The 67,086-nt window shown below is 27.4% G+C and overlaps 6 protein-coding genes across 6 annotated transcripts; 4 read left to right on the top strand and 2 right to left on the bottom strand.

Annotated features, from left to right (window-relative positions):
- The first annotated feature begins 279 nt into the window (after window positions 1-279).
- On the top strand, window positions 280-23,591 carry LOC113366448 (myosin-IB-like). Its single transcript, XM_026608047.1, has 19 exons — window positions 280-520; window positions 12,140-12,272; window positions 13,541-13,656; window positions 13,816-13,886; window positions 14,226-14,447; window positions 14,664-14,833; window positions 16,351-16,557; window positions 16,621-16,886; window positions 18,119-18,288; window positions 18,353-18,507; window positions 18,575-18,857; window positions 19,072-19,303; window positions 19,370-19,600; window positions 20,941-21,100; window positions 21,171-21,404; window positions 21,465-21,686; window positions 23,076-23,182; window positions 23,255-23,354; window positions 23,435-23,591. Exons 1-19 carry the CDS (start codon window positions 426-428, stop codon window positions 23,447-23,449), a joined length of 3,189 nt encoding a protein of 1,062 aa, XP_026463832.1. The 5' UTR covers window positions 280-425; the 3' UTR covers window positions 23,450-23,591.
- Window positions 23,592-25,053: 1,462 nt separating this feature from the next.
- LOC113367593 (myosin-10-like) lies at window positions 25,054-26,521 on the bottom strand. Its single transcript, XM_026609187.1, has 3 exons — window positions 26,394-26,521; window positions 25,833-26,038; window positions 25,054-25,341 (listed from the first exon to the last, which is right to left on the bottom strand). The coding sequence occupies exons 2-3, from the start codon at window positions 25,950-25,952 to the stop codon at window positions 25,054-25,056; spliced, it is 408 nt and encodes a 135-aa protein (XP_026464972.1). The 5' UTR covers window positions 25,953-26,038; window positions 26,394-26,521.
- A 1,417-nt stretch (window positions 26,522-27,938) lies between these two features.
- LOC113367592 (E3 ubiquitin-protein ligase siah2-like) lies at window positions 27,939-29,106 on the bottom strand. The gene is made up of 4 exons (XM_026609186.1): window positions 28,989-29,106; window positions 28,746-28,915; window positions 28,497-28,675; window positions 27,939-28,413 (listed from the first exon to the last, which is right to left on the bottom strand). The coding sequence occupies exons 1-4, from the start codon at window positions 29,002-29,004 to the stop codon at window positions 27,939-27,941; spliced, it is 840 nt and encodes a 279-aa protein (XP_026464971.1). The 5' UTR covers window positions 29,005-29,106.
- Window positions 29,107-31,438: 2,332 nt separating this feature from the next.
- Window positions 31,439-34,272, top strand: LOC113366680 (E3 ubiquitin-protein ligase SIAH1-like). The gene is made up of 4 exons (XM_026608331.1): window positions 31,439-31,594; window positions 33,022-33,182; window positions 33,373-33,578; window positions 33,732-34,272. Exons 1-4 carry the CDS (start codon window positions 31,573-31,575, stop codon window positions 34,228-34,230), a joined length of 888 nt encoding a protein of 295 aa, XP_026464116.1. The 5' UTR covers window positions 31,439-31,572; the 3' UTR covers window positions 34,231-34,272.
- A 13,128-nt stretch (window positions 34,273-47,400) lies between these two features.
- On the top strand, window positions 47,401-51,145 carry LOC113367995 (probable G-protein coupled receptor Mth-like 11). The gene is made up of 7 exons (XM_026609556.1): window positions 47,401-47,593; window positions 47,657-47,838; window positions 47,982-48,170; window positions 49,773-49,845; window positions 49,921-50,129; window positions 50,477-50,597; window positions 50,815-51,145. Exons 1-7 carry the CDS (start codon window positions 47,481-47,483, stop codon window positions 51,086-51,088), a joined length of 1,161 nt encoding a protein of 386 aa, XP_026465341.1. The 5' UTR covers window positions 47,401-47,480; the 3' UTR covers window positions 51,089-51,145.
- A 4,905-nt stretch (window positions 51,146-56,050) lies between these two features.
- On the top strand, window positions 56,051-60,087 carry LOC113367591 (probable G-protein coupled receptor Mth-like 11). Its single transcript, XM_026609185.1, has 8 exons — window positions 56,051-56,220; window positions 56,855-57,087; window positions 57,151-57,332; window positions 57,478-57,666; window positions 58,937-59,009; window positions 59,079-59,263; window positions 59,575-59,695; window positions 59,820-60,087. Exons 1-8 carry the CDS (start codon window positions 56,086-56,088, stop codon window positions 60,085-60,087), a joined length of 1,386 nt encoding a protein of 461 aa, XP_026464970.1. The 5' UTR covers window positions 56,051-56,085.
- Window positions 60,088-67,086: the final 6,999 nt, after the last annotated feature.

Raw genomic sequence — 67,086 nt, 5'->3', positions numbered from 1 at the left:
TTTCAGTACTTTCAGTACAATCAGAAATTTAATACACGATACCACCACTAGTTTTGTTAATGATATTAAAATAAAGTTTTGTTAATGATATTATTTTTTCAAATGAGAAATTTCAACTATAAGTTGTTTTTCTCTGCTACATTCGGTAGTTCTGTTCGGTTCTACCACGGGGGCTGCGGTTCTACATAATCTGTGTGTCAGTAGGTCTCGTAGCGCGTACTGTGCCAGTGCCCAGTGCGTGTCTCTCATTGTCGATCTCATTACTCCACGATACTCCGTACAGGAGACACTTTACATAGAAATTAAGTGCGTGGTGAAATCATTCAATAGACCATTAAATTTAAGTTAAGTTCAGTTTTTTATCAAGTTATTTAAGTGACAGTTAAGTGTCGTTTTCGATCCATGTTCTGTGCAAAAACGACAGGATGACGTTGAACGACGAAACAGCAACGGATACCATCGTTAACGGCGATGGCCTTGACCGAGACACGGGAGGGCTGGAAAAGGACCCTAACACAAGGTGATAAGGGAAACAAGGTGTTGGTGGTCTGTAGTAGGGTTAGGACTTTATAAAATATCATTTTATAAAAAACTGAAGCGTTTGCTATTTGGTATTTATCGCTAATGTTTGCTTTTATTCTAATGTCAAAGGATGGATTTTAGATCAATGCCAACATCAAGGATACTATCTGTGATAGAACCACTTGATCAGAAAAATTAATTATTAGATATCGTTTCATGATTTGGTCTTAAGAAATTTTTTGTTGGACATTCAGGAAACAAAGTAATTAGACGGAGATTTTACGAATATACACACACACATATATATATATATATATATATATATATATATATAAATTTTTGCGAGCGATTGCAACTCTTATTTTTATTATACATGAATATTATTATTATTATATATAATTATTGAACAAATATTACACACACATATATATATATATATATATATATATATATATATATATATATATATTTGAAAAAAAAATTACATTTTTGAAAAATATCTTAATAGCCCATTCATCGAAATAAAAAAATTGGTTAAGAAATAATTTGTTTATTGATATTTGATACCAGACGTGTGTCATCATTCAGTAATCACCAGGTCAACAGCATAAAACTTCTACATCTTAATAAAATTAAAAAAAAAATTGACGGATTTTAACAAAAAAAACTATAATTATTAGATAAAGGATAATTATATTATTTAAATGCATAATGGAGCAAAAAATCATACTAGTCTATAAGAACCAATGTGGTTCTGTCACTTTTACGGGGTTACACATTGGTTCTGTTACTTTTGCGGAGTATTATGATTTATTATACCTTTAAATAATATAATTCTCCATTTTCTAATAATTATGGTTTTATGTTAAATTCCGCCAATTTTTTTTAATTTTTAAGATTTATAAGTTTCATGCTTTTGACCTGGTGATTTTGACTTAATGATGACACATCAAGTGTCGAAACGTATAAAAAATAAAATTGTTGTTCATTATAATAAACAACAAATTTATGCTTTTATTTCGAGAAATGGGCTGTTTTTAACATTTTTTATAAATTATATATATATATATATATATATATATATGTGTGTGTGTATAGGTGTGTGTGCAAAATTTTTTCGACGATAAAATATGCAACATAAAAGATCTTTAGCAATCTGTGCAATGCAATAAATAAAATAATTCTGATTCATTCAATCAAACTTGAAGAAACAAATTATTCAAATTTAACAATTTTTTATCAATATTTGTACTAATTTTATAGAATGTGACAAAAAATCTTATATTTTTCATCTGTCCACATAATAGAAATAGGAAGAAAACTGAATTATGTTTCTAAAAATAATTTTGATCGAATTCCATACGTTTTTAGTCTTAATTTGTCTTCTTTTTAGTGCACAAATCTACAAAAAAATATATAAAAAATATTATAAAATATATTATACTTATCATAAACTAATCAACAAAAACTTGTAAAGTAAGGTACAACTAGTGTAGAATTGTTTTCAAAAAATAACATTTTATATTTAAAGCTAACAACATAAATAGATAAATAAATAATAGATGGTATAAGAATGAAATTAAATAAAATATGAAAAGCTTATCACACAAATCATAAAAAAACCATTTTCATGGAAAAAGATACTTCAACCACATTCATTTTAGTATAAAAAAAATAAGGATGTTTAATTCGAAGAAACTAAATTAAGACAATAATGTCGACCATCTAAGAAAGAAGAGTTAAAGGTGATATTAACATTCAAAAACTAGGTTTACCTTACTTTATATTATTTCTGTTGTTTATTTTATGACAATTTTAATATATTTTTATATTATAATTCATATCATTTTTTATAGTTGTATCTAATGAATAAAAAAAATTATCTTGGTTCTTTTAATTGTACATGGAATAATGAATTATAGAACGCAAAAAAGTTTTTGCAATCTGACTTAAAATTTTATTGTAAAAATCAATGTAAATAAATATATTCTGAATGACTGAAATATTATAACAATATTGTTATAATAGTGTGATTCTAATTTATTTATCAAATTTAAGACATCAATTAATTCAAATTTTTGAATTTTCTATCAATTTATCTAGTAAATATAGTTATTTATTTATATTTTATCTTCAGTACAAAATAAAAAATACCTAGTAGCAATTTACATCGTAATAGGTACGCACTTCTGGAAAATATTTAACAAAATTTGTATCGACAACAATATTCCATTATAATAAATTAACCCGTGTGCTCTATATTTTTATCTTACATCACCAATTTGTTTATAATGAATTTTACAACAAAAAAGTAACTAAAGTAACTAAGATTTAAATTTTTGAATCAAAATAGAATAAATGAAACTAATTAATTATCAAATTGTTCTTAAAATGTTCTATCACCTCAAAAAGTTGTCAATTGCAATATTACAAATATTAGTCCAGAAAGCAAATTCAAATTTAATTTTAATTATAAAACCGTGTAATATTAATATTCCACGTATAACTTTAGTGCAAATATTCCATGCATAAATAATCGTTTGTTTGGCTCTAGCAATTTTAAAATCATTAAAGTTTTAATAAATTCTAGTTTAAATAAATTCTATAGATTTGGAAGAAAAATTGTCATATTTTAAAGCTAGTAGCTCATAGAATTTTGCATCTAGCTCATAGAATATTGTTTGTACTGATTCCTAATTATTTTCATTAATAATAAAAAAATGTTACTACCAATTGCTAATGATTCTTACCCTCCGGGTTCCTAAACAAATCTTAATTCTGTGATTTATTTATAACTATCAAGTCATCATTTAAATTTGATCATTGCCATTTAAAACATTTATTATTAAAATGTTAATGATATATAATTTGCGTCATATTTTCTCAATAGTTATCTCGTATCATATCAAGTTTCCTTGATTTTTAAGGTACTCGAGATTAAAGCAGTTATAGATCAAAGTTGATAAATATATTATGTACAAAAAATATTATTCCAAAGTTCCATTTGTTCCTTTTTTATTAAAAGCTCGAGAAAAACATGTTTTTGTCTTTATAGAGTGGGCGGTATAAAATACATTTTGCTTAAATAAATATCAAGGGTTGAAGAAAAATGAAAAATTTATATTTTTACAGTAGGTCGTGAACAGTTATGTTTATCTTATTTGATGTACATATAATGGTTTATTAATCTGATCATCGTTTGAACTAGTCATTTCTATATTGTTTTTATGCAACTTGATGCAAAGAAATACCAATCATGAGTCAAGACTTTAAAAGTTCATTATTTTTTTAGAATTTTCTTTTCTTTAAAAACCAAAAAGGTTTCGATTCAGGTTTTGGTTGGTTAAAATTCAATGTGTAAATTTGAAATCGAACTTTTACTATATTACGCCAGTATCTAAAATTAAATAGTTGCTTATTTTATTAGACATCACTAACTAATTTTATCAGTGCACATAGTCTTATCTCTTAAGGACGAAATGTTATCAACAGATCTTTCAAATATATGAAATAAATCAATGTTATGAGATAATGATACTCATAAACTATTGTTAAAATTTTATTGACTTGATAGTTGATAGATTTATCATTGATATTGATAATTTGTAGGAAATTTCAAATGTAACTATATAACCAAACACTTGTTTTAATTCATTGAAATTTAGTAATTTTTACCTTGTTCCGTGGTTAGCCTCGACTTTGCAACCATATAATGTTCCTGGTTTAATTAACACTTTTTGATCAAGCAGTAAGATATCAGTTTTTACGTGAAAATAAAGATTTTAATCGAAAAAATCTTATATCGAGTAAAAATAGCTTTTCGGGGCGTTGGTGTGATATACTGATATAATTGTACTATTATTCGAAATAATTACTAAAAATCTCATTACAAAGAGAAAGGAAAATCAATGGGTAGTCTTCAACTTTAGGTTGTAAAGAAATACACCTCAAGAACTCATAAATCTGATTGCTCTTCAAAAAAAATAATAATAATGAAAATATCATTCAATCTTTCCAAAACCATGTTTGAACCCTGAACACAATCGGTAGCCCTTTAAAATAATAATAATGAAAAAAAAATATTATTATTATAGACTATAACATCTAGTAAAATCTTAAATCTCCACTTTGTTGAATATTGTAAGATAAATAATATTCACTTTGATATTTACTAAATATCACATGTACCACAAATTGCAGTGAAAATATTTGAACTGCATGATGTCATATTTTATTTATTTTGCTCGTTAAATTATAATACAATTATGAACAAACATATTTGTAGTGTTCTCTAATTTTAACTAAATAGAGCCAAATAAATTCTATTGTATTTTTCACTTAAACTAAAAGAATTAAAATAAACTGGTAAATATTAATTAATTACTGAATTAGTAAGAAATATCTCTTGCATTTTTCGATGATAGATCAGTGGAACGTAGTAACTTCTAATTAGAATCTAAAATGGATCATTGGAACGTTGGAATCTAAGATGGATCTAACATTTGTCAAATGATGATAGTAGATAATTCTGCATGTATTATTTAGAATATGAATATGGCAATTTTTCATACATTATTTTTATCTTATAACCGATTTTTTCGATGTTCTAAATTAAATTCTTTCCTTATTTATTATTTTGCACAGCAGTGCCAACTAGGGCATTAAATTACATTTTAACTTGTTATTAAAATTTAGTTAGATAAATAACATTATTTTGTATTTCAATTTCAATAATTTAGGTTAAAAATATTTGCATTTTCGTAAACAATCCAAAACATCACAGATTTGTCAATAAATAAATATAACAAAGATATCGATCAAGAGTAAAAAAATATAGTAGCGCCATAATGCATTATTATCAAATATTAGTGAATTATTAAATTACGAAAAAGTTAGTTATTAGTAAATAATTTATAAAAAGCAATGCAAGTAATTAATTACTATAATTTACGTGTAACGGTTTTTTTTTTAATACTATTCTATTTACAACCTCTAATAAAAAATCCAGTAATATTTTAATTTTGATTAAAATACAATAAAAATAATGGATAGTATTTCCATTGAAACTTTATCAATATGATAATTTAATACGGAAAAATTAAAAACTTATAAAAAAAAATTGACAATGAAATAAATTAACAATAATAATAATAAGAACGACAACAATGATAATAATGAAGAAGGTAATGATAATAATTATCAAAATTTTGAAAAGAACTAATTGGAAAATTAGAAAAAATACAAATAGATAAAAAACTTATATACATGCGGAATCATATTTATTTACTATCATCATTTGACAAATGTTAGATCCATCTTAAATTCCAACGTTCCAATGATCCATTTTAGATTCTAATTAGAAGTTACTACGTTCCACTGATCTATCATCGAAAAATGCAAGAAATATTTCTTACTAATTATATTATATAAGACTCAAATACAAGTTATATAAGCCTCAAATACAAGTTATACAAGCCTCAAATAAACTATCTCAATATTATAACATTTATTCTTCAAGTTATTGCATTACATAATACTAATGTTAGGCTTAATATTGTTTTAGAGTTGTATTTTACTGTAATTAATTCAATTAAGACAATTTATATCCTGTAATTACTAAATTTAATCCTGTATCAGTAATATATTTATAAAAACAAAATAATGAAAATATAAACAAAAATAAAAAATAAATCATGTTATGGGCAACAAATGTTACAGACGTATGACTGCAGATTTTTATATAAAAATAACATTAAAATATGAATTTAATGTTTAATTAATTTATGTTTAACTAAGAAAATTAGCTTTTCTGTTTAACTAGCTAAAGAAACTATATACGACAAAGTAGCTTATTTCGTGATCGAATTAAACTTCTGTTATCATTTCTTGGTAATAAAGAAAAACGCACCTACAAAGGCGCGTTTTAGTCATCAATATATAAACCTTCATTGATCTTTCTTAATATATATATATATATATATATATATATATATATATATATATATATATATGAATGTCTATTATAATCCTAAGTCATTCTCTAGTAGATGATAGTCGTAAATCAAATGCAAATATAAGTATGTCAAACATTCTAATCGCATTAGGACACACCGCGTTTTCGTCATTCTTGGTACAACAATATTTTTGAAGGTATAATTTGAGGGTTTTAGAGATTTAAGTTTTGTAGATTACATGTAATAAATTGACATGGAACAGATTTGTTTGCATTATAATGCATACAAATATACTAATATTATAATGCACACAAATATACGAATATAATATGTATGAACAAGAATTAGTAAAAGCATGTGAGTGTAAATCCAAGCGCAAAACTTCACCTTTCGTCCAAATTTTCTCAAAAACGGCTATAATAATTATAAAAAATTGAAGTCATTTAATGAATTGTACTGATTAGTTTTGCATATTCATCGAATGAGACGTTTCTTTGTAGTAGAAGAAAATATTTCTTGCCTATAAGTCCGCAAACACGGTCTTTCAAAATTAGACATTTGGAAAAATTTTTGGTGAGCTCATTTCATGGTGATTACTTTTTGTATATGTCGACCAGCCTGTTTTGTTAATAATCGCCTGGTTAAAAATAAATATTTTAAGAGTTCAAAATAATTTCGGTTTTATTTAGAAAATTTCACTCAATTAGTAATACTAACCATATCTTCAAAAAAAATTATTCGTAATTTAAGAAATTCAAATTATCGTATCATATAATTTGGTAAAATGCCATCTCGTTGGCACTTTTAATTATAACCCAAACATTTTTCGCAACTTATTTTTTTCGGCTGGTAATTTAAATGAGCAAACTTTAATTGACTACCATCTCGTTTGTACTTTTAAATTTTGACCAAACATTTTTCACAAGATTTTTTCCTCCGGTGATTTTAATTGGCTAGTGTTTTGGTAGCTTTTAGGTGTGATTAAAAACACTTCGAATTAATAAACCCGAGAGCGTCGTTTATTCGTGTTCTAGTTTAGGTGACATGAAATGAATATAGTTTAGTGGATTACTGACCCCATTGCTGCAGTGCACCTATCGTGACCTATTTTCTTCTAGACTACAGAATTTTCTTTTAGCCGATTGTATACAAAATATTATTTAAACTTAATAAAATATGGTAGTTTACAAAATGAACTAATTTAATTTAACGGGCTTTACTTTATTGCTTTTCTAATGACAATGAAAGAAGTTGCCTGCGTTACTATTTTGAATAAATAAAAAAACTAATTTAAATAATGAAATTTTTTTTGATCAAACAAATAAAGTTTAGAAATTTTACTTTAAAGAAATCTAAATAACTTATAATCATCGTTCTGATAACAACTTTCTTATAATCAATAAAATAATATTGCGAGTATTTGAAGAAAATATAATATTTATTACGCAATTACTGTTAGAATTTAATTTTAAAATCAAAAACATACTGTTTTTTCTCAAACTATTATGAATGTCTGTGGTATTTTATATTAGTATGTAATGATTATATTAAAAGTTTTTAAGAAATTTCAGTATTTTCTCTTTTTTTTTTCAATTTTTTCAATATTCAATTCTTCTAAAGTTTTCAAATGATTTCTTTTCAAGACACGATGCCATGCACAACTAGTTTATAAGATATTCTCATCCAGTTTTGTCAGATATGGCAAAACTGAATATTCTAAAAAATCATATGTTAAATTAAAAATTGGGCAGATGCAAGGCTAAAAAAATGACAATAAAATGAATGATTATATATTTAGTTCTAGGCTTTATTTAGAACATGATAGAAGATTCTTCATTTTCCATATTTTCCGTTTATCCGAAATAATCCGTTTTTATTTTTGAATAAAATTTATTATAATACGATACTTATTTCACAATTTTTAGATTATTTATCTGTATTTTTTCTATAGGTTTCCGTTCAGACATCTTTGACAAGGTCAGAACAGATAATGAAATTTATTTTAAGCAAATTATAATTGGACAACTATTATCGGCAAAACTGAACAACTGATTTGTGTGTATATATATATATATATATATATATATATGATTTAGTAGTTAATTTTGATGTTGAAATATATGAGTGAGTTCTTGAGGGCGATACATCAAACAAAGAAAAGCCAAAGATTTATAAAATAATCTTTAATTCCAAACGTTTCGACATTCAATTTAATGTCATCATCAGTGGATATTACGTTGGTTGGTTACATCTAGAGAAGTGTACACAACACTAGAGATTGGCACTAACATTTATACAACTACTTATGTAGATACATGCCTCGGTACTCGCAAAGTACAGAAGTCGTGGCAGAAATTACATAATTCTACTTACATTTTTGTTCAAATAAAACTATCATTTTTCTGCTTACATCATACAACAAATTATAAAAAATGCATAGTGTTGACAAGTTAGTTGTATAAATGTTAGTGCCAATCTCTAGTGTTGTGTACACTTCTCTAGATGTAACCAACCAACGTAATATCCACTGATGATGACATTAAATTGAATGTCGAAACGTTTGGAATTAAAGATTATTTTATAAATCTTTGGCTTTTCTTTGTTTGATGTATCGCCCTCAAGAACTCACTCATATATATATATATATATATATATATATATATATATATACGAGTATATATATATATATATATAAATATTAGGATGGTCCTTAATATAGACATTTTCGAATTTCCTCGCTTTCAAGGGCTCAAATGCTTCCAAATTAAAAAAAATCCTTTATTAGTTTTAGCTCATAATATTGTCTTTTAGATAGTACGCAATTCAAATAAAGTTTTGCATGAAAATAGCATGGAAAAATCTTCAAAAATTTTAAAAATGTTTTTTAGATATAGTTTAGCGAACAAGTGAATGATTTTTATTCAAAATTCGACGCTCTACAAAACAAATGATAAAAAACCTGTTTTGCAGAGCGTGGAATCTTCAATATATTTTTTTGTATTTAAAAATTAATAATTAAATAAAATTAATAACTTTAATAGAAAGAGAAATGAGTAAACTTTGGATAAAAATCCATCTTCCATACCTGCCTCGGGCGGTCTGATATTAAGCAGTAGTGATTTCGGTTTACACTTCAAAATACAGATCTAAATATATTTACTAAATATATTGCTGTAGTCAAAGATTAGCAGTATTAAAGAACTATAAATAATAAAATTATCCTCCTAATTTTTTTTTATTTTTTTATTTTTAACAGCAATCAAACCCTTACGAATAATGAGCTGTTAGGCTAAAACTTCTCCTTACTTCGTATTTTTAGATGGTAACCCAATAATTAACCCATCATATGTAATGATTTTATTATTAGAATTAATCTAGTAAGGATGACTCTCCTAAACAATGGGAAAAATAAATTTATTCCAAGTTTAAATGCCATTGACAAATATGTTTTGTCTTTTTGTCCGGTATCAAAATAATGTTAATAAACTTGTTATCGCCAACAATGTATCAGTATCGAATTATTTATCGTGATTCTATATTGGCATATCAAATTGCTCGTCTTACTTATCATATCAAAAGAGCCTTATCATTGGAAATTTATTGTAACCGATGCCAAAACCAAATGCCGGTGGTAAAAAAAAATCGTTCAGTTCATTTTCTTGTAGTGATCGTTTTGCAAATGATAAGTAATTTGGAAAAATAAGTGTGGATTTATTTATCAAATAATAAAGGTACGTTATAAACAGTTAACAAAACCTAAAATATTGATTTGTGCATATTTTGTTAGGTAAAGTTGATATCCTTATCGCAAGCAATTGTATCATAAATTGTCAATAATAAAATTTGCAATGATTTAATAGAAATATTCCCAAAAATAAAAAACGATAAATTAATTCATCCAGCACATTAGGGTAGAATTTGAGTTCTTCCGTTCTTCATAAAATTTTTAACAATGTCCAGTATTAAATTTTGGTAAATTTTGCAAGTATGGTTTGTAATAAATCAAACTTTTAAACAAATGCTTGTAATAAATGACGAAGTCTTCTCTATTACATTTATCTTCTCTATTACAAATGTTTATAATAAATGATAAAGTCTTCTCTGTTACACTTGTTCAAGTTTCAAATTTATTAAGTAATTCATAGAATATGTTTCTAGTTGTTTTTTAGATGTCAATATCAGTTTCGTTACATATAATATGTGATATTAAATCAGCTGACTTAATCTCGGATTATTGACTTATCATTTCAAGTACATTACCATTGTACATAAGTTGTTAAATTTTTTAAACTTGATAATAAATTTATATAACAGCATCAAGAATTACTTTAGATTTTTTGGCTTGCGAAACTCAACATATTATTATGATAAGAAATGTGATATGAGTTTTGTGTCAGTCAAAATATAAATATTTCATTTCTCAATGATACGCAAAAAGTTTTCAAGGAAAGAAATGTTTTAGGTATATTTTTTATGTACAAGAAGAAATGTTTGCTCGGCAATGATTGATTTTGTATGAATCAAAAAATAAAGAAAAAAGATTCTGATCAAAACTTCCAAAATACGTACAAATTATGTAAATAATATTTCGAGACAATTAATTACTATATATTTATAACCTCATGTTTTTATTAATAGTCATTATTAATAAGAAAAATATTAATTTGAGTATGTAATTCGTCACAAATTTGATTTAAAAAACGTTATTATTGCTTGTAAAATATTTTAAGACTTCCAAACTTGAAAAACCAATAGTGAAATCAAACAATTTACTTATAATTAGCACGATGATTGCCATGTCAGTCATATATGTCTGTCGATAAGAAGTTTTACTTGATCCTTGTCAGATATATATGTCTGATATACACATTTGGTAGAGGTGTCAGTTATAGACATAAAAATAGTTTTTTCCAGGAATTTTTGCAAAATAAAAAATTTTCCTTGATAAATTTTTAACTAAATTATCTAAAATAGTGTTAAAAGTAAAATCATGAAACGTACAACGTTTGATAAAAAATGTTAATTGCTACTAAATGAATTTTGTTTAATAATAAAAACTTGAATTTCCACAATAACCACGGTCTGATAACAAAATTTTTATAATTAGATAAATCAAAATAATATAAATAAATATAAAAAATCAATCAAATATTGCAAATATTTAAAATATTTAACTACGAGTAAATTAAAAAAAATATATATTTATTGGGCATTAAATTTACTGATTTTGAATTTAATTTTGAATGCTAAAAGATACTGTTTTTCCTCAAATTATTATATATACCTGTAGTAATGTTTATGTCAAATTTGTCAAATATTTGGAAAGCAAAGATAAGCATAGCAAAGTACTTCTGTTTATCATGAGTTTTTTTATAATCATAATAATAATGTTAAAATTAATAATTAAAAGCCACATTAGCTGCTGCAATACTAAGTATATATATGAAAAGTTGGGTCAAAAATAAAATGAAAATGGAAATGATTTTTACAAACCTTTAATGAATAAACTGACTACTGCTCATGAACTACAATGACTGTCCGATCGCCAATTAAAATTTGCACTGTTTTTTTTTTATTTTACCGATCTCATAGTTTGAAAAATTTTGAAAAAGAAAGATATGTCTATCTTACATATTTTATAGATGTTATGTATTTTTTTTCAGGAAGAAAATGGAGTTATCGCTGCATGAACGCGATAGGGTCGGGGTGCAAGATTCTGTTCTTTTAGAAGACTACACAAATGAATCTGTTTTTGTCGATAATCTTAAGAAGAGATTTGGAGAAGACCTCATATATGTAAGTTTACATTTTCATTTATTTCTACAATAAAAACATAGACGCAGATCCAAATAATTATAACAAATTTGAATAACCTGTAGTCAACAATAAATAAAATCAGTAAACAGAAAAAAATTGATAATCGATAAGTAGTATTTTTTAGAATCTCGACTTCCACAAATTCTATTTCAATATTGTTAGGATATTAGACAAATCAATGTATAAGAAATTTTAGTTTAGATATAAAATCCAAACTTAAATTAACTTAAAAAAATAAACAGATATTTCATAAAGATTTTAATAAAAAGTACAAATTTTATTTGCTTTGCTAATAAAATATTTCATCCAGCAATTTGCCTTAAGGCATTATACCATGCACCACTAATTTTGAGTAACTGTTCTTTAAATCTATGAAATTTAGTAGTCAGCAATATCGTTTCATAAATAGAGAAATATTTCAAAAATTTAAGCATATTTAATTATATTAGAATTTAATTTCGGTTACGTTATGCCATGCTAATTATTTTCATTGATTTTAATATAGGTAATATTTAATTCAAAATAAATATTTATCATTTGATTTGATGTTATCTTTACCCAGATTCATATTTGTTTTGGGTCAGGGCGATTATATGCATGGAGTAGCTAATTGGATTAGTAAGCGGATAGTAATTGTAGATAGATCAATTGCATAATATGCATTCCATTAATTTAACTTAATAATACGAATGAACACAAATTAATAGCAAATTATATGAATATAAATTATTTAATATAAGTTGCATTCATAAAAAAGTAAAATCAACAAATTAGTTGAGAAATATCTTAATTATTTGTTTCTGTAATTCAGAAAATTTAATTCTATCAGCTCAATATAAGTTTAAATTTTTTATTGAAATTGCAATTGTAAGAAAACATGATCATGTTTATCAAAATCAGACAAATGCATCCATATACATAATTTAAGAAATAAGTACCATGAAAAAATAAATCAGCAAATAAATTGAGAAAAAGCTTAATTTTTTTGTTTCCGTAATTCAGAAGCTTTAATTCTATCATCTCAATATCAAGCAGTAATATTATCAGTTTTTACATGAATATATATATCTAAAATATGATTTCACGTGAAAATAGCCTTCCGACGCAATGTTATATAAATAACAAATTTTAGAAAAAAAATCATAATATCATCAGAAGTCAACCACCGCGTTGCCTTCTATTAACACTAAAATAATATAATATAGTTTTAATACTAAAAAAAAAATATGTAAAATAATTATTTCCAGACATACATCGGCCAAGTATTGGTATCCATCAACCCTTACAAAGAACTAAATATATACAGGGAAAAGGATGTTTTTGAATATACAAAGAAAGCGTTTTTCCAAGCCTCACCTCACGTGTAAGTACAACAAGTTTATAAAAAAATATTAAAATTACTATTACATAGAAATGACAAAAAAAAAATTGACAAGAATTTTGTCTGAAATGTTTTGTAAAACTAGTATTTTAATTCGTATTTCGCATTTAATTCTAAATAAATTAATTTTATTTTTTGCAGATTTGCAGTTGCAGATAACGCATATAGATCACTGACTGAAGAACATCGTGGACAGTGTATTTTGATATCTGGTAAATATTTAAAAAATATAATAACAGCTATGATATGCCATGTAAAATATGTTTTAAAACTTGAGAAAAAAAACTTCATTGTTTTTGTTTAATATTTGTTCCAAAAATCTTGCGAGTATATTGACTATCATAAGCAAGGTCTCAAATTAGATATTGATTGTCATTAACTTTATTGTGATTTACTACTACTAGATGTGATAAAGATATGCAAAATAATTATAAAATCTCTTAATTTATTTTGTACATTTTGCTTCATCATTAGTAATAAGAAATTGGGAAGATCATTGAGAAATTATCAAGGAGTCTTGAGTTACCCTAATTTGATGTTTTTTTTCCAAGGTGAAAGTGGTTCTGGTAAAACAGAAGCGTCCAAAAAGGTTCTGCAATTTGTGGCAGCAGTAGCAGGCCATCAAAGTGGTGTCGAAGGTGTTAAAGATAAACTTTTACAAAGTAATCCAGTTTTAGAAGCATTTGGTAACGCCAAAACAAACCGAAATGACAACAGTAGCCGATTTGGAAAATACATGGATGTTCAATTCAACCATGCAGGAGATCCCGAAGGTAAAATTTAATTTAATACAGTTTTTGCCATCAACCAATAATAATTTTTAATTGTTTGATATTATTGAGAATAAATTTTTGTCTGTAAGCTTTCAATCCGGATTATGGATTTTCAACACAATGTGGTATGTTGGATAAAAATCACACCACTTCATTAGATAACCTGATGTCTGTTTGGTTTATTATACAATGTTTAACAAATTTTTATTTCCAAAGGTGGTAATATTTTGAATTATCTTCTGGAAAAATCTCGAGTGGTGCATCAAAGCAATGGTGAAAGAAACTTTCATATATTTTACCAACTTTTACGAGGAGGAGAACCTGAATTACTACAGCAGCTTCATTTGAAGAACAATTTGGATAATTATTATTATATCACAGACGGTGTAAGTATCATTTATAAAAACAATTGGAAAGTAAATATTTTCGATATAGGGAAGTACGGACAAAATGCATAGACCTTATACTACATGGACTGCTAGTCGAGCGCAAAATAAGTGTTAAAAGATAGAAGAGGAGGGTGACGTCACTTAGTAAACGAGCGTTGCCGACAATCGTGAAACACTCCGGAATCATTAAACGTCATATGCATTGATCTTATAATATATAAAACGATTTTAACACGTGGATTCGACTTTATGTACATTTGTTTCACAGGGGCAATATTATTAATATCAAAATTCCTACAAAATTATCAGTTCACACAAATGCCATTATATAAAACTCTATGACAAAATGACATGGTGTTTTGTTTTAAATGATATTATAATCAGTCTTAATTGTTATTACTCATTTTTGGTTCATTGACAACCAGTAACATAATCTTGTAATTAAGTATGAACAATAGTAACATGTTTATTAAGAATAAATGCAACTAATTACAAGAACGTCGATATAGTACAGACAAAATGTCGTCTTATTAGGTAAGAACATACTGAGATGCAAAAAAACAGTTTACAAATAAATCATTTCGTCATCTTTAGGATATCAGCACATGTTTCATGAGCCCAAAGGAAACAATTCATATATCATAACCAACTTTCGCAGGATTCAAAATTGGAAAAGAGGGCTTCGCAACAAATGCTTGTTTTTTACTTTTTTAGAAGTATTTAGAGTAAAAGTTAAAAGCCTACCACCTTTGACAGCTTTCAAATTTCTTTTTTCTTAGTCCCGAATAACTAACTGGTAGAGCTTGCAAAATAGCACTATGGCATTTTGTTCATTGTATAAGCAGGTTATTTTGTCCGAAATTGAACAAAAATGAATAACTAATCAAAATTCTATCAAATACCTGATGATTGTAATTAAATTAATTGAAATCACTAGCACTGGCCTAAGGTCATTGGTTTTAATAGAAATAACTACAAATGGCAATAAAAATGTCCCTAAAATGCATGTGAAGACCATCCTTACAATAAACTTTTGAAGGCACGATTCACGTTTAAACTGATTACTGCAACAAGACTGTGACAATGACAAGCAACATCTGACAGGATTGTGAGTATAGTCTAGTCATTATAGTAAGTTCACCTTGGAATTTGAGATACCCAGCTGTAAGTCTGTAAATACTTGTATATTGGCACCCTAAAAGTTATCTCAAAACTGTATATGGTATGGTGTCAATATCATATGTAGGTTTTGAGACAACTTTAGGGTGTCAATGTACAAGTATTTACAGACTTACAGCTGGGTATCTCAAATTCCGAGATTCTTACCTGATTTAAGCTTAAATGACTAGACTATTAGAGCTTTAGTTATGTTATACAGTCGCCGAAATGTTACTGAAACTAGCTAAGTTTTAAACTAGGCCAATGTGTCATTTTGTCCCTATATACCAAATTGTCCGTACATCCTCTGCATGTAGCTTTGGAAATAATTTACTAAAATATTACTATTTTTTTAGAACAAGGGTTGTGATCAACGAATCAATGACGCTGCTCAATTTAAGGCTGTACGAGCAGCCATGTCAGTCATCGAAATTTCTGAAGAAGAACAAATACAAATCCTTCGTGTCGTCGCAGCAGTTTTGCATTTAGGCAACGTTGGATTTACTGAAAGCGAAGGAAAAGCAGAAATCTTGAAACCTGAAGCTGTGCAATACGCCAGCGAGGTAAGCTATATTTAATACCAAAAAATCCATTATCCAAATAATGATTTTTAATATTTTTTCTAGTTATTGGGATGTTCATGTGAGGCTTTATCCAAAGCACTTACACACCGAACTATCGAACCAGGCCGAGGTCTGGCTAAGGTCAGTTCTCCTTTATCACGAGAAATGGCAATTCATGCGAGAGATGCTTTAGCAAAGGCTGTTTATGATAGGATGTTCACTTGGCTTGTGTCCAGGCTGAACGCTTCTTTGCAACCGGTCAAAACCAGGAGCTATTCGGTTATGGGAATATTGGACATTTACGGATTTGAGATATTCCAGAAAAATAGGTAAAGAGAATAGTAATTAATTGTTTTAATTTATTAACATACATAAGATGGGGTTGCTTGAGTCGTACCCCCTAAGAAAATAATGATATCTTAAAAGAAAATCTTTGTCTATTGAATTTGTGGTTAGACACGATGAGTAACAATTACTGCTTTTTTATTAAAGTAAATATTTTTACGTTCAAAAATGTCCTTTCACGATTTATGAAGCCTAGTCACTTTAGTCGCACCACCTATAATCTTAGTCGTACCTACTCACAAAATTGCATAATTAATTGTAAAATAATTATCTCAAAAGGTAACGAATGCACATATGGAGTCTTTTAGTGCTAAGAATTGAGCTTTAGCTATTAGTGAATATACAACCATTATTGACTACGCCCACTTAGCTCATTTTTTTTAATTTGAGCTAATATTTTGGAAAATTGGATGTATCAATTTTTTCTTTGTATTTAGCTAAAACTTTCATAAAACGCCCTTTAAAAAACGGTACGAGTAAGAAACTTTGGGGGCGTCCATTAATCACGTGATCGATCTTTTAAGGATTTTTGGACCCCCCCTCACCCTTGGTGATAAGTGGCGATATTTAAAATTATACCCCTCTAAAAATGTTTGGATTTAAAAAAAAATTAGTTAAAAAATAAATACGAGATATATTACTACATACCACCCTCCCGCACGTGATATTTCGTATTTTTTGTCCCCCTTCCCCTAAAAATCTCACGTGATTAATGGACGCCACAGGTACGACTTAAGCACTATGTTCTTCGAAGTTTAAAATTAAAACTGATGACACAACAAACAAACTCTACCATTCAAATATGCCTAAACGATTGTAAAATACATAAATATTATTAAGGAAAAAAATGACAGGATCACATTCTTGCAATAAGAAAAAAATATTAACAAAAACTTTACAAAAAGCTTTTTTTCTAATTATTCAAGTTTTCTAGTACAGCCTCAATTTGTTCAACTAAATAGTTCTATATAGTTTCTAATTTTTGGTTTTAGTTTATAATTTAACTGTGCCAGATGATAATATTTATAATCATATATCGAACAAATCATAACCGAAGAACGACTTAGGCAACTTTACCCTAGTCATACAAATCATCAATTATATTTTTGTAATAACCAATTGATCATCAGTAATATAACATACTGAGAATTTTCCTTACCTAACTATTGTTACTGTATTTACAATTTGTTAATATGTCATTCGATATTTATTTTAGTTTTGAACAATTCTGTATAAACTTTTGCAATGAAAAACTTCAACAACTCTTCATCGAGCTGACTTTGAAATCAGAACAAGACGAATATTTGCGAGAAGGCATCGAATGGGAATCCGTTGACTATTTCAATAATAAGGTCATCTGTGATTTGATTGAAGAAAAACATAGAGGTATACAAATTATTATATTATTGTTATTACTGCAACTTGCTAATATCTTATGATATTCTTCTAGGCATAATATCATACTTGGATGAAGAGTGCTTGAGACCCGGAGAGACCAATGACATGAGTTTCTTGGACAAAATGAATATAAATTTGATGTCTCATGATCACTATATAAGCCACGTCAAAGCAGACACGAAGACTCAAAAAACTATGAGCCGAGATGTAAGAACAATAAAAATATATGTAGTTTTTTTTCATTAAGATGATTAAACATCCTATCCCTCCATAGGAATTCCGTCTGATTCACTACGCCGGAGATGTTACCTACAGTGTAAATGGATTTTTGGAAAAGAATAGCGATTTGCTATTCCGTGATTTAAGAGAAGTGATGAGTTCTGCCTCTAATACGATAGCAAGTGCTTGTTTTCCTGCTGCAGAACTGCAGAGCAAACGTAGACCAGAAACAGCAGCAACGCAATTCAGGCAATCTTTACATAACCTGATGAATATACTGATGACCAAAGAACCATCTTATATAAGATGTATTAAGCCGAATGAACTTAAACAATCAGGTTCGAAAAATAATTGCAACTGAAAGAATCATCACAAACGTACATTTTTTTTTGCATACTTTTATTGTCAATCAAAATTAAATACATTTTTTAAGACAATGTGATGTTGGTTTTAATGCATATAAGAGATTATCTCCTATGAGATATCTCTCTTTTATATTTTTAACAAACGTACATGGTACATACATTCCACTACTTATTTATCCTTTTCTAGGATTCTTCGATGTAAGCTTGGTAACACATCAGGTGAAATATTTGGGCCTAATGGAGAATCTTCGAGTACGTCGTGCTGGTTTTGCCTACAGAAGAACTTATGAGAGCTTCCTGCATCGCTACAAGTGTCTAAGTAAAAACACTTGGCCTAATTACAATGGAACAGCCAAAGATGGTGTTGAAGTTTTAGTCAAAGATCTTGGTTATAACGAAGAAGACTACAGATTGGGACGGTATGATAAATATTTTACACCCATAAACTGGTAGATCAATTCTATTACCATTTATCCTTGTTTCAGAACAAAATTGTTCATCCGTTCACCAAAAACACTGTTTACCACAGAAGACGCTTTCCAGGCTAAAAAGCATTACATTGTTTCCATAATCCAAAGTCGATGGAAAGGTCTGCTTCAACGTAGAAAATACAATAAACAACGTGCTGCTGCAATTTTGATGCAACAGTGGATTCGAAGATTTTTGGCACAGAGAAATGCACTAAAACGCAAGGAAGCTGTGACTGTAATAAGAAGGTAATAAAACTAGTTGGTATGGTTTTTTGCCTTGAGGCAAGTTTCATGAACTTCTCGATATGTGTAAACAATTGATTTAATCAATGAAAAATAAATTAATTTATTAGTGATTAAAAGTATTCCGAGTGGATTTATCGCACATATTTGAAAACGAACGAACACGTTAACGAAGTATTTTCTAAAATTAAAGTAAATTTTCACAAATCAATGATTTTTATAATTGATCTGGTTTCTATAGGAACTTAATGGTTTAGTATGTTTATTGAGACCAAGTACTCTATCGTTATACCAAGTAAATCGTCTAATTTTAATTTTAACAAACGTCAAAAACTACTCATTTTCTCAAACTTTGATGAATTTTTAAAATTAAACTACTTGTCGTAAGGCCGTAATATTTCAGTAAGTTCTATAAGACCATGATATATATCGCCAAAAAGTTCTTAATTTTTTTCAATAGTTAATTACAAGAAAACGGCTCGGTAGATTTTCACCTAAAACTAATCAGTATCATTCTCAATTAATATCATTCGAACAGTTTTTGATTTTTTAAAATCGATTCGGTAGTATGAGCTTAAATGTGGACGAAAAGTTTAACACTTTTTTCCAAATTACAAAGAAACGGCTCGGCAAATCGTTTCACAAAACTGACAAACTATAGTCCTCATTGAGATACATATAATGGTTTGTAAATTTCTGAAATCGGTTCAGGCGTTTTTGAGCAAACGTCGATGAAATATCTAATTTTGACAAATACCAAAAAACGATACTAATTTTTGCAAACTTTGACGAATTTATAAAGCTAAACGAGTTATCGTAGGGCCGTAATATTTTAGTACGATCTAGAAGACTATAGTACTTACCGTCAAAAAATAATAATGAAAATCGACAAAAAACGCTTTTTAACGCTTTATTACAAGAAAACGGACCGGCCAATCTCTACCAAAAACTAATCAGCACGACTCCCAACCAATATCTTTCGAACAGTTTTTAAATTTTCAAAATCGATTCAGAATTGCGGGCTGAAACGTGGACGAAAATTTTTTCACTTTTTTGGTATTTATAAAGGAATGTCTCGGCCGATCGTCGCACAAACAATAGTCCTCATCGAGATACATCGAATGGCTTTAAAATTTTTGAAATCGGTGCAGCCGTTTTTGAGAAAACGTCGATTTACGGAAAAAATCTGTTCACACACACACATACTTTTTCCAAATTTCGTCTCATTCGATTCAGAATGGCTTGAAACGTCGAGAAAACATAAAATTAGCGAATCGGATTTTTTGTGTAAATAATATACTTAGTGGTTTTGGTATATTTTATTGGCATTATTCTTTTTGCAGATTTATTGAAGGTTTCATAACCAGACACGGACCTCCCACAGAATTGAACAAAGCTTTTATAATATTTTCCAAAGCTCAATGGTTACTCAGATTATCAAAATCTCTTCCTCAACGTGTAAGGGATACATATTGGCCACCATGTCCAAACAATTGCAAAGAGGTACAAATATAAAAAAATATTTTTGTAACAAAATTTAGTATATCATCATCATTTATTTTTAATTTTGTAGGCATCAGCTTTGCTATACAGATTACACAGAGGTCAAAGAGCTAGAATTTACCGCATGAATTTATCTAAAGAGAAAAAAAGACAAATCGAATTGAAAATTATGGCAGAAGATGTATTCAAAAATAAAAAAGCAAGTTATGCATCTAGTTTTGGCCCTTGGTTCGTTGAAGATCGATTGAACCCAGAACAGAAAAAATTAATTGCACACTCTATAGACAATGGTGAAAGGCTAGTGGTAAGTAGTAAATATTTACTAAACTGGATTCCCGATATAAATATTACTATTTTATTTTAGTATACGACAGAAGTAACAAAATACGATCGTCATGGATATAAACCTAGGAATAGGTGGCTTTTGGTAAGCGATAAATCTTTATACCTTGTCGAGGTTGCTTCTAATGGCAAAGGTATAAAAATGAAGCACAAACTTCAACTAGATAAAGTTTCTTTTGTAATAACAGCAAATAATGATAATTTGCTGATGGTACGAATACCTGCTGATTTTAAAAAAGATAAGGTGAGTATGATATATAACTAGTTGGAAGTGGCAGTTTGCCTTAAGGTTAGTTGCATGAACTTCCCGAGATATGTAATTGACTTGAGATTGACTTTATCAAACGAAATTAAGATTTAGATATTTAAATAAAATTTTGAACTGAAATTTTGAAATTAAAGTTTTCGCTTTTAATTAAATCTAAACATTGCGATTTCCAATAGAATTTTCTCAAACACATTTAAGAAAATGTCTGTAATTATATTGCACAGACACGTGCTTTTATGTCCTATAAATGTAGCTTATTAATTTAAATTTAATGAATTAATAATGTGTGACTCATTACATCACAAAAGCGATTACTTTTGGCACAAATTTTGACTAAAATATTTATTCAAACTTTGATGAATTTAAAATTAAACTTCTTTCCGTAGGATCATAAGATTTTAGTATGTTATTAAGGATCATGATATCTATCAATATAAAAAGTTCTATCAAAGAAATTTTTTTCAACAGTTAATTACCAAGAAACGGCTCGATAGATTTTTACCTAGAACTAATCAGTATCAATCCCAAGCAATATCTTTTGAAAAGTTTTTGATTTTTTGAAATCGATTCAGAATTGTGAGCTAAAAACGTGGACGAAAAATTTTACAATTATATGCAAATTACAAAGAAACGGCTCGGCCGATCGACGCGCAGAATCTGAAAAACGATAATCCTCAACAAGATACATCGAATGGCTTTTGAATTTTTAAAATCGGTTCAGACGTTTTAGAGCAAACGTCGGTGAAAGGTCTAATTTTGGTAAACGCTAAAAAGCGATACAAATTTTTGCAAACTTTGACGAATTTTTAAAATTAAACTACTTGTCGTAGCGCCGTAATATTTTAGTATGATCCTCTAGAAGACCATGGTATATATCTCCAAAAAAAATCATGAAAATCGACGAAAAAAAATTTTCAACGGTTAATTACAAGAAATTGTGCCAGCGAATCTTTACCAAAAACTAATCAGGTCGATTCCCAACCAATATCTTAAGAACGGTTTTTGAATTTTTAAAATAGATTGAGAACTGCAGGATAAAACTTGGACGAAAATTATTTCACTTTTCTGCTATTTATAAAGAAACGGCTTGGCCGATTGTCGCACAAAACTGACAAACAATAATCCTCATCGAGAAACATCGAATGGTTTTTAAATTTTTGAAATCGACTTAGCCGTTCGCACACGCACACACACACATACTATTTCCAAATTTGGTCTCATTCGATTCAGAATGGCTTGAAACGTCGAGAAAACATAAAATTAGCAAATAAGATTTTTTGGCGAAAAAGTAAACTTCTTCGAAAAAAAAATCACAACTTTGAAAATATAAATAATATCTCATTTTCCATTGTATATACATTTTAGGGAGATTTGATTTTGGAAGTACCCCATTTGATCGAATGTCTGGTGTGGATATTGGACTTAGATAAAACAAAAAGCTTTAGTATTCTTCAAATACTTGACAGAAATCCGTATGTATTTTTTTAATACTTTGTACAAATGCAATTATGAATGATATTAACTTGTAACTATATTATTCACAGAATCAATCACAACTTATCAAATGGAAAAACAGGTGTCATAGAAGTACAGACGGGAAATGAGCCAGGAATTAAAAAAGCGAAAAGTGGACATTTGGTCGTTGTAAGTAAAAAAGTAATACATTTATACCCGCACTTATAATAATTAAATTAAATTATAATAATGACTAATTTTTTATTTAGGTTGCTGCAAAATAATTATGGACTATATAAGTTGAAGATTCAGAAACAATTTCTTTTCAACAAAGCAGGTCAAAGTTGGAATTTTTAAATATAAAAATCTTGGAAGTAACAGTATTCCAAAGATTAATAGTCAAATAGATCACGATTGATAGACAAAACTGATAGACAAAGTTTATTATATATATTATAGATTAAGAAAGTATAAGCCTTACTATATTTAATTTACAAATTAAATAGGATATTGAATTTGATTTCAAACTTAATGTTTGAAAGTTTTATTAAAGTAACGGTATGTTTTCTAAAATTATCATGTGTCAAATTTTATATAAATTTTTATATTTTGGATACCTCTTTGCTTTTTATAGAAAATGTACAATATGGTTTATATATTGAAACATTATGTTTATATAAATAAAAATTAAGTGCCATTTCATGTAGTTGTTATTTAGTAAAAATTGCTGTGTTATACCAATAAATAAAAATCCAATCAAAAATGCGATTCTGCTTCATCTAGTTATTAGGATGCAAAATAGCATTCGCTGTGTTAAATGCATCATCGAGTGAAATATCCCATTCAGCATCCCAATATGAAATATAAGCTTATAGGCATATAAGGGTCATTCTTACACAAATCACACGGATTTTGGATAAAATAAAATTACCCAATTACCCATTACACATTTTAGAATTACCTAGTTTTTTTTTTACAGATATTATACATAAAATCATTCGACACGTATTTCAAGATTTTGCTGAAAATATATGTTGCAGGATGTTGTTGTTAAAAAAATTCCTAACATTACTTGTTACTTTTTACTCGCGAAGTTTTAAGCCCCATGGTCCCCTAATATATATCTTTTTTCGTCTTATATAGAGTTCATTTTTCGCCAGAAACGAAATTAATAAGTATAAAGTTTTTTTCAACCAAAAAACAATAAGATTGTCAATCAAAAATGATAAAAGAATACAAGTCTTTGAAAAACATTTAATATCTTTCGGTGTAACGATATCTCCAACAAATTGTAAAAAGATTTTTGTAGCAGAGAAAAAAAGATAAAAAAATTATTCAATCGATTCAAGTTGGGGCAAGGGTAAGTAAAATCTTTGTAAATATTTAAGGGTTGTAATTGTTAAGAAAATTGCAAAAACAAAAATTATTTTTTAAATAATTATAAAGTTCACTTTAACATGTAATAAAAAAATAATAATACTGATCCGATCAGCACAACTGGAGATAAATAATTCACCGCAAATGATTGAGCAAGAAATCCATATTTCAATCGAGAATATATGTAAAAAAAATTTTTCAGCCAAATCCTAAAGTGCGCGTCAAATGATTTTATGTATAATATCCGTAAAAAATTTTTTAAACGATTCTAAAATATCAAGGTCTGGATCCATAAGCATTTGTTAATTTTCAGTAAATATTCTGTTAAAACCAAACCAAAATATTCTAAATATTTCAGAAATGGTAATAGTATCAAATAGATTATATTCTTTACTACAATAGTATGTTTAAGTAATAAAACAGAAATAATTCAAGTTGAAGTGTTTTAATTTAATTCTTTAATAGCTAAGTACAAACAAAATCCACAATTATATCAGCTATTTAAATTCCTTTAAAATTGCATATTGTCCATGTCTATAACAAGATCATCATTTTCTTCCTCTACTTCATATTCAGTTTTTTCTACTTTTTCTTCCAATAAATCATCGAGTATATCTAAATCTAGATTTTGAATATTTATCATTTCGGGATCATCAATATTGTGATTTGATTGTGAATTCTGGGAAAATGATGGCTCCTCCTTTTTGATAAATTCTTTAGTATCCTCTACCATTGATCCATGGTACATTGATTCTTTTAAGGCCTCTTGTAATAAATAATGAAGTTGACTTTGCTCTGTCTGTTGCAAGCAATAAACACAATTTATGTTCATTATCTTAGATATTAGGTAAGCGATATGATGTTTATACTTCATAGTTGTTACACAGAAAGTATTCAGAATAATTGCATTGAAAATCCTTGCAAAAATTACTATACTGAATGAATATTTAATATATAAAAGGATAAGGCTTCCATATGTTTTTCCAATGTTAATCTTCTTCAGTTGATAAAACACATAATTTGAAAAAAAAAAAACTCACACACAAAATCACATTACAAATGATTTGCACGATGTTCATATTTAGAAAAAGTCATACATGTTTAATTTAAAAAAGTAAACTGAAATTATATATGGCCAATAATGCTAAGATATATTTATATATATATATATATATATATATATATATATATATATATGTATATATATGCGTAACCAGCCGCAAAATGATAAAAACAATGCCTATAATATATCAATTAGTTAAATCGAATAAATTAAAAATATATTTTCACCTGAACTAGGGTTAGTTCTTGACTCAAAAGACGAATTGTATCTGTAAGCCTTTTTTCTTCTTCATCTAAAGCACGTTCTTCATCATTAACGTATTTCAATATTTTTTTCTCTATACGCATGATGCAAAATTTCAATCTCACTTTGTTCTTAATAATTCGGCATTCAAATTATTGCAACGACTGTTGCTCTGAAGATTTTTATAAACCTGGAAAAAAATGAAAAATATTAATTAAATTAATCGTTAAAATACTGCTTATCAATATAATAAGAGTCAAGTATATTAGTGGTTAACATAAATTGAGTTTAAATTAAATGACATGCTAGTTACACATAGGATTCGATACTTAAAACACTATTCACAATTAATTGAGTTTATTTATACTAAATTCTGGCAACTTATACTTTGTGTTATCAAATATATGAGAATTATTAAAAAGATCTATTGAAATAAGTGTTAAACTCTATTAAACGTTTAAACTCTTTAAATACTGTTACTACTGTTGTATTTATTTTATAATGAATAAAGTTAGGTTAGAAAAAAATAGTCAGATATATCTTACACAAATTCCAAAGCGTTTCTTGATATTTTACACCAATATGTTTGCTTGAAAGATGGTAATAAACTGCACAGAAGTTTTTTTTAACTGTATACACAAGCATTTTATTTAAGTCACTCTCTTCTTTTATCTATGATTTAAGTAATGAATTATTTTATTCTGATCGCCTTTATATTATTTAGAGCTGTCAAATTGTCAAAATGGCGGCTTGCGCAAATGTCAAAAAATGACATTTGGTTTTGTTAAAAATTTGACAGTTGTTGAATATTTAATTAATAAATTAATTAATCAATAGTTAATTATTTATTATTTTGGGTTGCGAATAATTTATACCATTTTTATAATAAATGAGCAATTTAAAAATTATGTGCAGTCCATTGAAAATGTATATATTATATATTTATAAGAAAAAGTTTGTATGATTCGTTTGATGTCTTTTTTATCTATTGCACAATTTATTGTTTATAGAACCATCTTTATAAAATTAATTTAATCATCATAAATATGATAAGAAGTTTATTAGACGGAAAATACACTGAATTTCTTACAAATAATTTTTAATTTTGGATTTTGAGTAAGTTCTGTCAGTTTTATATTCAATAAGCAATTTAAAATTTAAGTTGCAAATATTTTATATACATACTTTACATATTTATTGTAAATATGTGGAAAACAATCATATGAACTGTTTAATCTCTTTGTGATTATATTGTATTTATTCTTTCTGGAACCATTTTTATAAAAATTGATTTAATCAACATAATCATTGTAAAATTGGAAAGAAAAACACACTGTTAATTTTTCACCGATGATTTCTAATTTCTCTAATTTTGGGCTTGAGTAAATTTTGCTATTTTTATTCTAAGTAAGCAATTTAAAAACTAGTATGTGTGTATATATTTATTTTATATACATATGAAAAAAGTCCAAAATTATTTATCTTTAATTATTAGGTTATAAAATTGTCATTTAGGAAACTACAGTGTTTTATGAATTATAATCATCGTAAAATTTTGATTATACATAAAACACACTTTTGATTTCTCACAAATGATTTTACATGCACATGATGAATTTGAAAGATTGTTTGATTATAATAATATATACAAGATTAATACAAAAACACTAACAATATATATATATATATGTATATATATATATATATATATATATATATATATATATATAACTTTCAGATAGGCAAATCGACATGCAATAAATTCAAAAACAAACCTAAAGACATCACACAAGTCACACATGTACTTTACAAATTTATTAAACAAGATTATCAAAAATAAAACTACATCAACAATTATTAATGAATTAAACTTATATATAATATATGACTTTAATACTCAAAATTTCTTAAATTACAAATGTGTACAACTTATTTTTAAACTTTGAGAATGATTAAAATCTGCAATCATCAAAAATGTATTTTAAAATATATTTTTTATTTAAAATAGCATAATCTCGTATTTATATCAATATCTAAATATGCAACATTATATAATATACTTTAAATCCTTTATAATGTTTTATTATCATTTATTTCTTTCGATTAGTCTTAGCATCAATAACATGTTGCACTTGTTTAACCCAAAATCTAAAATTCAAGGTGTCATCATTTATAAAATGTTTGATAGAATTATTGCAGAGAAAAATGCATTGATTCCGCTGTATAACAGTAGCTGGTTGAACAGAATCTGATACACAAACAATACGATACTTCAGAGATGAAACAACATCTGCAGGCTTAAAAAACTCTAATTCATAACAATATCTTTTTGCTTGTTGTTCCGTTCCCATACATGCTATGTAAATGAATGAATTACAGGGGAAAGGTAGCTTACGGTCGTAAACAAAGATGAATTTTTTATTGTGTGCGTCGAATAATTGTATGTCGCCTTTTTTGTGTAAGTTTATTAGACCGGTATACTGATAACTCATTTTACCAATGTTATCTTTGTGATTGTCTTGGAAGTGGTTTGTGATGTCTTCTAATTTGCCTTTCCATTTGCAGCTAAAATTAGGGATAAATAAATAAATTATCATAACTCATCTGTTTAATAAGTAGTTGGTGATCGCATTTGGCTCATTACTTACTTTAAAATGCCTGTAAATTTTCCAGGACAAATATATTCTCGAAATTTGCATTCTGATTCATGAAGTGGTGCATCTTTGACTGAATATGTGCATCCGAGTGAAGCATATTTACACAATGGCAAAATAGGTTCAGGTTTGGGTTTGGATGCATTTTCTGTTTTCGAAGTATCAGTAACACACTAGAGCATTATTCAATAAATAATAAGTAATAAATTATAATCATATACATAATTATATTTTATCTTTAACCTGTGGGCATGGCTTTTGGCTATATTCTTTAAAACATTTTAAACACAATCGATGATCTTCATTGCAATTAAGACTTGGAAATGGTTGCAGCATAACTTCTTCACAACAAGGACATTTGTTGCACATTTTGAGGACTTCTCTAATGACTTGTTCATTCCTTAATATACGTTCTGCCAATAGTAAATAAATTGAGGACTAAATTAGACTTTAAATCATATTTAAATGATTTAATAAACAACATACCATCACTAGAAGTCATTACTTTAATTCCTACCTATAATTGATTTTTTATGCACTGTTGTTCCTAGGTTTGTTCGGGGATAAACTAGGATATGTTTCTTGCTTAGGTTGCAAATTAAAGTTACACTGACAGATGAAATTGTGTTTATAAGAACAAAGGCACACTCTTGTGTATTTATCTATAACAGTGCTCGTCGTACACGGCCAGCATTTACATTTATTTAAATAATAATAATTATTATTGTTATTTATAAGTTAAAGTTAGTTAAATTATTGTTATTGTTATTAATAATTATTATTGTTCAAGTTCTCTACCAAAAAAATATATCTATTTAACTCGACAAAATTTTCAGATCAGATTACATTTTGTATAGTATTGGCTGGGAAATTAAATTAAATTTAAAAAAATGTGTTCATTTTAGAAAAAGAATGAAATTAAACATTTATTACACACAAAATGAATGTAATAATATAAAGGCCAATGAGCCATTGTACTTACTCAGACTTTTCGGGGATTCCCAATTATTTCCCTTTTCATAAAAAATGCGTCAATCAGTAACAACTCTAACTCATATCAATTTCGATATCATACATGTATCAAAGGCTATTTTTATAATTGTGTTTCCTCGTAGACAAATCTTCAAATTACCAGTTAATTTAGTTTTCTTCCAGCTAACTGATAAATTAACAAAATTATGGCTGATCAAATCAAAATGTGGCACAACCGTAACCTGTGTCTACCCTACTTTTCATTTTTGAAACAGTAATTTATTTAAATTATTATTTAAATTCTGCGATAAAAATTATTCAGTCAAAAATATCTATTCAAAATTTAGATCTTCATATAAAAAAATATCCCGTGCATTTTTCAAGATTTGGATATCACTGTTTCTTATGAATTGTACTTTATCCATAGATGGGATATTTATATTATTTCAAACCACGCCCATTTATTATATTTTTAAATTATATAATTATAAAATAATGGAATTGTTTAATATACAACTATTATTAATTTGAATCATTTTAACAATCATGTATTTATTTATAAAGCCGCTTATACCGATCTTGGGTATAATGTAATTCTACATCGGTCAACACTACTTGCAGCTCTGGGATTCCCCGAATGTAAAGAGCCAGAGCGTTCAGTGTTGGCCGAAGCTTAACTCGTCACAATTGACATCAATTTAGTAGCAAAAAATATTTTTCTTATTTTGATATTTAAAATATCAATAAAAAAAAAATCAACTCGAATTAATTTATAAAAAAGTAAAAAAATGAGGCTTAAGGAGCCGTTCAAGTATTACGTAAGCACTATAGGGGGGCGGGGAAGTTTTTGATTTGCGTATTTTGGTTGATATTTTGGTGACAGCTTTGCTTACTTTTGATGACAAGGGGGATGGGGGGGGGTAAATAATTGTACTAAATCTGCTTACGTAATACTTGAACGATCCCTAGGGGGGGGAGTGAGGCAAAAAATTACGAAATATTACGTGTATTTGTAAGCATTCATAATGAACAGTGATATCCAAATTTTTAAAATTGCACGGAAAATTTGATTTTAATACAAAATTTTTTTTTTTACTTCCTGTAGGGTAATTTATAGTAATCGCAAACAATCGAGAATGAAAATTCTTATATATCTTTACGTTTTAATGGTTTCTGATTACTTTGGCATACTTTACAATTAGAAAAAATAAATGTGTGCGTATGTATGTATGGATACAATCTTTCGTCGGATTTCGAGAACACGCATCAACCAATTTGAATAATTCTAAAAATAAAATTTGATTCTTATTGATAAGGGGACGTGCTGATTTTTTACTTGATTTAAAAAAATCAAAATTTTTCAAAAAAAGAATTTCAGATATAACGTTTTTTCTAGATACTAAAAATACATCTAATGTTAGGTAGGGGTCAAATCGATTACGTGATTAATGAACGCCATCTATAACTATTGATTAAGGGGGCGCCCATTAATTACGTGAGGTTTTTAATTGGAAGGAGGAAGGGTAATAAAAAATCACGAAATATCGAGCGACGGGTATAATAAGATATCACGTTTTAAAAAAATTAACTAAAAATACACGTGATGTTTGGTGGGGGCCGGGGGGTAATTTCGAATATCACCACGAATTACCAAGGGGAAGTCCAAAAATCCTTGAAATATTGATCATGTGATTAATGGATACGCCCCAATTATTATGATTATGTTAATTTAATACATATCGAGAAGTTCATGTAACTTGCCTCAATGCAAAATGCTTGCTACGAATATTTTAATTTGTATCCAAAAATAGTAATTTGGAAATCAGTGCACATTTGCACCTCTTACCACAGTTACTAACCATGTCCAATGCCATACCCGCCGGGGAATTCCCGAAAACTGTCAGTCAACGTTATCGGTGCAAAAACGCATACCATCGTATCATATGTGGCTTGTTGTTCGAGTGGAGTGGCTTTATCTTTGGCAGAGAACGATTAAATAGGAGCCATCTTATCAAACATATTTAATATAAATTTATAATAAATCGTGCAAAGTTTTCATGTTTTAATTAAAATACCGATTGAGGTAATACGAAGTACAATGGTGGATAATAAATTAGCAGGTGAGTAAATTGTGTATAAAGTGCATTTAAGTTTTGTCATATTTGTTACACAGTAGAAGGTCGTCCATTGTCGAATTGTAATTTACCAAGCTTAAAAATGCAGTGAAAATATTTCGATGTTCTTTATAGATGTATTTTAGTGCTTGAATTATATATTTTAGTGCAAAATTTTGTTTATTATTATATTAATATAATATACGTACACATATTCATCTTTCTGTTTATTTCAACAACGATCAAAACTTAAGAGCTCTATTATCTGTAAATTGTTCACAAAGCAACCCAAAGGTTGACCTAGGTTCCAATTTTGATCGATGTTCAAATATGTATATAGTTAATAATTTTTTTTGAGTGTATTTTCTAACGAAAAAATATTAGACTAGTTAACTGTAATTGACGAATATACACGTCATGGAGCAAAGTTTTGTGTATTGACGTGTATATTCGTCAATGGTATGAATTAGTGACCGTTCGCTATTTATAATGATAATTTTTTCAGTGTATTTTTTAACGCTAAACTAGTTAACTGTGATTGACGAATATACACGTCATGAATAAGGGTAATATTTTGTGTATTGACATGTATATTCGTCATGCGTAAAAACAGTAAACATTTAATTTTTATGATACATTTTTTGGAGTCCGTTTTCTGGCGTTTGAGCAAAAATTAAACCAGTTAACTGTGATTGACGAACATACACGTCATGAAGCAAAATTTTGTGTAATCGTCATGGGTATAAAACAGTGACCGTTTGCTATTCATAGTGATAATTTTTTTTAGTGTATATTCTGAAGCATGAGCAAAAATTAAACCAGTTGACGAACATACACGTCATGAAGCAAAATTTTGAGTAATCGTCATGGGTATAAAACAGTGACCGTTTGCTATTCATAGTGATAATTTTTTTTAGTGTATTTTCTGAAGCATGAGCAAAAATTAAACCAGTTTACTGTGATTGACGAATATACACGTCATGGGGGCAAAATTTTGTGTATTGACGTGTATATGTGTATGTAATTGAATTGAAATAGAAAAAAAAACAATATATTCTGAAATATTAAGTTGTTTAAAATATGTTGAAGCTATATGACTGTATAAAATAAGTAGTTGTAAGTGGCATTTTGCCATAAGGCAAGTTGCAGGATTTTTCAGAAATGTGGAAATAATACATAGTTAATATTTATAAGATTTAGCTATTTAAATAAGATTTTCTACGAATTATATTGAAAATAGTTTTTGTTTTTCATCAAAAACTATTCTTAATTTCTTACTATTACATGTATAATATTTCATCGAATTTAATCCGTTTTTAATTTAATACGCATATAATATATGTTTATTTTAAAAAGTGTTAGAAGTACTAAAAATCTCAACTAAGATCTTTTATTATTATTATCCTCTAATACTATTTATTTTCATTATACAGGATTAACAGAGGAAAAGCTACGTGTTTTAGTAAAACAATGTAACAAATGCCCGAAATGTAATGAAATTTGTCTAGAGGATTTTCCCGTTGTTCAATGTAGTTTGAACCACAGACTTTGCAAGACGTGCTTTTTGGCTTCCATAAATGATCCTTGCTTCCAGGTAAATTGGAAATACTCATACATTTTTCATTATTTTTAAATAAATATATAAATTAAATGACTTCTATATAAAAGAATCATATTTGACGCTGATATGATTATATGCTTATATATATATATATATATATATATATATATATATATATATATATATATATATATTTATCCATTTTATTTTTTTACCTATTTAGTGCACTAAGGGCAGCAAACCATCCGCTAATAAAAAAGATCGGCCAAAGCAGCCAAATGCCCCAGACAATTCTTTCCCGAAGGTAAACTGCAAATATGCCAGTGACGGATGCAAAATCTCAAAAAAGAAGGACAAAATTAGATTTCACGAATCGGAATGTGTGTTTCAACCACAAGAATGTCCTGGAAAATTCACTGATTTATTTAAGTGAGTAGAAACATAATTGAATTAACTAGAATAATTTGTTTTAATAAGTAGGATTGAGTAACATTTGATTAAATTTACATTTAAAATTATTTTTCAACACTGTTACTAACTTTATTTTACCATAACTTCTAATTATCATTTCTAATATTTCAGTTGTAACTGGACCGGTAATTTCAACGCAATGCCTAGCCATTTTGCTGAGAAACATCCATTAAATTGGAACAACATGAGTTACAAACACGAAGCTTACATAGTCGCCAACCAGTATAAAAACTTGCAACTATTCGAGGCTTTTCACAAACATTTCATTTATGTCTTCAAACATGTTAAAGAATCTAACAAAGCTTATTTCTATATAGCTTTATTAGGCTCCGAAGAAAACGCTAAAAAATTTTGCTTTGAAATGGAATTTTTTGTCCCTGATGACCCAGTGAGCTTATTGAAATTTCGGGAAGTTTGTGTAACAGCAAACACTCCGGTGAAAGATATTATTGATAAAGAAAAATGTGTTGTTTTATCTGATGCGTTACGTTTAAGATACACACATAAGAATAAATTGTATTATAGATTTTGGGTTAAAACCACTGAAGTGTTTTCTAATAAGGCAGCTCCGGCACCGACAACAAAACCTAAACTAAAAGAAGTAGACTGAACATTTATGATAATTTTATTACATTTTTCATTTTAGGCTTGTAGAAGTTTTCAAAATTTCTTAAATTTAAAACTATATCAAAAAACATTATTTAACTTAATTAATATAATAAATATAAACAATATTTTCTGGGAAATACATATTTTGGTGCTTGGGAAATATATTTAAGATTTATACCTACTTATTATATTAATTGTAAATATACTTTAAATGTTTCATATACGTAAATGGATTTATAATATTAATTGTTATAAAATGTCTATATTCAGAAATAAAGAAACTGTGTTGTAAAATTATTTTTTTATTATATTATATTTTTAAGTAAATATTCGAAATATTTTTTCTAAAGAAATTTATAATACGAATTTATACATGAATGGTATGTTCTAGAATTAAACTAGTTTCTTGAATAAAGCTTAGTACTTAACTAAGCTAAGTAAAATTTTGCCTTAAGGCAAGTTGCAGGAAACCGATGCGAATATAATAAGAATTTAAGCGACTGAATTAATAATAATTGAAATTTATCAATTTGGATGAAATATTCTCATGCTAATTTCGATTTTTAGCTTTTATTATAAACTGATGATTTTGAACTAGATGTGCATGGCATTGTGCCTTAAGGTAAATTGCTGGAACTTAACGTACAGTAATTTAAATTTCTTAAAAGATCAGGAAAAAAGTTTTTTTTGATAATTTCGTGCTTTTTCGTTTCTGAAAATTTGAAAAAATTCATTTTTGGATAATTTGTCTTTTTTGAAAGTTAAGATTTTATTAATTTTTTTTTTGAAAATTTTGGAATTTTTGAATTTCTTAGAAGTTTTTGATGCCTAATTCATATCATTTTTTTACACGCCAATACAAATGAAATCGGATAAATTTTTGAATCATCGAAATCGGATGATCTGTTCTCTCAGAAACCTAATTTCCCTTTTCTGCACTCTTTGTTCCGTATCTCCAAAAAGGCTAGACCAACTCTTGCCTAAAATTAATCATCAATAGGAATCGAATGTCTTTTAAATAATTTGAATCGGTTAATCCGCGATCCCAAAAACTTGGACGAAAAATTATGTCTACATTATACACACACCCATCAATTTTTCTAGGGTATGCCAAAAAGTCCAGAGACCTCTGAAACGTAAAGGTTTTAAGGATTTTTATTTTCAAATTTTGGAGCGCCAAAGAATCTATTATTTCAACATTACAATTACAAAGAAACGGCTCAGTCTATCTTTAGAACTGTTTTAAAATGTTCAAAATTAGTTCAAAAATTTTCAAAATTGTTTAAACATATTTTATAAAAATAATGCGAGTCCTCATCGAGTAACAACAAATGACTTTTAATTTTTTGAATCGGTTTAGCCGTTTTTGAGAAATCTTAAAAATCGGTTTTCACACATACACACATACACACACATACTTTTACCAAATTTGGTTTTATTCAATTCAGAATGACTTGAAACGTCAAAAAAAATTCTGGTAAAAACATAAACTACTTCTTCGGGAAGTTACTTACTACTTTATTAAGATGGATGCAGTTGCTAGGCAAATGTTTTTAAATATTGATCATGCAAAGAGGAAAAAATGTTAGATCAATGAAGAGAATTGTGTAAATAAAATTATATTGTTTGTAAAATTATCATCAAGTACCTATATATAAAAATAATGAGAAATATTGCACTTGAGAAATTTCTAAAAATTTATTTATATTATATGAAGTTTCCAAAATAAATTTTTGTGAATGTAAAATTGAAGTGCAAAGAAGTTTCCTGAATAATTTTTTATACATTTATAAGGTTTTGATAATGAAGTGAATATTTATTAATTTATTATCTTAAACAAAATGGCACATGGCCAATATGATACAGAAAGTGATATGAAAGAACCCTATTTGGAAACTAAAGATGGGCTAACTGTTAGAAGATGGCGAAAAACTTGGGATGGTGAATTAGCCTGCAATTCTGCATTTAAATTGGGGCCTAATTATGATGTGCTAAATGTGCAATGTGATGTTGAGGAAATACCTTTGCCTTTTGAGGGATATGATACAGAAGAGTATCGTTTGAAGACTTTTTCACAGGTAGCAAAAAATAATTTAATTTTTTTTCAAAAATTAATTTTAAATTACATCTACCGAAAGTTCTAAGGACAAAACTGGTGCTTGTTTTTAAAAATATTTGAAATCGAATTTCAAAAAAAAATGTTTAAAGTAATAAAGTTAATATTTTGAAATAGATATGACAAATTATTGAGTTTTCTTTAATAATGTACAATAGTAAATTGATAAACACAAACTCAAATGTGCTCTTAGGGTTCACTATAGAAATAAAAGTTTCTTTTATCAAACAACAATTTGTTGACTAATGTGAGGAACTTATTGTTTCAACCAAAGAACTATTTTATCAATAAAATGTAAATCAATAACTATCACATAACTTCATTAAATGAAATTAAATAAAATACTTATAAAAATATTATGCGTTTGAAAAATATCAGCCATTCATGAACGTTGTATTGATAGTTAAAATCAGAAATTGAACGTTGTACAACTATAGTTGTAAAATTTAGAATTGATAGTTAAAATCAGAATCAATTCTAAAGTCGATTAATATATGTATAGTTATTTTTTTTATATAAAAATCTTATGCATTTTGAAAATATCAGCAATTTTTGAACATTGTATTCTAAATCAATTCTAGACTTTGCAACAACTAGTTGAAATCAGAATCACTTCTATAATCAATTATTATATGTAGTTATTTTTTACAGGGTGAGCACAAAATACAAGTCGACAAAGAGACTGTTAATAAATTTTCTGATGATTTCAAAAAAACAATGGCCAAATCCAGAGAAGAATTAGGGATCGGAGAAAACATGTTATTGGAAGAATTTCCTGAAGATGTTGATGTTAGTTTTAAGAAAAAAACTAGCGAGGAGCGAAATGAAGAAATTCAGGAGTTGTTGAAAAGTCTTGAAATTGATCTGGGCAAGCTTGGAAAGGAACAGCCGAAGAAAATAGTAATGGTAATAATTCAGTAAATCACAAAACGCTAATATAAAGTAACAGATGTTACCGGTTACGTAACCTAGAAGGCGACAACGTAGTAGTTTTGTTTTCGTTACTGAATTGTTAATGTTAATATAATATTTATAAAGATTAAAATTATAATTACAAATAATCGCATTTCCACACAGTAATTCATCAACATGAAAAATGTCCTACCTAAAGTAGCTTACGAGGAGAACCCTTTTGTTGCAAAATCTTGGATATTGATGAAACTTGGCAATATAATTTATTTAGTTCTCAAACTGACTGCTCTAAAATATCCATGTACCAAATTTATCACTATGCCAAGTTTTAGCGAAAATTGAGAAGGATTCTTCTCGTTATAACAGATGTGGTTATAACATAGCATTTACCAAAAAAAAATTTTCATAGAAAATTTCCATAATTTTTGACTCATTTTTAAACGTATTTTTTTATTATTATGATTATTTTTTTCTTCAGCAGGAAGATCCCCGAGACGACCTATCAAATATGTGGCGGATGTTAGGATCTTGTGAAAATTTTCGAGTAACTGGGCCGTCGTACAATTGTCGAAGCGAGGGCCCTCATTGGCTTGACCAAAACCCTTTACCGATTTGGGAGCGAGAAAAAGCCCTAGCCAATTGCCGAGAATGGCTACGAGATGTAGAACAACCTCGTAGAAGTGGTCAGAGACCGAAGGACGCAAAAGAATTGGGAAGACCAAAAACTTCTAAAAATAGAATATAACTTGTGGTGCATGGCATCGTGTCTTAAAGCAACTTGCTAAAATAATTAAAAGTAAAAATAATTTAAAAAAAATTAATAACAAGCATAAAAAAAATAATTTGTTAAATTATTAAAGTTCTGGACATTTTTCTACATTTTGTCAAATATCTCGAATGCTTTGTTCCGCACACTTTTTTTATAATTAGCTTAGAAGAAACTAGATGAAATTTACTAAATACAATACTAGATATAATATTTTCAAATAGATTATTATAAATAATGTAATTTTTATTAGTCGTTTTATATAGACAGAATTTAAAATAGCTTATAAATTGGACGAGACATTTATATAGGTTTACATAAAATGTAAATAAGCAAACCTATTCATATTTCGAAAAAATATATAATTTTGTTTCAAAAAGCAAGCTTTAGAATTTTAAATAATCTATTTAAAATTAACATAAGTAAATTAATAAAAAATAAAAAATAAAACTTTCGAAAAAATTAATCTAATTTGAATATATATAATAATATATCTGATTATATGATATAATTTTATTTTCATGGTTCTGTTAAATAATAAATAATGATATTATAATCTTTGAATTATAGTTTTTCATTTATGTAATTATAATTATATAATTGGTTACCAATCAACATGAAACAATTTCAATAAAATAAAATATTTTAATAATAAAAATTAAGCACAATTAAATTTTTTTAAACGACTACATTATATTAAAATAAGTTGCAAAATTTGTATTGATATTGATAATATTATATATGATATTGATGAATATTTTAAATGAAGACTGAAGTTTTAAATTGTTTTTAATTGAAGTTTAATCAGAAAAAAGGCCGCAATTTTATTTATTAATAGAATTATATAGCAAAGTTGTGAGCCTTACTTAATTTTTAACTTCCCGTATGGTAAGTCCACAAATTGAAACTGAATTTTTTTGCATATGTTCACGTTTTAGAAATTTCTGAACATTTTAGCATACCTTACCTTTTTCATTAGTGAAAATGGATGTATGTGTATGCATGTATGGATACAATTTTTCGTCCACGTTTTCGGGCGCACGGATCAACCGATTTAAATGGTTCGAAAAACATTTGATTTCTATTCATAGGGAAATGTGTTGATTAGTTTTTGGCAAAGGCAGATGTAGCTGTTCCGGAGATATGGAGCAAAGAGTGCAAAAAATAAAAATAGAGTTTTTGAGAGAACGGAGCATTCGATTTGAATTATCTAAAAAACATTCTATTAGTAATGATTGCGAGAAGTGATTATTAGTTTTTGGCAACGGCAAGCCCAGCCATTTCGAAGATACAGAGCTAAATGTGCAAAAAATAACAGTTTTTGAGAGAACTAAGCGTCCGATTTTAATGATTCAAAGAACTTTTGCTTGTTTTAACAAAATAATTAATTTTGAATAATTTTTTTTTGTTTCAATTTTTTTTATAAATGTTTTTTTTGTATATCGAAAATAATTCAGATAATTCTGACTAAAGTTCTAATATACTTTAAACAAATAAGTTCAACTTTGCAATTCAGTTTATATAATTCTTATAAATATTAGACAATGTTACAATGTTTATAATAATCTATTCGGAAACATTTAATATTTTTCGAACATTTCGTTACGGTACGGGCAGTTCCAGCAATTTGCCTTAAGGCACGATGCCATACACCACTAGTTTTAGTTTCAAATGTATCAAAAGAAATATTTAGCAAAGTTGTAAGTATTACTCTGTGAATTAAATTTCGTACAACATTTTGAAATCTTAGCTCATCGATAACTGTTATTTGATTTGTTCTAAATATTTTTCATTCAATTCCAATATGTAACTTGATATGATTTGCATCATTGTTACCATTGCCATACTTGTTTTAATTTGTTTATTGAATGATCAGCAATATTTTATTTCATATTCAATTCAACGGCGTCTACTTTTTAAACAGTGTCATTTTACAATCCAATTCTTAAATTATAATATTCCAAGAGATAACTGTGGTGAATCAATCTTATAAATAGTCATATTAATAATGAATTGTATCTGACCTCTTTCTGATCTAATTTTAATATTTGTGATACATTTCAATTAGATAGAGCAAATGCACATAATATGTGTTTAAAGTTTATTTATATAGGTACTTCAATGTTAAAGTGTAAAAGTATTTTCAGTACGCTATCTAATATATAAGTGATATTCTCAAATATTTTTCGATTATTTTTAAACTTCTATTTTTATGCATATTTATGTCACAGATGAGAAGTTATGAAGTGTTTTATGAATTAAAAGACAAGTGTGAATGATATGTGAAATTTGTAAAAAAAAACTATAAAAATTAATTTTCACTTAGTCTTCAAAAATCATTTTATTTAAAGATGCATTTTTAATTCTCTGTTGAAAATTGTAATTGTAAATACGTTGTGATAGGGAAATAATCTAAGTTGCAAAATTGTAAGTTAAAAAATCAATTAATTATATTAAACCGTTTATCCGATGCCATGGTAAGTTTTTTATTTCAAGACGTTCATTTTTACATAATTTTCTTTATTACATTGATAAAATGTACAATATTTTTTTACCGATAATTATTTAGTTTTGTCAATCAAAATAGAAACAATCTTTTCATACAGAATTGATAAATATGAAAAAAAGAGAATATAATTAAAAATTAGAGTGCTTAAAAAAAGAGTGGAAAGTGAAAATGCATTTTTGGTCAACTTGTACTGTAATATTTTTACACCATCCAGAACATTTTCATATTCGTAGTATCCAGAACATTTTAGTCGTTTTATAAGGTTTTGAGACCAGAATATTTTCATAGTATTCAGAATGTTTTCACACTATTTAAAACATTTTCAGACTATCTAGAACATTTTCAGACCATCCAGAACATTTTCATATTTGTAGTACCCAGAGCATATTTAGTCATATCTAGAACATTTTGAGATTAAAATTATTTTCATAATACTTAGTATATTTTCAGACAATCTAGAACAATTTCAGACTATATAGAACATTTTCATATTCATAGTCATCTAGATCATTTTCAGTTGTATCTAGAACATTTTGAGATTAGAATATTTTTATAAAATTTTCACACTATCTAGAACATTTTCAGACCATCCAGAACATTTTCATACTCATAGTATGCAGACAGTGGCGTCGGATTTTTAGTTGTATCTAGAACATTTTGAGACTAGAATATTTTCATAAAATTCAGAATTTTTTCACTATCTAGAACATTTTCACACTATTTAGAACATTTTCAGACTATACAAAACATTTTTATACTCGTAGTATGCAGAACATTTTTGTCGTATCTAGAACATTTTGAAACTAGAATATTTTCATAATATTCAGAATATTATTATTATTATTATTCAGAATATTATTATTTTTAAATTATCTCAACCTTTTCAGAGTTTATCTAGAACATTTTCGTAGTATCCAGAACAATTTGAGAGAAACTACATCTGTTTAAGACTATTTAGAACATTCTCAGATTTTTCAGAATATTTTTAGGATATTATATTTCAAAACTATTTAGAATATTTTTAGACCATACAAAACATTTTCAGACTATCTAAAACACTTTCGTAATATCCAAAACATTTAAAAAAAATCTGGAACATTTTAAATCTACCCAGAATATTTGAAAACTATCTAGACATATAATATTCGCAGACTTTCCAGAAAATGTTTAAACTATCCAGAATATTTTCAGGCCAAAATGATTTATTTTTAGACCTAAATAATTTTCAGAGTACTTAGAATATTTTGGCTATTCTAGGTACTCTAAGGCTATTTTGAACATTATCAAACTATCTAAGTAAACTTTCGGACAATTCAGAATATTTAAAACAATCTGGAACATTTTAAGACTACCCAGGATATTTTGAGACCTTCTAGAATATTTGCAAACTTTTCAGAAAACTTCTAGACTTCCAGTACATTTCTAGATTAATTTTTTTCAAACCATAGAAAATCAATTTTAGACTATCCAGAACATTTTTATACCACCTACAACATTTCTACATCATGTAAAACATTTTCAGAATATCTAAAATCTTCAGAACAATTTCAAACTTTTCAGAACATTTTCAGGCCGTCTACTACTTTTTAGGACCATTTACAACATTTTAAGATTTTCTAGAACATTTTCAAACTATCCAAATCATCATCAGATTAATATTTTTAGAGCATTCAGAATAATTGCAGACTTTCCAAAAAAAATTTCAGACTACCTAAAACATTTTCAGATTATCTTCAACATCGACATCTATCGACAGACTATCAAAAATATTGTATGAGTAACTAGAATATTTTAACACTGTTCTCTACATTTTCAGACTGTGCAGAATATTTTTAGACCATCTAAAATCTTTTCAGACTATATAGATCATTTGTAGACTTTCCAGAAAATGTTTAGGCTATCCAGAACATTTTAAAACAATCTAGAACATTTTAAGAGTACACATAGAAGATTTTAATATTATTCAAAATATTTTCAGATTAGAGTATTCTAGAGTATTTCCGTACTGTCTAGAACGTTTTCGCTTTATTTAGAATATGTTGAAACTATTTAGAACATTTTCAGATTTTTCAGAACATTTTCAGATTTTTCAGAACATTTTCAGATTATTCATAATTTTTTTTCAAACATTATCATACTATCTACAACATTTTCTGTCTATATAGAAAATTTTTATAATTCGGTTAACTCTTGCTTAATCATTAACTAAAAAATGTTTACTTCATTAAACAAAATACTCTCAGTCTCTATTTAAATGACAAACGTGAAAAAATGTTACATTTAACACAACCTCTTATGAAATATAATTTTAAAAATATACAATATTGTAAACTAAAATATTATGAGGTACGAATATAACCACAATGTAAATAGAACGATGTTATGTTACCCACGAATTGATTCAAACCTGGAACACACGTCAATTATAGGTTGATGGACCAGGTAGCGCTCGGATGAACGGATATTTTACCAACATGTCCATCACATTTTTTACAAGTGATTATTCCTCTCCATTACCATGACGTTTAGTTTTTTTCAAACCGGATCTATTCGAATTTCATCGACATAGAATGAGATAACGTTCTATCTAAAAAACATTTCTCTTTCAATACCCGCGCCTACGGTATTTCATAATAAAAGTGTGACTTCATAGTAATCAGAACTGCGAATTTTCATATAACATGTCAAAGCAAAGCCATGGAATGTGTACGAAAAACACTATTGGCTTGTTTATCTCGATTTTCAAATCAAAATGATAAGTTTTATCAGTTATCGATGTTCGGAGGAAACCGGTGTACCTATACGTGCTCAAATAGAATTGATAGTGGGTTATTGCAATACAGGTGTTAAATAATAGTGGAGTTATATATTTGTGAAAAAATTAATTTGTTATTGCTTTAAATATTATTAATTATTTACTATTTATTTAATTAGTTACTCGAAATTTTCCAACCATCAGTAATTTATAGAGTTGCACAAGCAGATTTAAAGTGAGCCGATTTTGCCGTCTAAATTAACGATATCGCACTTGAATGTAATTTATTTGTGTTTATGAAATATTTAAATATTTAAAGAAATTTGTATAATAAATAGTGATCAATTATAACCAGTTAACTGTGTCTTAAATCTTTTTGTTGTCTCAATCAATGTCCATGACGAGTATATTCGTCAAACACTAGTAAGTAACGCTGGTACGTTTTTTAGATTTTTTCTAAGGTATGCCAAAATGTTAAGAAACCTTCAAAACGTAAAGATATGCAAAAATTTTCAATTTCGGTTTTTGGACGATTACAATAACTCTATGGGGAGTAATAAAATAAAGAATATTATATAACAATAAATCACCAAAAATTAAAAATAGTAAGTTTTTTTAGATGTATAATATCGACGTTTCGAAACTAGATACGATCCATCATGAGTTCTTCTGTCAGACAAATTTTTTATTTAGAACGATATGGATGGAAAATTAGATGAGAAAGTTGAAAAACTAAATTTGTTGACAAAGATTAATGAAATAGATTAATGAGTTTTTCAATTTCAAACAATTTGGCGCATATTCTATTCCTTTAAGCTTTTTAATTTTTTTTCAATAAATTTTCTATAAATATTGTTTTATATAATATGTTAAATTTGCTTTTTGATAGATAACAGTTGATGATTTCGAAATGTTCAAAACGTCAATATTAAACATCTGAAAAACTTTTCATTTTTTTTGGAAATTATTGAACCAAAAGGAAAAAAAAATTGTTGGTTTACAAAAAAGCTTAATTTTTCTCCAAAAAGTTATTTATGTATTTTTCATATGATATCGTTCTAAGATTGATTATGAGATGTTCCTTTCTTAAAGAACTTAAAACAAAATTTGTTTCTAAATTAGACACTAATTAAAAATTGTACATTCATTAAAATGTATATTTAAAATCACATCGAGTTATATTAGGTGTACAACTTTGCATCCGCCGTTTTTTTCAAAATTAAAAGCTTTATTGCGAAAAAGTGCTTACAGATGTATTATTCAAAGTATTGTCCGTCGCTAGCGACAACTTTCTCCTATCTTTCCGGCAATTTTCGGATCCCGGCTCGAAAAAAGAAGTCCTCTTTTGGCGCTATCCATGAAGCAATCCATTTTTCCTATTCTTCGAAAGATTGAAGATGTTGATCTGCCAGGCCGTGTGCCATCGAACGGAATAGGTGGAAGTCAGAAGGGGCGACATCTGGGGAATACAGCGGGTAGGGCAAAACTTCCCATTTCAGCGTTTCCAGGTACTTTTTGACCACTTTTGCGACGTGAGACCGAGCATTGTCGTGTTGGAGGATGACTTGGTCATGTCGCTCTTGATACTGTGGTCGCTTTTCTTTTAGCTCGCGACTAAGGCGCATCAGTTGCGTTCGATAGCGATCTCCTGTGATGGTTTCACCCGGTTTTAAGAGCTAATTGTTCATCTTTTTAGGTTTTTTCGGTTCCACCACCATGTTTGTCTTCGGCATCGAAATCACCATTTTTAAAACGTTGAAACCAATCCCGACACGTTCTTTTACTCAGAGCAGCATCACAGTAAGTTTCTGAGAGCATTCGATGCGCTTAGCTGCATTTTTTTTCGAATTGTAACAGAAAAGTAAAACTTCCCGCAAACGGCGAGAATTGGGGCAAAAACGGACATTTTCGAGCGTGAATAATACGAAAACAAGAACAACTGTCACTGAAACGGAGATGACAATTCGTTAGACATTGTCCACACTCACTTTAAAGGCATTATCATCTATGTAGTTCAACCAGCCTCAGCCGGTACAGCCACATATCGGAAACGGCGGAAGCAAAGTTGTACACCTAATAGATTTGTGAGTAAATATGCAGACTTATATCAACTACATAAGAGATTCCCAAAAATTTTGTAATTTATTTCTGAAAATACTGTCCAAAATTTTAATTCTAAAAATTTTGAAATCTGCTTCTAAAAATTTCTACAAAAACTTTATAATTCTTAAAATGAACACCATTTTTTGTAGTTATACAAAAGAAGAAGAATCAAATTGGAATTCGAAACGTACGGAAATCGACTCAAATTATAATTAGAAACATGATTTATTTAGTTTTATTTCAATATTTATTTAGTTTTATTTCTTAATATTTATTTATTATGGATGGATTTTGGTCAGATTTAGGAAGTATTTTGTTCAAACAATTTTTTTTTATAAATTTTTCATATGTACATTGCTATCGTCTACAAATAATTTAAACCATCTATATAAAAATAATTCAACAAATTATATTGATAATCGTATAATTGGATTAAAAAACGTGTTCCAAATATTAAATTTTAGACGCGTCTTCTAATTAGCTACTAATATTTAATTAACATTTATTATGGGTTTTTAATAGAATTTATTAATTATAGTGTTATATATGTATTTTCTATTTTTGTACAAAATAAGTTAAGATATATGCATTTTTGTAATGTATCATTTTTCTCAGGATCAAAAATGATAAAGTTTGGTTATTATGGCAACTTGACAGACTGGTGCAAGCGAGTTGGCATGAGCACTTTTTGATTATTTTAATTGCGCAATCGTTCAAGTCGGCAAGTTCATTCGTTGGCCGCGTGTGGCAGCACATGTCCATATTTTTATTTTACATTGTAGCGAATTTATAATACAAGTTTATGAAGTTATCGACAATTAAAAGTTATGAAATTAGCCCTATGAACACTTTGAATTCTCTTCTGATGCTGTAAATATATAAATTAATAAAAAAGATATATTTTTAGGTTATGTTTTGACATTTATTATTTGACATTTGTGATATGCTTGCGCAAGTACTTGAACATAAACTTGAACCGTCTGTGGGCGCTGTGAAAATACGCCTGGTTGCGCATTCATTCAGTTGCACATGCATACAGTTACGTCTGTGGCCGGCTTTAGACTCACTTTCTTGGTAAAGATAAGATTTAGAAAATATATTTAATAGGTTATGTATATATACTCATATATATATATATATATATATATATATATATATATATATACATATATATTTAATTTTTCAGGTGGTAAAATATAACACCAGAAGTAAATATGTCTACGTAAAAATGTGACAAATATTTCAAGTGATAAATTAAGAAATAAGGTACCTTGAAAATGCAATTTCCAAAGACTTTTTTAATATTTTTGACAATATTGGTGTTTGTACAAAGTTATAGTAGTGAAGATTTGAGTAAATGGAATATAACATTTTATGAAGATGATGTTTTGAAACAAATCGATTGTGAGAATTTGGAATATGATGTAACTGTGAGTAAAAATATTTTATTATAATATTATTAATAAAATTATTGATTTGCATAACGTAATATCATTAATGATTTAATTTAATAAAAATATATAGCGTATTTAGATTTTTTTGATAACATATCGAAAATCATATATGAACATTTCAATAGTAATAAGTTTTTTAAGTTCATTAAATTTTCGTAAGTATTCGTACTCATTGTCATATATTTCATTGCAATAAAATTACAATATATATTATATACTGTAAATATTACATTAAAAAAATTATTATAACTATAGACAATACCTTCAAAAAACTTTAAATTCTCAAACATGATGAAAATTACCTCTATAATTTTCTATAATATAAGGTTTTTGGATTTAGGACGAAGTATGAGTTGTTCTATGAAAAAAAGGAACAATTTTGAATTATTCGAATTTCTCTACTGATAACATAAAGTTAGAATTTAAGAATTATTTAAGAACCAACGTTAAATCAATTTAAGAACCAATTTAAAGGGAGGATTGTTTGTTTTATAATTGATTTCATTTTCTCTATAGAAAGTATCTAGTATTGGATTTGGCATCGACATTCCTGAAGATTACACGAGTTTCTTCCCAAAATGTTGCCCTCGTGGCCAAATTTATTTAAATAATACTTGCCAGGATTCCAAAACAAGCATGGAAAAATTTAAATTTAACGTTTCAATTATGTGCAATAATGTTTTGTTAGGAGTTGATGACACATTTGAACCGCAAAACATTGTTTATGGAGATCCTTGCTCGGAAGAGAAGTAAGAAGTATTTGGTTTTTAAATTATAAAGCCTGATTTATGTTCCATATTTGTTAATTTTAGATACATGCTAGAACCTGAGGATGTATTCGCCATTTCTCTAGACGGAAATTTGTATATAAAAAACAATGCTGGCAGATACGATGTGTATAATTCAAAACAGTACTGTATGGAAACTGTTGATGATACTTTAGAAGTCTTAGTGTGCTTTGGTACCGAAAAACTTTTGTACATATATGCAGCCGGTAAATTTTCTAATAAATAACTAACATTTGACAACATCCGATAACGATAAGAATACTGCCTAAGAAATTTAATTCTTATTATTGTTGCTAGTAATACTTTTTTTCTGTAAAGGTGTTTAATAAGTTTTTATTCCTATTTTCAGTTGAACTGATTTCAGTGGCTTTTCTCATCGTGACATTTGTAGTTTATACATTTGTTAAAAAACTAAGAACAGTCCACGGTTTGGCTTTGCGATGTCATGTGTCCTGTTTAATAGTCGCTTTTTCAGTATTGGCAGCCGTTCAATTGGCTGGAGGACGAGAAATACCGGATTGGATGTGCATTACAGCAGGTAAAAAGTAAACTTTAATCCTTTCCATATAAGCGTCACCTATAGGCGACATACGCTCTCCGACGTCCGACATAGTATACGAGTGTCGTCCATAAACGACACCCAGCGTGCGAATTTTCGCTTCTTGATTGATCACTTATAGTTGAATTACTACAATATGGTAATTTTTTACTTAGAAGTGTAATTTTTAATTTTTACTTAATTCAATTAATTTACGATTAGTAGAATATTTTAAACACCAACCTTTATACAAAAACCGATATATTAGAAAACCGGTGTCCAAGTGGTATTTTCCCCAGAAAACGGTTTTACCCGATTTTGAGATTTTATAAAACTGTTTTCTCAAATAATTTGTACAAAAAAATTAACAGAAAATTTAGAGTGATTAGTTATTGATTGAAATTATTTCCTGTCCAACTGATATTATTTTCTGTTCGATTTCATTGATATTTTTTTATGCATTATTCATTTTAGTTCAAGAAAAAAAAAAACAATTGACCAGGATTAAATTAAAGCAATTATCTGTTCCTTATATATAATTTTCACATATTAGAGTGTAAATATTTTTATAATTCTGGAATGAAGAACGGCTATTCATTTGCAACAGTGTTTTTATCAATCAGTACATTTAAATTAGAAATTATTAACAAATTAAGAAAGAACAAATTGTTTTAAATTTATTGAATTATTTTATTTATTATTTATGTCCGATTTTAAGATTAATAATTTCTTCAAAAGTTTGATTATTAATATTAAATTTATATGGGGGTTTAGATTTAATTTAGGAGTTTTATTTTTTATTTGTTGTTTATCTATAAGAGTTTATTATTCAAATTATTCATTAATTGGAGGTTTACGTTCTGTAGCTCAAACTATTTCTTATGAAGTTAAATTAATTATTTTAATTATATCTTTATTATTTTCAATTGAAAGTTTTAGATTAATTATGTTTAATGTTTTTCAAAAATATATTTGATTTTTATCTATTTTATGGCCTTTATAGGTTTAATTTATTTTGTTTCTAGTCTTTCTTAATAAATTATTATTATTAACTTTTATTTTATAGTAACAATACTGAGTTCACGTTATACTAAATTATTAATAATTAATTTAATAAAATAATAAATAATAATTAATTTAAACAAGCAACAAATAACCTAAATCAGCAATGACTAGCTTAAATCAACAACTAGCCCAAATCAGCAATAATTTTTTTTTATTGATTAAAAAACAGAAATCAAAATTACATAAAATTTTATAAGCTATTTTGCTATCAGCAATAACTACTCAAAAAAAAAAACAATAACTATTATCCTTGGTCAGAAATAATTTTTAACAATATCGTTTGAATAGAATTAAAGTAATAATATGTTGATATATTCTATTTATCTTATATGTCTTTTTAGAATAATTAAAAAAATACTTGAAGGCAAACACAGCGTTGAAAATTTCAGATCACTCGAAAGTCTGCTAAAAACGTAGTGTATATTATTATAATATTTTTTTATTTATTAGCTCTTCATGAAAAAAAATTGTGAATTGCAATAATTTTTATGCAGTAATAATAATATTTATTATAAAACTAATATAATTTTTATTTAGGTTACGTGATAGAAATTTCATTCCTCGCCTATTTTTTCTGGTTGACAGTGATGTGCATAGAAACTTATAAAAGGTAAAAAACTAATCTATCTACTTATCCTATTTTGTTATTTTCGAATTAGTTTTATGTTTCGGACTGTTGTTTCAGTATTACAGCAAATATTAATACGCAAATTAATGGAAATAGAGAGATTAATGGAAAAATTAACGACAAAAGAAGATTAAGGTATTATCATTGTGGAGTTTGGGGTCTGACACTCGTCATAGGATGTGTAACATCTATTTGCCAATTTGCACCAATAATACCATCTACCTATTATAGGCCAACTATAGGAAGGACCTCGTGCTGGTTTGAAAGTAAGAGATAATTAACTATTAGTAAAGAAATTATAAAAATATTTTTTATATATCAATTCGACAAATTATTCAAAGAAACCGAAGGTGTAAAAATTATTAAATTGAGCACATGTAAGTAAATTGCAACATTTTTTAAAATAAAAATTTGTCCACTTCTGACTTTATATAATGCAAATTTCTGTATATCCAGCTTTCCACTATTGATGTTTTCTATGATTTTTTTTCTTATGCTTGGAAATCAATTTAAAAAGTTACCCGTAATTGACGTATATACTCGTCATAAAGAAGTAAAATTTTGTTGGTTGACGTTATTTAAATGATGCTAATTATGTTTGTTTTTTTTTCAGAAAATTCATCATCCTTTTACTACTTCTATCTACCAATGGGTGTGTCATTGATTGTGAATTTTGTAACGTTTTTGTGGACGTTTAAAATCCAGAGACAAACACAACCTCAGTTTAAAACCTTGTAAGTTAAAAGTTAAATTTGATTTATATTTTATTATATATAATAATAAATTTTATAAAAATAATAAACTGTAACATTCGTCCAGAAAATTGATGTCTGTATTTAACTATGTATTTATTTTAAAGTAACAATTGTACTTATTTTTGTTTAGTATTATGAAAAGTCACTCATATCAAAAATATTTTTTTCTCTACTCAATTATTATTTCTTATCACAGGTTTCGCAAATCCTTCCTGCTATTTCTGATGATGGGTCTGAATTGGTTTTCAGAAATTCTGACTTGGGCATTCCCCGAATATATTCCAACAGAATTGTTGACAGGTTTTGATATTTTCAATGCATCTCAAGGGATCATTATATTTTTACTTTTCGTCTGTCACAAAAATTTGAATTATGTAAAAAAAGAAATCGTGACGAGGAGAGACACTTTCCGAAGACAAAGATCTGCTGAACCAAAAGGGACTGAAATGAAATTGCTGGGCCGAAAATAGAAGAAGAAAGAACTAATTTTGAATTTATTTGTGAAATTCAGAAATTTTTACAATAATACAAAAAATGGAATTATGACACCAATACTTTCATTTTAATTCTATACAAAATAAGTAACATGCAACCATGCTAAATTAATACATATTTATTTATTTTTGATACTCATTTGTTATCTTCATGTATATTTTATAAGCAATTTGTTATATGTTTAGAAACAATAAATTTTTGAATGTTTATTTGTAGCCAAATAGCAAAATGTTATTATGTAGAAAATAATAAATAAGTTAACTATTTATGCTGTGTATTATCATTTCACAAATTATCAAATTTACACCAGGAAAAAAAATCCACAAAATTAAACACGTTGTTCTATAAGAAACAAAATTCGGAATAAAATGAAATGTTTTTATATCCATAAAACTTTTATATAGATTTTTATAAAATCATCATAAGCATCAAATTGAAAAACAAACATTTATAAAATAATAATAAAAAAAATATTTGACAAATTTATGTAAAATTTGAGGATATAATACATCATACTAAAACTTTAAATAACCTACTTGTGGTATTGCAAGTCATAATAGAAACTCGAAAACCAGGAAAATAACTACGTGTAAGTGGCATTTTGCTTTGAGGCAAATTTTGCTCGATATGCAAAAAATCGATTTAATCAATAAATATTTGATTTTTATGTGATCTACCTGTATACCCGTCCACCAGTTTACCTGTCAATATATCTACCAATTTACATGTCTAACTTCCTATTAGTCAACCTGTCTACTCTTCTACTTTTCTACCTATCTATCTGTCTAACTGACTATTAGTCGATCAATCTATCTATTTTTACGACTAATCTATTCTTCTATTATTGTATCTTTTTATTTTTGTATCTGTCAACTTGTCTACCTATTTACCTGTCTAGCTGTCAATTAGCCAACCTATCGACTGTTCTACTTATCTATCTTTTTATTTTTCTACCTGTCTGTCAACCTCTTAACTTGTCTATCTATTTACCAGTCTAACTGTCTATTATTTGACCTGTCTACTCTTCTACTTTTCTATCTTTCTACTTTTCTATCTTTCTACTTTTCTACCTATCTATCCGTCGACCTGTCAACTTGTCATTTTTTCTACTTATCTACCTGTCTGTTTTCCGACTTATCTACCTGTCTACCAGTTTACCTGTCCTATTTACCTGTCTAACTGTCTATTGGCCAACCTGTCTAGTTTACTACATTTTTATCTTTCAACTTTTCTACCTTTCCATCTAACTATCTGTCAACCTGTCAACTTGTCATTTTTTCTACTTATCTACCTGTCTGTTTTCCGACTTATCTACCTGTCTACCAGTTTACCTGTCTACCTGCTCAACCGTCATTTGGGTATCATTGTTTATGAATATTTCAGATCAGCAAATGTCAATTTTTTAACCTTTTTCCTGCAATTCCGAAACTGCTGGGCCTGCCTTAACAAAAATGTCATCAATCCCTTTATTGAGTTCTCCCAAAATCGTGGTTAAAAAAATTGTGTCCATACAAATTATATACTGCAAACACACACACACACACTCATACATTTTTCCTAAGGTCTTCCAAAATGTACAGAAGGTCTCACAACTTAAAAATATGCAAAAATTTTCATTTTCATTATTTTTTTTCATTATTATTATGTATTTTTATGTTGCCAATTGTCAATTGATGGAAAGTTATTGGTGGAAAGTGTAGTATACACAATATATATGTAAGACCATTGAAGTTTATTTTTATTAAATATTAATAGTATAGTTTATGAACTTAATTGTGTGTGACAGAATTTTATTCAGAAAAAGTCAGTAGCAGAAGCGATCTGGTGTTAGTTGGATCTGGTGTTAAACAAATTAATACAGGATACAATATTGTATGATACTTGAAAATAAAAAATATTAATCAAAATTTTATCATTACTATATATATATATATATATATATATATATACTAGATGACCCGACAGACGTTGACCTGTACTCACCTCTACGTTTTTTTAATATCCTATACTAATATTTATACCGTTCAGTTAAAAATAATCATTATTATTTTTCGAGTTACTATTTACACCAATATATGAGTGATGTTAAATGTAGTACTGTTTCAAATAAAATGATTATTCTCAATTCCCACAGTTAACACTTTAATTATCCCTTTAACAAATATTAAAATATATTTTTCATATATAGCATGCGCGGTCAAGGTACAATATCACCTTGGATTTTTCTACCCAAAATAATTGCTTCAATAATGTTGCCTGCAATTTTTATAATTTCGTACCATATTTTAACTGGCTTTTAGTATTTTAATATCTAAATTGCATTTTTCACACTAATAATTCAATATACATTATTACTTACGTTCATATTTGAAGTGAATTAATTTGTCAAATTTGTTCACATGTGCTCTATTCAACCTACTATCAACAAAATTATTGCAGTAAATGAAGAGAAAAAAAGCGTATGCCCAGATAATCTTAATCTAAAGTTCAGAAGTGAAAACAATTTTCAAATTCGTCACCAACCCCCGCATTAATTGGATTATGACTCTTTTAATTTTGATTTTATCATAACTTGTAATATACTATTTTAAAGGTGATTAAATGAGCTACAACTTTCTTTATCATAAATTTTACCGTAACTTCTCTAATTTTGAAACGGCGAAGGGTTAAAGGGCTTGAAAGACACTCCGGTTGGACAGCCGCGCACTCTTTAAACAATTAGAATTCTATCAATATCTGTGTAACAAAAAAATAATAAAAACCAATAATTAGTCTGAAAAATACCTTGAATTTTCATATATATACTTTTATACGTATTCTTTCAGAGATATTATAGTGAGAAATTGGTTGTTTTATTAAATGGATTTTTTTATGAAATCATGAGTTTTTTGAAAATCGTCTGTACTAATGTTATGGTATTTTCTAGAATCCATCAAGATCTCTCTTGAACCAAGTTAATTCTAGATGGAAAACGATTATTTTTAATTTTGGTGGTAATGGCACTCATAAACTATTTGATTTAAACGAAAAAAAAAACATTGTATGTGTCTTTTAATTGCATGATAGCTCACTCAATTTACACGCAGAAGTACTTCTTTTGAAGTTTATTATGAGAACTATAAAAACCCATTTTCATAATTTACTTAATATTGTTCCTAGAACACTTTAAAAATTAAAAAAAATTAAAATAGCGATTTATTAGGATTTTTATTGATATAATTTTGTTCATTACATGATTTTCGGTAAAATGTATATTTTTGAAGATATTAGCAAAAAACAATAAAAAAAGGCAAAAAAGAAACAAATTTTCAGTAGCCAGTAACTTGAAAAGTATTTGCTTTTTAAAAAACATTATTAAACATTTTTCTCTTATAATTAGTTCTTTTATCCACACCCAACGTTATTACACCACTGAAAAGAAATGGCATCCCCTCGGGTAGTGCAAAGGAGTCTAAATTGTTTTTCCCCTTTGAACTTGAGAGTAAGATGAACCCAATTCCAAACGAATTGGAAAACAGTAAAAAAAAAGTTGAGACCCAAAGCGCTCCATTGAGTAAATATTCCGTACAAAATGTCAGCCATATGAATTTTTGACACAACGAAACTTCTAAATAATTTTTTGAATAAGTAATTATTTTTTGTATTGTGACATGGTGGTGATTTAGTATAGTAAGGCAAAACGACTGCAAATTGAATATTTTTGAGCGCAATCACTTATGGCTCGTCTTGTTTGCACGAATTCGTACGGCGAATCTTTTCGCAAAGTGCGCAAAATGATTCGCCGTGCGCGTCAGACGCATGCGCAGACTGCCAGACGCATGTTATATTATTTGCATCTTATATTAATTTAATTTTTGGCACATCTCAGCTGCTTTTCGGCAATAATAATGTATACATTATATTTTCCTTATTTATAATCATGAATTTATCATATTTCATTATTGCCTTAGCCTATAACTGAATAGAAATGTTTGGCAAATGACAGTTGTCATTTGTTTTTAATGTCAAACCATGTCTTAAATATTTTAAAGGTCAAACAATGATAAGCGGTTTTTTGTAATTTTTTCCATTTATTTCAACAATCTAGCGATATTTCTATGAATCCAGACATTATAGAAAATTTCCCGAACAAACTTCAGAAAGATTTATGAAAATCCGAATTATAGTTTAGGAGGATTAATGAAACTTACATTGTTACAGAAGAATTTTATATATAAGATATATATATATATATATAACTTATCAATTATTTAGATTCGCAAATCAAATGATAACTTTTATCAGATATTTATGTTCATAAGCAATATCAATAAATTGACAGTGATTGCAATATAGGTGACTAATAACAGAGCATCTTTCTTAAAAATTAATTTATTAATAGTTTCAATAAACTTATTATTTACTGTTCAGTAAACAAAATTTCCGGATTGTCAATAATTTTTAGAGTGCCAAAAACAAATTAAAAAATAATGGTTTTTTCATTTATATTAACAATTTCGCTTATTCTAAAATTTATTCATTCGTATTAAAAAAATATTTAATTTTTTTGACAAATTATAAATATTTAATTCATCTCCTATTTTTAGCGATATTAATAGAAATTATTACGTGTTTTTCATAATAATTTTACTTATCAAAACAAAGATTGGATAAAATGCTTTATCAATGATTCATTCATAAACAGGCATTTATATTGGCTAAATAAATAAGTAATTATTATCGAACTGCATCGTTGATAAGTGATAATTTTGAAAATAAATTTTATCTAAAAACCCAAATTAATGTTGTAAAAAATTATTTAACAATATGTGAATACTCATTAATCATTATATCGCTCTCAAATATTGTCAATTTAGCTAATAGGAGTATTTATGTATTACTGATAGCTAAAGAAATAGGACAGAATTAAAAAAATAATTACTAATATTATAATTAGTGTTCCAAGTGATAAATTAAATAGCGCAGTTTAAAAATGCATTTTTTGAAGACTTTGTTAATAATCTTGACAATAGTAGTGGTTTTAGCCAGGGGTAGTAAAGTAGATTGGAGAAATTGGAATATTACATTTTATGAGGATAAGATTGTTTGTAAGAAGATCGACCATGATGTAAGTAATATTGAAGATATAGAAATTAAAAATAAATGAAACACACATTATGAATATATATATATATATATATATCTATATATATATTTATATATATATATATTTATATATATATATATGTATATATATATATATTTAATACATAAAATAAATCTTACCAAATGAATAACAAAAATCACAGGTAATAGAAGAGCAGGTGCAATATCTCACCTGAAAAGGAAAAAAAATGCAGATTATTATATATACATATTTATATATAATTTAAATTTATTATAGTAACATAATAAATATTAAAAACTTACAATTTATAAATTAAAACTGTTGCTTCAATATTTCAATGTTAAATATTTTTGTTATGAAGTTTAGCAAAACAAATTAAGCTTCGTTAAATAAAACTAATTTAGTTAAACTGTAATAATTTTGTGAATTTTAAATGAGACCTCAAATCATGTATGTGTTGTTCTATAAAAATTTTTTAAAAAATTATGTTCCTATAATTTTTGGAATTATAATCACAAGTCACTACTTAATTATTAATCAATAGACTAATAAATTGCTTTTCAATATATAATAGAGATCACTTGAAAACAATTTTAATATAATGGCTTTATGAATATAATTATATCCTCCATAGAAAACATCCAATAACAAAATTGGAGTCGACATTCCAAAAGATTACAAGAGTTTCTTCCCGAAATGCTGTCCTCGGAGCCAAATTTATTTAAATTATTCTTGTCAGGATTCTCAAAACAGCATGAAGAAATTTAAAATGAAAACTTCAATTATGTGCAATAATGTTTTGTTAGAAACTGATGATGTATTTGAACCGAAAAACATTATTTATGGAGATCCTTGCATGGATGGCGGGTAAGAAGTATTAGGTTATAAAATTATAAAGCCTTTTTTATGTTCAATATTTGTTAAATTTAGGTACATGTTAGAATCAAAGGATGTATTCGTCGTTTCTCTAGATGGAAATCTCTATATTAAAAACAATGCTGGCAGATACGATCTGTACGATTCAAAACAGTACTGTATGGAAACTGATAATGATACTTTAAGAGTGTTAGTATGTTTTGACACCCAAAGAATTTTGTACATATATGCAGCAGGTAAAATTTCTAATCAATAACTGTAACATATGACAGCATTCGATAACGATAAGAATACTGTCTAAGAAATTTAATTCTTATTACCGTTGCTAGTAATACTGTTTTCCTGTAAAGGCGTATATTAAATTTTCATTTCTATTTTCAGTTGAACTGATTTCAGTGGTTTTCCTAATCGTGACACTTGTAGTTTATACATTTGTTAAAAATCTCAGAACAGTCCACGGTTTGGCTTTGCGATATCATGTGTCCTGTTTAATAGTCGCTTTTTCAGTATTAGCAGCCGTTCAATTGGCTGGAGGACGAGAAATACCAGATTGGATGTGCATATTAGCTGGTAAAAGTCAAATATTAATACTAAAAACGTGCTATATGCTTTATAATGCCTTCAACTTTAACACCAGACACAAACTTATTAAAACGAGGATTTATAAGCTATTTAACTCTTTGAATACTGTAAATTATGAATATATTTCTAATCAATATTTGAAACGTGTATGGCAAAAAATTCTATGCTACTTCAGTTAAAGAATTTGCTTTTTGTGATTTTGTTTATCGTTCAATATTCTATTTCGCGAGCAATTTTTTTTACTAAACTTTATTTATGCAGCCTGGCCTACAAGAGATCAAATAACAGTAAGTTATAGTCATCGCAAAAAAATCAAAAATATTTATTTTCATATATCTTTACGTTTCAAAGGTTTCTGAACATTTTGGCACACCTTACAAAAAATGGATGTGCTATTTGCCTTAAGGCACTATGCTATGCACCACTAGATAATCCTATGATAACAGTAATTATTACCATTTTTATTGGTATATATCAGTAAAAATATACTGACCCTATTATAGAGATTTTATATTACAGACTTTGTCAAGTATATTATAAAAGCTAGTTGGTAACCAAGTCCTATATCGTTATACCAAGTAAATCGTCTAATTTTAATTTTAACGAACGTCAAAAAATCTACTCATTTTCTCAAACTTTGATGAATTTTCAAAATTAAACTACTTGTCGTGAGGTCGTAATATTTCAGTAAGTTCTAGAAGACCATGATATATATCGCCAAAAAAGGTTCCACAAAAATCGGCTTAATTTTTTTTTTAACGGTTAATTACAAGAAAACGGCTTGGTAGATTTTTACCTAAAACAAATCAGTATCATTTCCAACTAATATCTTTCGAACAGTTTTTAATTTTTTTAAATTGATTCAGAATTGGGGGCTAAAACGTGGACAAACATTTTTTCACTTTTCTGCTATTTATAAAGAAACTGCTTGGCCGATCGTCGCACAAAACTGACAAACGATAGCCCTCTTCAAAATTCATCGAATGGCTTTTAAATTTTTGAAATTGGTCCAGCTGTTTTTGAGAAAACGCCGATTTACGGCAAAAAATCTGTTCACACACACACATACTTTTTCCAAATTTGGTCTCGTTCCATTCAGAATGGCTTGAAACGTCGAGAAAACATAAAATTAGCGAATCGGATTTTTTGATGAAAACATAAACTTCTCCTTCGGGATGTTAAAAAAATATTTTGCATTTTAATAAGTTATGTTCATATTGATATTTATTATATTTAATATAAAGTTAATTTTCATTAGGGTATGTGATAGAACTATCATTTCTCGCCTATTTTTTCTGGTTGACTGTGATGTGCATAGAAACTTATAAAAGGTAAAATCACCAATTTATGTACTATACTATATTGTTGAATTAATTTTACATTTCAAACGATTTTTTTAGTATTACTACAGAAAATAATGAAAAAAGCAAGGAGGACGACCAACGAAGATTAAGATATTATAATTTCGGAGTTTGGGGTTCTACATTTTTCATAGGATGTGTTACATCTATTTGTAAATTTCCACCAATTATACCATCTACCTATTATAGATCGACCCTAGGACACACCTCATGCACCTTCGAAAGTAAGAGATAATTAACTATTTAACTTAGTTAGAACCTAATATTTAAAAAAACAATTTATATAGCAAAAAGCCACTGTCGCGAATATTCTTGATAATACACCAAATTTTTACACATCTCCATGACGAGAAAGTGATAAATATACTTGAATTTTTTAAACATTTTTGGACTACTGCAGGTTGATGTATGGTCCAAATTTTATTTTATTAATTTCCTCTCTAGTAAATAATTTTAATAATTTCCTCTCTATCATAAAATCAAGTAATAAAGAAGTCTTAATTTATATATAGATATATCATGCACATTTTTTCAGAAAATTCTTCACCATTTTACAATTACTATTTACCAGTGGGTGTATCATTGATGGTAAATTTGGCAACGATTACGTGGACTTTTAAATTCTTGAGACAGAGCGGACCTCAATTTAAAACCTTGTAAGCTAAAATTACTTTTGTTTTATCTTTTGGTTTAAAAATTAACTCCTCTAAGTATTTTTCTATGACTAATAGTATTTCACCAATACTGTTTCATTTTTTTGAAAATTATTTCTTATTACAGGTTTCGCAAATCCTTCGTACTATTTCTGATGATGGGCCTGAGTTGGCTTACAGAAATTTTGACTTGGGCATTCCCTGAATATATCCCAACAGAATTGTTGACAGGTTTTGATATTTTTAATGCATCCCAGGGCATTATTATATCTTTACTTTTCGTCTGTCATAAAAATTTGAATTATGTGGAGGAAGATAACAAAGAAACATCTGCTGAAAGAAAAGGCTTTGGAATGAATTTATTGGACCGAAAACAGAAAGTTTATAACTGGTAGTTTTGAAGTAAATATTATTGCAAAGAGTTTTGCATCTCATTTGGATATTCAGTACCGTTTATAATAATACAAATTGTTTTTTTAATTGTTTGGACTTGTAAAAAAGTAATAATAAACAGTTTTGATGCTCATTTGTTTTTATGTATTTATTGAAAAGTGTCAATAAATTAACGTATGTTTGTTAATTGTAGTTTCATTTGAATGCAAGGTATTTAGTGGTTTATTTATTATTCATATTAGGAACTTATAAAAATACTGTAATTGTAATTGATATATATATATAATATATATATATATATAAATATAACAAAACCCTATAACGTGATAAAATACAATTAGCAAAGTGCAATTTTAGATGAACACGGCATAAGTGATTATTAAAAAAGTTAATAACTTTGAGCATTGAAGGAACATTTTCATGCAAAAAAATATGAGAAAAAGTATTGCTAGTATATTAAATATTTTTTAAATTCAAAATTCAACTAGTGGTGTATGGCGTCGTACCTTAAGGCAAATTGCTGGAACTTCCCGCACCGTGATAAAATATTCGAGAAATTTTAACTATATTCAAATAGATTATTGTAAATACTCTAACTTTTATTATTTGTATTTTATAGATAAAATATAAGAGCTTATGAATTGGACGAAGACGTTTATATATATTTACATGAGAAGTAAGTAAACAAAAAAAGCGAAGTTTGAATGAAGGATTTTATCTCATATTTCTAAAAATTATATAAACTGCTTAACCAGGTTAAAATTATGTATTTCAAGTATATTGGTGAGCTTTAGAATTTTTGTTAATGTTAAAATTAAAATCCGAATCATTTCCGATATCAAACATTTTTTTTTTGATTTTTTTTTTTAATTTTCGAAATAATAAAAACTTTTAACTTCCCAATGAAGAATCATTTCTCTACAAAGTCAATACAAGCAAAATATTTTTCAAATCATTTCAATCAAATGATCCATTCTTGCAATAACAGCTTTTTTGCATATTTGCTCCGTATCTCCTAAGCGGCAGGACCTGCCCTCGTAAAAAACTCTTCAGCACGTCTCCCTATCAATACGAATCGAGTGTTTTCTGAATCTTTCTCATGGAATGCTCGATTCTTTTCAAAACTGCTACTTTTATCACACTGTTTTTCATGTATCTCCCAAACAGTTGGACCTGTCTTTGCCAAAAACTAATTAGCATGTTCCTCCATCATTAGGAATTTAATGTTTTTTATAATTTTTCAAATTGGAGTTACAAAGCTAAATGTGCAAAAAATGGCCATTTTTTGAGAGAACTAAGCATCCGATTTGAATGGTTTAAAAAACTTCCTGCTTGTGTTGACGATTTTTTTTTAATTTCCAAAAAATCGAAAATAATTAAGATCTTAATTCTAATTTTAGCTGAAGTTCTAAATTTCACATATATACTTCAAATAACAAAAAATTGCAATTCAATTTATATAATCTTTAAATATAGACAATGTCCTTGATTGATCAAGTTTTGTAAGCATATATAAACTTCGTCGTCCAATTCATGAGCTCTTATATTTTGTCTATAAAATACGAATAATGAACGAAGTTACAATATTTATAATAATCTATTTGTAAACATTCAATATTCCTCGAACACTTCGTTACGGTACGGAAAGTTCCAGCAAATAGCCTTAAGGCACGATGCCATACACCACTAGTTAATTCAATAATTCATAGTACATAATATATATACTAAAGATGAGACAAACCTAATAACGTAACGTTTGTAACAAATATTATTTAATAAAAGTGCAAAAAATATAAATTTTATATAAAATATAAAATATAAAAATGTATCCTCTTGGAAAACGCCGACCTTCAATATACAGTGATTAACTGTACTTCATATATATTATATATTCACATTTTATATAAAACGTAGCAAAAAGGATTAAATACGTATAGAGTACCTTTTTAAACTTGATATAGTGAACTAGTATCACAAATATTAAAAAAATTAAGATAAACTATATAGTACTAAATCATTTAATTTTATGATTTAATTCAATTAATTCATTCATTTAATTACGTGAATTTAAAAATAATATTCTATCAGAATATTATTTAATATAGCCTATTAAATATATATTTTTTAAAAAATGGCTTGCGATAAACTTTGTTGCATATGAAAGGAGTGATTTGGCTAGGAAGACTTTTAGGTTTTTCTTGCATCAGAATGCAATGCCCTTCGAAATTTTAAACCTTGTTATTTTCATTACTATTTTCATTATCAATAATATTTATACAATTTTTTATGTTCATATGCAATATATTGGTGAGTGGTTATAACAATATATATAGTTTCTGAATTATTTTAGTTATGGTAAATGTGTATTTTAGGATTTATAGAAGGAAAAATAAGAAGACGTGTTCTGATTGTATTTTATATCATTGATACAGTGAATTGGTGTCGGGTGCTGTTTTTGTTGCGATTGCACTATTTAGAACAAAACAAGTCATTAAATTTTATACTACTATTTTGCATATTGGTAGCCAGAAATTGGAGAGTACGGTTTGGTGAGTCAGTAATGTAATAGAAATAGTGATTTTACTTTAATGAAATGTCTATATGAGCGACTGTGGTGTAATGATTAAGAACGTAGGCTAGTTTAAAATAGTTTATTCAATACCAAGCAGCATGATATCAAATTTTCAATTAAAGTTATAGATCTCAAATACGATATTAAGTGAAAAGCGCCATTTGTGGGCATTGCTGCAACACCTACGCCTATACTAATAGATATACATAACTAATTTATTTTATATATACAAAAAAGAGTGGTTGACCGTTGGGTTACCCTCTCAAAAAATACTAGATATAATAGCAACACAGCTTACAGAATATATAGTTCTAATCGCCATTAAAAATAATATCATTTTAATATTTCTACATTTATTCTGTTTAATTTTGACAATACAATATATTTTTGTTATGAAATATCTATTCCAGAAATCAGTCCTCCGCAAATCTGATTTATGTGCAATAAAAAAATGGTCGCTTTGGCATTTCTTTTTAATAGTCATCATAACAGCAATTCAGACAGGATATTTATTACACGTAAGAAATTTTAATGTGAAATTAGTATAGCCCTTGTAAAAATCAGTGTAACACTTGTAAATTTAGTATGACAATTGCAAAATTTAGTAGAGCACTTGTGAAATCAACAGAGCACTTATAAAATCAGTAGAGCACTTGTAAAATCAGAAGAGTACTTGCACCAGCAAATTAGTAGAACACTTATAAACATTAGTACAAAAGTTGTGAAATTAGTACAGCAATTGTAAAATTAGTAGAGCACATGTGAAATCAGTAGGACATTATAAAAATCAGTAGAGCACTTGTAAGATATAGCAAAGCACTTGTGAAATCAATATGACACTTATAAAAATCAGTAGAGCGCTTGTAAAATCAGTGAAGCGCTTGTAAACTAGTATAGCACTTGTAAGATATAGTAGAGCACTTGTAAGATGTAGTCCAAATTAGTATAGTACTTGTCAAAATTAGTATAGCACTTGGAAATTAGTGCAAGCACTCGTAATATTAGTATAGTACTTGTAAAATCAGTATAGCACTTGTGAAACTCAGTATAGCATTTGTAAAATTAGTGTGCCACTTATAAAAATCAGTAGAGCCGTTGTAAATCAGTAAACACTTGTAAGATATAGTAAAGCACTTGTAAGATATAGTAAAGCACTTGTAAGATATAGAAGAGCACCTGTAAGATCTAGTAGAGCACTTGTAAGATAGTAGAGTAGAGAACTTGTAAGTTATAGTAGAGCACTTGTAAAATTAGTAGAGCACTTGTGAAATCAGTAGAGCACTTGTGAAATCAGTAGAGCACTGTAAAAATTAGTATAGCACTTTAAAATTAGCATGGCCTTGTAAAATTAGTGTAACACTCGAAAAAATTAGTAGAGCACTTGTGAAATTAATAGAGCACTTGTGAAATTAATAGAGCAAGTGTGAGATGTAGTAGAGCAATTGAAAAATATAGTATAGCACTGTGAAATTAGTATAGCACTTGTGAAATTAGTATAGCACTTTTGAAATTAGTATAGCACTTATGAAATCAGTAGAACACTTGTGAAATTGGTTGTAAAGCACTTATGAAATAGTAGAGCACTTGTGAAATTAGATGTCATTTGTAAAAATTAGTACAGCACTTGTAAAAATTAGAGTAGAGCACTAGTGAAAATTAGTAGAGCACTTGTGAAAATTAGTATAGCACTGTAAAAATAGTATAGCACTTGTAAAATTAGCCGAGCACTTCTAAAATCAGTTAGAGCACTTGTAAAAATTAGTATAAAAACAAGTAAAAATTAGTGTGTCACTTTAATTTTAGGAGAGAACTTTAATTTCAGGAGAGAACTTGTAATTTCAGGAGAGAACTTGTAATTTTAGTAGCAAACTTGTGATTTTAGTAGAGAAATTGTAATTTCAGGAGAGAACTTGTAATTCAGTAGAGAACTTGTAATTTCAGTAAAGAACTTGTAATTTAGTAGAGTACTTGTAATTTTAGTAGAGAACTTGTAATTTTAGTAGCGAACTTGTAATTTTAGTAGCGAACTTGTAATTTTGTAGACAACTAATAATTTTAGTAGAGCTCTTGAAATTTTAGTAGAGCACATGTAGTTTTAAAAGAGCACTTGTAAAATTAGCACAGAACTTGTGCAATTAGTATAGCATTCGTAAAATTAGTATAGCACTTTTATAAATTACAACAGAACTATTAAAAATTAAAGCAGCACTTGTTGTTTATTAAAGAGCTGTTGTAATTTTTAGCAGTTCTGCTGTAATTTTTAGCAGGTCTGTGGTAATTTATAGCAGATCTGTTAAAATTTTTAGCAGTTCTGTTGTAATTTTTAAAAGTGCTGTTATAATTTTTACAATAGAACTTCTCAAAATTACAACAGAACTTGTAAAATTATAGTTTAGTTTTCATTATTTTTTTTCTTTTTAGTACTTGTACAGTCTGAATCCTCAACCTTCCAATATAAGATGGATAATATATTTCTGCCGAGGAATGATTCTTTGCTGAGCGATATTATAGTAATAGTATTTTGTCTACAATTCACACAAAATAGTTTTTTGCTTTCTTCAATGATGGAATTGATTTATGATGAATTACTGAAGTTTTGCAAGCAAAACTCGCTTATAGTCAGGAAAAAAAAGTAACCAGGAATCAAAAGTAAGTAAAAATATAGAGAACAAAAGAACACAAGTTATTTTTAATTAATAAAAATGCTTTAGCTTTTGTAACTAAACCTTCTTATACTGTATTGAAATGAACAATACTTTATATAAACTAATTATTAATTGACAAAATTACTGACATTTTGACATTTGTACATCAAAATGTCAACTTGTATTTGCAAATGTGAATGATGTATGTACAAATCATTGTATTTTATATAAGAGTAATTTTAATACCAAAATTCCAGTATTAACATTGCTGTTCCAAATGATCTGGAAAATCATGATTTGACGAATAAAGAACTTAAGGTACTTTGAATACCTAATACAAATAAAATATACCTTATAGCATTTTTTGTAAATATTAAAATTTTGCAGCACAATAATCTCAAACAAAACGAATCTTCATTTATGGTACAAAATAAAAAAAATCTTCTGCAATCTAAATAACAAAAGATGATTTTCCGGAGAAGGCAGAAAATGTCTCATATATGAATGATTTTAATCCAACTTTATATAGAAAAAATAAAGTACAAAAGAAAAATACCAAATATAAAGCAAAAAGTGAAAATGTGAATGAAAATTTTGCAACAAACCAGAAAACAGTAGTTCAAAAAACCGTCGAAATTTCGAATATCCCACGTCTTATATTTTTAAAACCTAACAACTATATTCAACAATTTCCCGACAATCAGTCAAAAATAAATTTGGTTGAAACTTTCTCACAAGACCCGAGAATTTTGGTGAAAACAGTATGTCAAATGAGGAAATTTATGGAGAAGTTCTAAAAGCTTTGCTTACTCTAAATAAAGCATTAAATCCGTCCTTGCTGCTACAAATGACGGTTTTAATTATATGTTTAGTTTTAAATGGATATTTAGTAGTGCAGTTTATTATATCAAATGAGGAGAATACAATGTTTTTTATCATTGACCAGGCTGATAGCACACGCATCATCTGTCATGTATCTGTTGATGTCGTCGGAAAATTTGAATAAAACGGTTAGTATAAATAAAAAAATTAACAATTAATTTAAACTAATTAAACTAAATTTATGTACAAATAGTACATATTCAATATCGTTATCTGACAAAAATTGTCGTTCAAGATGAGTATATTTTACATCAATACAATAAACATGGACATCTAACTTTTTCTTAATATTTCTTTATTTTCAGTTAAAGAAAATAATTGGATATCTAGCCAATTATCCCTTGATCATACTAGGAATAGAAGAAGTCATTCAAGTAAGTTCAATCAACGTTTGTCAAATATTTTACTTTTGTACTATTGTAAAAATCATCTAATTGTTTAATGATTAAAACATATAATATTAAATGACTTTATCATAGGTAGTGTTAGAAGTATCAAGGAAAAGTATCGATACCGAGTACTGAAAAAAGAATCGCGGCAAAGCATCGATACCAAAAAAGAATCGCGGCAAAAGTATCGATACTACTCAGTATCGAATAATGAGTACTTTTCACCAAAATTAAACATACGTGCAAGAGAGATCTAAAATTCTCTACAGATCGAATTCCAATATTATGATAAATTCTATTGCCTGTATTTGATGCTGTTAAATCAGCGTCATTTTCAATATTTTGAGAAGTTTAAAACAATAATTTTTCGATACTAATTTCAAATTCGATTTATATCAAAAAGAAAAATATTCAATAATTAAATAATACTATGGTTTTTGTGACGAAAGTATTATTATAAAGTATTAATTATAAGTAAGAAAAATACTCATAATTAGAAAGTAGTATCGTTTT

The sequence above is a fragment of the Ctenocephalides felis genome, unplaced genomic scaffold, assembly GCF_003426905.1.
Source record: "Ctenocephalides felis isolate EL2017-DRISC unplaced genomic scaffold, ASM342690v1 CF-g0.4_SCAFFOLD_01170, whole genome shotgun sequence".
In the NCBI taxonomy this organism is placed as follows: Eukaryota; Metazoa; Arthropoda; class Insecta; order Siphonaptera; family Pulicidae; genus Ctenocephalides; species Ctenocephalides felis.
Note: the sequence above shows the minus strand (reverse complement) of the source record. Positions and strands in the feature narration are given on the sequence as shown.

Excerpts from the sequence above, each read along its gene's own strand:
- LOC113366448 (XM_026608047.1), top strand. The coding sequence starts at position 426 with ATGACGTTGAACGACGAAACAGCAACGGATACCATCGTTAACGGCGAT. Across the intron at positions 18,289-18,352 it reads GATTGAAGAAAAACATAGAG|GCATAATATCATACTTGGAT; the intron begins GTATACAAATTA and ends ATATTCTTCTAG. Across the intron at positions 21,101-21,170 it reads GTCCAAACAATTGCAAAGAG|GCATCAGCTTTGCTATACAG; the intron begins GTACAAATATAA and ends TTAATTTTGTAG.
- LOC113367593 (XM_026609187.1), bottom strand. The coding sequence starts at position 25,952 with ATGCGTATAGAGAAAAAAATATTGAAATACGTTAATGATGAAGAACGT. Across the intron at positions 25,342-25,832 it reads AAGAACTAACCCTAGTTCAG|ACAGAGCAAAGTCAACTTCA; the intron begins GTGAAAATATAT and ends TGCTTGCAACAG.
- LOC113367592 (XM_026609186.1), bottom strand. Across the intron at positions 28,676-28,745 it reads GCCAAAAGCCATGCCCACAG|TGTGTTACTGATACTTCGAA; the intron begins GTTAAAGATAAA and ends ATAATGCTCTAG. Across the intron at positions 28,414-28,496 it reads AAATTTACAGGCATTTTAAA|CTGCAAATGGAAAGGCAAAT; the intron begins GTAAGTAATGAG and ends CCCTAATTTTAG.
- LOC113366680 (XM_026608331.1), top strand. The coding sequence starts at position 31,573 with ATGGTGGATAATAAATTAGCAG. Across the intron at positions 33,183-33,372 it reads TAAATGATCCTTGCTTCCAG|TGCACTAAGGGCAGCAAACC; the intron begins GTAAATTGGAAA and ends TTACCTATTTAG. Across the intron at positions 33,579-33,731 it reads AAATTCACTGATTTATTTAA|TTGTAACTGGACCGGTAATT; the intron begins GTGAGTAGAAAC and ends CTAATATTTCAG.
- LOC113367995 (XM_026609556.1), top strand. The coding sequence starts at position 47,481 with ATGGAAAAATTTAAATTTAACGTTTCAATTATGTGCAATAATGTTTTG. Across the intron at positions 49,846-49,920 it reads TGCATAGAAACTTATAAAAG|TATTACAGCAAATATTAATA; the intron begins GTAAAAAACTAA and ends CTGTTGTTTCAG. Across the intron at positions 50,598-50,814 it reads CAACCTCAGTTTAAAACCTT|GTTTCGCAAATCCTTCCTGC; the intron begins GTAAGTTAAAAG and ends TTCTTATCACAG.
- LOC113367591 (XM_026609185.1), top strand. The coding sequence starts at position 56,086 with ATGCATTTTTTGAAGACTTTGTTAATAATCTTGACAATAGTAGTGGTT. Across the intron at positions 57,667-58,936 it reads TTGGATGTGCATATTAGCTG|GGTATGTGATAGAACTATCA; the intron begins GTAAAAGTCAAA and ends AATTTTCATTAG. Across the intron at positions 59,696-59,819 it reads GGACCTCAATTTAAAACCTT|GTTTCGCAAATCCTTCGTAC; the intron begins GTAAGCTAAAAT and ends TTCTTATTACAG.